The 72,089-nt window shown below is 47.7% G+C and overlaps 2 protein-coding genes across 3 annotated transcripts; one reads left to right on the top strand and one right to left on the bottom strand.

Annotated features, from left to right (window-relative positions):
* The first annotated feature begins 26,686 nt into the window (after positions 1–26,686).
* On the top strand, positions 26,687–27,929 carry LOC123058579 (RING-H2 finger protein ATL74). Its single transcript, XM_044481286.1, has one exon. The coding sequence runs from the start codon at positions 26,960–26,962 to the stop codon at positions 27,689–27,691; it is 732 nt and encodes a 243-aa protein (XP_044337221.1). The 5' UTR covers positions 26,687–26,959; the 3' UTR covers positions 27,692–27,929.
* Positions 27,930–39,028: 11,099 nt separating this feature from the next.
* On the bottom strand, positions 39,029–40,443 carry LOC123058580 (uncharacterized). Of its 2 annotated transcripts, none has more exons than XM_044481288.1 (2): positions 39,490–40,443; positions 39,029–39,372 (listed from the first exon to the last, which is right to left on the bottom strand). In XM_044481288.1, the coding sequence occupies exon 1, from the start codon at positions 40,320–40,322 to the stop codon at positions 39,504–39,506; it is 819 nt and encodes a 272-aa protein (XP_044337223.1). In that variant the 5' UTR covers positions 40,323–40,443; the 3' UTR covers positions 39,029–39,372; positions 39,490–39,503. The 2 variants fall into 2 exon arrangements, with proteins under 2 accessions (XP_044337223.1, XP_044337222.1); XM_044481287.1 differs by having other exon boundaries at positions 39,037–39,369.
* Between the last annotated feature and the right edge of the window lie 31,646 nt (positions 40,444–72,089).

Consider the following 72,089-nt stretch of genomic DNA (forward strand, 5'->3'; position numbering starts at 1 on the left):
AGAGACCTCTCCCCCTCCAGCGGGAGGAGAGAAGAAAAGGAAGGCCGCCCTCTCCGAGGAGGCCGGAGGGTCCAAGAAGGGGAAAACCCTTCCTCCAGACTACTCCAATGACGCCGACGACGGCGGAGAGGAGTGGCAGCCCAGGGCCAAGCCCTTGGAAAAATCGTAAGTATCCGGATACCGGAGTAATTCATAGTATTCGCTTATTGCACAGCTTTCCCTTATGTCAAACATGCTTATGCGGCCCACCCAAAGACCGGCTCGACGCGTCGTCGAGCGGCTCACTGGACTCGTCGGATGTGAACTCGCTTCTGACGGCTTCCTCCCCCCGCCCTATGGACGACGTTGAGGTGTTGTCCCAACAGGTTCCGAGCAGGGAGGAGGTGGTCCCGGAGGCGCCGCAAGGCGACCTCCCGGACTCCAGGAGTAAAGGGGATGAAACCCCCCAGGGCTCCAAGTCCGGCTCTAGGCCGGACACCGCTCCGGAACCTTCAAGGGTTCCGGAGTTCGGCGGGGGACCTCCTTCCAAGAGGAGCAAGTCCACCGTGCCGGTGACCCCCGTCCACCCGGAGGCGCCGGACAATATGTTGGAGGCGCTCCAAGGCGCCTCCATCGACGAGGAGCACCGCGCTATTATGAGTGCGGTGGTCCAGAAGGTTCAATCCGCCAAGAGCGGACTGACTGAAGCTTGTACTAGCCTTTTGACGGGCTTTGAGGTAAGTAAATAATGTGTAAATAATATTACCGCATAGACAGTAGCCCCTGATGCTCTGTTGGGTGTTCGGGAAGAAAAGCCGAATAGAGGATCAAGAAAATTCGCAGGAGTCTAACAAAAGGAATCAATATGCGTGTGCAGGCTTCTGTGCTGGTGTCCACCGTACTTACTGCGGAAGTGGACACGCTGAAGCAGAGCCTCGAGAAGTCCGAGCAAGAGCTCGGGCGTGCCAAGAAGCAGCTCGAGGAGAAAGAAGGTAAGAAATGCCTTGGTTGAATATGTATATAAAAAGGTGCAATTGCAAGAAATGACAGGGTTAACATGGCTATTGTAGGGGCCACATCTGAGGTGGCGACCCTTAAGCAAGCGCTGCTCGAGGCCGAGAAGAGTGCGGCCGCGGAGCGCACCAAGCGGGAGAGGTATGAGGCCAAGGTTGGCAAGGTGCGGCAAGAGCTCCAGGTTCTCATGAAGAAACATGAGAGTTTGGAGCTTGACTCGAAGACGCGAGCGTCCGAGCTCGCGGCGGCTATTAAAAATGCTAAGTCTGCCAAGGCCGAATCCCAGAAGACCCTCCAGGAGTTGGATGAGGTGAAGAAAATAGCTGCGGGTAAGGCATTCTTTATGCAAAGTAAACACATAAACGTGAGTTACTTGATACTTACCCGAATCCGGAGCTCTCCAGGGGCATTTGCAGATCTTCCCCGGAGTGTATCCGATGCCACCGCATTCTATCGAGCCGAGGAGGGCAGCTCGACAGAGAAGGTATTCTGGTCTTAGTATGCTGAGGCTGGACACCCCGTGCCCCTGAGCGACCAGCTGAAACAACTGGTCGAGCTCCACAAGGCGGCCGAACAGGCCATGAAGGGCCTCCTAGTTCGGTTGTGGCCTGGAGAGGCTCTACCTGGGAGCTATTTTGGGCTGGTGTGGCGGCTAGTGGACGCCTGTCCAAGGCTCGAAGTCATCAAGCGCTCCGTCTGTATTGAAGGTGCCCGTAGGGCCTTTGCCCGCGCTAAGGTGCACTAGGGCAGGCTGGATGCGGAGAAGCTTGTGAAGGATAGGCCACCAGCGGGGAAAGAGCATCACAAGCCCGAAAACTACTATAAGGATGTTCTGAAGGGTGCCCGCCTTGTAGCGGATGAATGTACTAGGGATGTAATTTTTGAGTAAAACTCGCTCGTTTTTGTCCTGTGCACTGAAAACTTGTTCATATGCGCTGAGCAATGCTGCTTGAATTTAAAATATTACCTTCTGTGCGGCTGTTTATCAATACTGAGAGATGGCGAGTCGTCGGCTTCTGCCCCCTTGCCACTAGTGCTGGGGTGTTCGGGGATAAATCTGGGTGCTCTTTTTTCCATGTTTGGGTCCTTCGAGGGAGGCGCTCAGCCCGACGAACGAGGCAAGCGGACTATAATGCGTGAACACTCTCACTTAGCCATAGAATTCTATAATTTTAAATTTTGGCGAAGCCCCTAGTATTCGGAAGACCGAGTTCGGGGCGCTATCCACGCCTTGGCTGGACAGAGCCGACTCGGCGCCCTAAGCGGCATAAGTCTTTAGGGACTCGAAAAAAACCTCTCGAACAGCGACCAGCTCTCACTTCATCATGACAGTCAGTTTTAGCTTTCTCCACTGAGGTGCTCGGCCCAGCTCAACTGGGGCACAATCGCAGTGGTTCTCCTAGTGCTACCTTAGCCGATATAGCGGAACATAAGGCACCAAAACATAGGAGCCGGGCAAACCCAACTATTGACCCAAGACATGATTCAGAGCTGATGCATATAATGCTATAAGTTCGGGGTGCCGCACTTGTGAAAGTGTTCGGACTTCTCACGCCATATTGAGGGGTGCTAAAAGCCCCTGGCGTATTTTGGCTGTACCAAGTTGTACAGGTGCAACATGTCGTTAAGGAACATTTATTTATAAAAAGATAGTGCAAAAATAGACAAAAGCTATGCGTTGTTTATTAGAAATGGATGCAATCAAAGCAGAACGATACAAGTAATGTGATAAACGAAAAGTTGGACTATTTAACATGTCTGCTCCAGGGGCAAGCTGCGGAATAGTATGCGAAACAGGTATACTGCTCGTGATAGAGACCACCTGGGATTTCCGTAATGCGGCATGGCTTGTCTGCTTCCCTGGTTCTTGCATCATTTGTGCGGCAATTGAACTACCGAACAGGCCTTCCGAAGAGTAGAGTCCTGGAAGTAAGAGAAAAGTAAAAAATCGGCAGCCCCTGGTGCGGTTTAAGCCGTGTTTTGGGCGTGTCGTGATGGTGCCCCTCCCCCTATGCCCATGGTATTTCTAGAGCGTAATTATGTACGCGAAGTACTGGCGTCGCCTTTTTGCTAGGGTTGGGGTTGGGGCCGTATTTCTACGCCTGCTCGGAACGTGCCAGGCGGTCTTGTTGTAGGTTACTCCGGGCGCGCTTGACGGTGTTCGGACGTTTAATGGCCGGACTGGAGAACTGCCTGGAGAGGCTGCTTTGTACTTCCGCTGCAAGGGCCGCCGTGTGCTCCTCCGTTCGGAGGGAGCGTTCGGTGTTTCCATTGACCGTAATTACTCCACGACGGCCTGGCATCTTGAGCTTAAGGTATGCGTAGTGCAGTACCGCATTGAATTTGGCGAATGTGGTTCGTCCGAGCAGTGCATGATAGCCACTGCGGAATGGGACTATGTCAAAGACCAATTCCTCGCTTCGGAAATTATCCGGGTATCCGAAGACCACTTCAAGTGTGACTGAGCCTGTACAGTTGGCCTCTACACCTGGTATTACGCCTTTAAAGGTCGTTTTGGTGGGCTTAATCCTCGAGGGATCGATGCCCATTTTTCGCACTGTATCCTGGTAAAGCAGGTTCAGGCTACTGCCGTCGTCCATGAGGACTCTAGTGAGATGAAATCCGTCAATAATTGGTTCTAGAACCAATACGGCAAATCCGCCATGACGGATGCTAGTGGGATGGTCTCTTCGATCAAAGGTGATCGGGCAGGAGGACCATGGGTTGAACTTTGGGGCGACTGGCTCTACCGCGTATATGTCCCTTAACGCACGCTTCCGCTCCCTTTTTGGGACGTGGGTGGCGTATATCATGTTCACCATCCGCACCTGTGGGGGGAAACCCTTCTGTCCATTGTTGTTCGGTGGCCGGGGCTCCTCGTCGTCGTTGCTATGCAGCCCCTTGTCTTCATTGTCGGTGCTTAACTTGCCTACCTGCTTGAACACCCAACAATCCCTGTTGGTGTGATTGGCCGGCTTTTCGGGGGTGCCATGTATTTGGCACAAGCGGTCGAGTATTCGGTCCAAGCTGGACGGGCCCCTAGGATTCCTTTTGAATGGCTTTTTCCGCTGACCGGATTTAGAGCCTCTGAATCCGGCATTAACTGCCGTATTCTTAGCATTGTCGCCGTTAATGCGGCGCTTCTGCTTGTTGCGATGCGACCTACCACTAATGTCCCTGGTGTCCGAACTACCAGGGTTCTTGGTCATATTGTTGCTACGAGCAAGCCAGTTGTCTTCTCCCGCGCAAAAGCGGGTCATGAGTGTCGTGAGTGCTGCCATAGATTTCGGCTTTTCCTGTCCAAGGTGCCGGGCCAGCCACTCGTCACGGATATTGTGCTTGAAGGCTGCTAGGGCCTCAGCGTTCAGACAGTCGACTATTTGATTTTTGTTTGTTAGGAACCGTGTCCAGAATTGCCCGGCCGATTCCTCTGGCTGCTGAATTACGTGACTTAGGTCATCGGCGTCTGGGGGTCGCACATAAGTGCCCTGGAAATTGTCGAGGAATGCGGCTTCCAGGTCCTCCCAACAACTGATTGATCCTGTTGGCAAGCTGTTGAGCCAATGCCGAGCTGGTCCTTTAAGCTTGAGTGGGAGGTATTTGATGGCGTGAAAATTGTTGCCGCGGGCCATGTGGATATGAAGGAGATAATCCTCGATCCATGCCGCACGGTCTGTTGTGCCATCATATGATTCGATGTTTACGGGTTTGAAACCCTCGGGGATTTGATGATCCATTATTTCGTCTGTAAAGCACAGTGGGTGTGCGGCGCCTCTGTACTGGGCGATATCATGACGTAGCTCCAATGAGTTTTGTCTATTGTGTTCGGCCCTGCTGAATTTGTGGCCGGCGTGACGGTTACCGTCTTGAGCCATGGGGTGCCCACGCGATCCGTAGATCGATCGTGTTTGCCCTGCCTTGTCCTCCAACATGTCTCGTAAGTCCGGCGCATATTCCCGTGCCTTGGTACGGGGTGCGGCTTGAGTGGAGGGCCGAGAGGCCTCTCTGTTGCGGCCACGAGGTGGCCGTTCGGCCGCATCAAGTGCTTCCTCCTCTAATTGGGGTAGCAACCTGCTCTTTGGGTAACTCTTGGAGGGGCGTTCGAGTTTATGCTCTTCGGCCGCAAGGACTTCGGTCCATCTGTCAACCAGCAAATCTTGATCAGCTCGGAGTTGTTGCTGTTTTTTCTTGAGGCTTCTTGCCGTGGCCATAAGCCTGCGTTGGAAACGCTTTTGCTCAACGGGATCCTCTGGCATGACGAATTCGTCGTCGGCGAGGCTTGCCTCGTCTTCGGAGGGAGGCATATAATTATTGTCCTCGACCTCTCTGTCTGCCGCTCTCCCATGAGGGCTGGTTTCTCCATCCTCCTGTGCTAAACCTTGCTGGAGGGGGTTTTCTTCGGCACTCTCTGGAGTATTATTATCTCCCGTGCTGGAATCACCGTTTTTGTGTTGGTGGGATTTTGAGCGGCGCCGCTGACGCCGGCGCTTGGGCTGTTTCTTGGAGGGGTCATCCTCCGCTGTTCCATCGCCCTCTCCCTCTTTTGGGGTGTCCACCATGTATATGTCATATGACGAGGTGGCTTTCCAGGGCCTAGTAAGCGCTGGTTCATCATCTCCTTCATCGGCGTCCATACCGTCGATGTCTTCGGAGTCGAAGTCGAGCATGTCGGTTAAGTCGTCGAAAGTGGCTACAAAGTGGGTGGTGGGTGGGTTTTGAATTTCTTCATCATCCGTACCCCAACCTTGCTGACCGTAGTCCGGCCAGGGCTCTCCTGATAAAGAGAGAGACTTCAGTGACTTCAGGATATCGCCGAAAGGCGAGTGCTGAAAGACGTCCGCGGCCGTGAACTCCATGATCGGCGCCCAATCGGATTCGATCGGCAGGGGCGCGGAGGGTTCAGAGTTGGGAGAAGAATACGGCTCCGTGAAGTCACGAGTCTGACAGAGTACGGGCCTGGTGTTCGGCTCAACCGAGGTGGCTCCAACCACTCATCCTCGATCGGCGCGGTTGGCTCCGGACTAAGGGTCGGAGCCGATGCGGGTGCGGCCTCCAGGGCACTGTTCGGCGGCAGAGCTAGATCATGCTCGTCGTGACAGTGCGGCACGCTTGGCGGTGGTTCGAATCCGCCGAAGATCAAGTCCCCGCGGATGTCAGCCACGTAGTTTAATTTTCCGAACCTGACCTGACGGCCAGGGGCGTAGCTTTTGATCTGCTCTAGATGGCCAAGTGATTTGGCCCGCAGTGCGAAGCCGCCAAAGACGAAGATCTGTCCGGGGAGGAAGGCCTCACCCTAGACTGCATCGCCATCGATGATCGTAGGAGCCATCGGGCCTAACGGCGACGGCACAGAGGAACTCTCAATGAAAGCACCAATGTCGGTGTCAAAACCGGCGGATCTCGGGTAGGGGGTCCCGAACTGTGCGTCTAGGCCGGATGGTAACAGGAGGCAAGGGACATGAAGTTTTACCCAGGTTCGGGCCCTCTCGATGGAGGTAAAACCCTATGTCCTGCTTGATTAATATTGATGATATGGGTAGTACAAGAGTAGATCTACCACGAGATCAGAGAGGCTAAACCCTAGAAGCTAGCCTATGGTATGATTGTTGATGTGTATGTTGTCCTACGGACTAAAACCCTCTGGTTTATATAGACACCGTATAGGGTTAGGGTTACATTGAGTCAGTTACAATGGTAGGAGATCTTCATATCCATATCGCCAAGCTTGCCTTCCATGCCAAGGAAAGTCCCTTCCGGACGTGGGACGGAGTCTTCAATCTTGTATCTTCATAGTCCGGGAGTCCGGCTGAAGGTATAGTTCGGCTATCCGAACACCCCCTAATCCAGGACTCCCTCACCCCCCCCCCTCATAATTTTCCTACATTGGTCGTTTGACTCGTAGGATAGAATGCTATAGGATTTTTTTCCTATGTAATCATGTTTTAATTAGCAATCTAGCATCCACTCCAACTTTTGTTTCACTTCCTTTGTTCCTATGAAGAGAGTACTTGCTCTAGATGATGTGCCATTGCAAGAGCTGCCTATATTAATTAACCATGCTCTAAAAAGGTGGTCCAGCTTTGGCTATAGTAGTACTGTACTAGGTTACTAGGTGACCTTGCGCTTGGCTCTTCTCCTCTTCCGAAAGTCGAACAATAATGATGGTACTACAGTAGTACTTCTGGCAATCTGACACCAAATGAATTGCTGCACCTCCACCGCTTGTAATCAAAAGTTTCTCCTCGTGCTGTGAGCCACCGCGCACACGTTGGCGAGGGAGAAGGCGTAGTAACCAAGCTTCTCGTTGTTCTGCAAGTTGAGGGACACATCAAAGTTATTTATTAGTACTCTCTTCAAAAAGGGCCAACCATGTCCATGGCTACCATCCCGTGCTCTGTCATTGAGTACGTGCACTATTCACGTGCCATCAAGGAGAAAAAATATTGCATAGTAGTATTAGGTGCCATCTAAGTGCACGACTCACTTACGCATTGCATATCTCCATTTACTTGCATGACACGCCACCTTGATGCTAGATGTCCCGCGTGTCATGGAGGCATATAGTATGATTTTGTAAAATGGAGGCATATAGATGTCCCGCATGTCAGAAAAAGGATGAACAAAGCTCATGTCTTAGACGAAAGAGTGGAAGAACATAGATTCTCGATGACCGAGAAGGAGCAACAAACCTCGGGGTGGAGCGTCTGCACTCATAATATTTTATATTATTTAGCGATATAAAATCAACCAAATCTCTCCACGTTCCTATACCATTCTATAGTATGAGAATAACTTTGAACGTAAGCCATTGATTCACTCTATCCAATGGTCATAGTTGGAAAATCCAAACAAAACCAAGCATTGGATCAACTCTTTTTTTGAGATCAACTCTTTTAGCACTTAGATTGTTGCCGCCTGCCCACCTAGCCCACCTATATATCCGCTCACGTGTGATGACCACAGGAGCTATCCACTCAGATTGTATGTTAAAAAATAAAGGTCGATAACTAATGTGGCACCTCGGGCCAACGCGACCAGATCGCATTTTGCACGAGAAATTACACACCATGTTTCGTTGACATGTGGTCCCGTTCCAACATGTCAGTGAGACGAAGGCGAGTCCTTTTGTACAATTTCCAAAAGGACGTGTAGGCCGGGGTGCCTTTTCATGTACCGTGGCAAACTGGCAACCGTCCACCGAGTCTTCGCCTTTCCCTCTCAATTTGGAACTGTTGTCGCACGCTCTTCCTCCCTCCTCCATTTGCCTTCACCCTTCCTTCTGCCATTGTTCGATCGCCTTCTCCATGGAGGGAACAAGCCAGAAACGACCCCGCTATTCTTGCCCCGGTCTGAAAGATGATGTGGTGCGGGAACTCATTGATCGATGCGACGTCATCACCTCAGCTAGCATGGCGTTCAAGACCATTCTCGACTCAACTAATAACATCATTACAAGGAACGCAAGGGTCCAGGAGCGGTTTGATCTCCCTTATCTTCTTCGCCATAAGCTTGTTCGCATGGGCGCGGACGACAGAGGCATAGCCTTGTGCAAGTTGATGACGCTTGATAATGATACGTGTGATGTCAAGATGTCATCACTTCAGGGTAAGGCCTGGGCTGGTGCAAATGGAGATTGGGTTGTTTATATTGGGTACAATTGCGAGTGCGAACATGTGAATGTGTACCCTCGTCGGTGGATTCCACTTCCAAATATCTCAGAGTGCCCTGAGGTTGAGCACACAGATGATCTACTTACATTCAAATACGATCATGGTGATTGAGGGAGTCCTGGATTCCGGGGGTATCCGGAGAGTCGGACTGTTGGACTATGAAGATACAAGATTGAAGACTTCGTCCCGTGTCCAGATGGGACTCTCCTTGGCGTGGAAGGCAAGCTTGGCAGTACGGATATGTTGATCTCCTTCCTTGTAACCGACTCTATGTAACCCTAGCCCCCTCCGGTGTCTATATAAACCGGAGGGTTTATTCCGTAGGACGGACAACAACAATCATACCATAGGCTAGCTTCTAGGGTTTAGCCTCTTCGATCTCATGGTAGATCAACTCTTGTACTACTCATATTATAAAGAACAATCAAGCAGGACATAGGGTATTACCTCCATCAAGAGGGCCCGAACCTGGGTAAACATTATGTCCCATGCCTCCTGTTACCATCCGCCTAGACGCACAGTTTGGGACCCCCTACCCGAGATCCGCCGGTTTTGACACCGACATTGGTGCTTTGATTGAGAGTTCCTCTGTGTCTTCATCGTTAGGCTTGATGGCTCCTTCGATCATCGATAGCGATGCAGTCCAGGGTGAGACTTTTCTCCCTGGACAGATCTTTGTATTCGGTGGCTTCACACTGCGGGCCAACTTGCTTGGCCATCTGGAGCAGATCGAGAGTTACGCCCCTGGCCACCAGGTCAGGTTTGGAAGCTTAAACTACACGACCGACATCTGCGGAGACTTGATCTTCGATGGATTCGAGCCCTTGCCGAGTGTGCCGCACGTTCACGATGAGCATGATTTAGCTCCACCATCGGACAGTGTTCGGGAAATCGCACCAGCGACCGCTCCGACCCTCAATTCGGAGCCAGTTGCGCCATCCAAGGACGGGTGGATACACCCCACCATGGAGGCTGCATCTTCAGTGGTGATCGAGCCAAATACCGACCTTACCCTTCATGGGAGCCGTGACGCCAAACTGTTGGATTCTTCCCCGGTCACGGACTCCGAACCGCCTGCGCCCGTGCCTATCAAATCCGACTAGGCGCCGATCATGGAGTTTACCTCCACGGATATCTTTCAGCACTCGCCGTTTGGCAACATACTGAACTCATTAAGGTCTCTCTCCTTGTCAGGAGAGTCCTGGATGAACTATGTCCGGCAGGATCGGGATGCGGATGACGAAGAAATTCGCCGCCCACCCACCACCCACTTAGTAGCCACTGTCGACAATTTGACCGACATGCTCGACTTTGAATCCGAAGACATCGACGGTATGGACGACGATGCAAGAGACGAACAACAACCACTGCCCACATGGCACTGGACAGCCACCTCATCATATGATATATATATATGGTGGACACACCCAAACAAGGCAATGGCGACGGGACAGCGGAGAATGACCCCTCCAAGAAGCAACCCAAGCGTCAACGTCAGCGGCTCCGCTCTAAGTCTCGCCAAGGCAAAAGCGGTGATACCGGCACAGGAGATAATAGCACTCCGGACAGTGCCGAAGATGACAACAATCCCCTCCATCAAGATTTAGCGAAGGAGGACGGAGAAGCCAGCCCTCCCGAGAGAGCGGTAGATGGAGAGGCGGACGATGATAATTACACGACTCCCTCCGAAGATGAGGCAAGCCTCGACGATGATGAATTTTTCGTCCCTGAGGATCCCATCGAGCAAGAGCGCTTCAAGCGCCGGCTTATAGCCACGGCAAATAGCCTTAAGAAAAAGCAATAGCAGCTTCAAGCTGATCAAGATTTGCTAGCTGACAGATGGACTGAAGTCCTTGCGGCCGAGGAATATGAACTCGAACGCCCCTCCAAGAGTTACCCAAAGCACAGGTTGCTACCCCGACCAGAGGAGAAGCATTAAAACCTACATCTCCTGCGTATGACGCGGCTGATCGGCCACCTCGTGGCCACGACAGAGAGGCATTTCAGCCAAAAGCTCAGCCCGCACCCCGACGCCACTCAAATAAAAATGTCAAGGCACGGGGAAATGCGCTAGACCTACGAGACGTATTGGAGGACAAAGCAAAACACGCAAGATCGATCTACGGATCATGAGGGCGCGCCACTACGCGAGACGATAACCGTCACGCCGAATACAGTAAAAGTAAATCCGGCCGGGCCGAACACAGCGGACAAGACTCATTCGAGCTGCGTCCTGATATAGTCCAATACAGAGGCGCCGCACACCCCCTATGCTTCACAGACGAAGTAATGGATCACCAAATCCCAGAGGGTTTCAAACCCGTAAATATCGAATCATACGACGGCACGACAGATCCTGCGGTATGGATCGAGGACTTCCTCCTGCACATCCACATGGCCCGCGGTGACGATCTACACGCCATCAAATACCTCCCACTCAAACTCAAAGGACCAGCTTGGCATTGGCTCAACAGCCTGCCAGCAGAATCCATTGGCTGTTGGGTAGATCTAGAAGCCGCATTCCTTGATAACTTCCAGGGCACTTATGTGCAACCACCAGATGTCGATGACTTGAGCCACATAATTCAGCAGCCAGAGGAATCGGCCAGGCAATTCTGGACACGGTTCCTGACAAAGAAAAATCAAATCGTCGACTGTCCGGATGCAAAGGCCCTAGTAGCTTTTAAGCACAACATCCGCGACGAGTGGCTCGCCTGGCACCTTGTCCAGGAAAAGCCGAAATCTATGGCAGCCCTCACGACACTCATGACCCGCTTTTGCGCGGGAGAGGACAGCTGGCTGGCTCGCAGCAATAACATATCAAAGAACCATGGTACTTCAGATACCAAGGATAGCAATGGCAGGTCACGTCACAACAAACACAAGCGCCGCATCAACAGCGACAATACCGAGGATACGGCAGTCAATGCTGGATTCAGAGGCTCTAAACCCGGTCAGCGGAAAAAGCCATTCAAAAGAAGCACTCCGGGCCCGTCCAGTCTGGAACATATACTCGATCGCTCGTGTCAAATACACGGCACCCCCGACAAGCCAGCCAACCACACCAACAGGGATTGTTGGGTGTTCAAGTAGGCCGGCAAGTTAAATGCCGAAAACAAAGATAAGGGGTTACATAGCGATGACGAGGAGGAGCCCCGGCCGCCGAACACTGGAGGAGAGAAGAAGTTCCCCCAACAAGTGCGGACGGTGAACATGATATACGCAACCCACATCCCCAAGAGGGAGCGGAAGCGTGCGCTAAGGGACGTATATGCATTGGACCCAGTCGCCCCAAAGTTCAACCCATGGTCCTCCTGTTCGATCACCTTCGATCGCAGGGACCACCCCACTAGTATCCGTCATGGCGGATTCGCCACACTGGTCCTAGACCCAATCATCGACGTATTTCACCTCACTCGAGTCCTTATGGACGGCGGCAGCAGCCTGAACCTACTTTATCAGGACACAGTGCGCAAAATGGGTATAGACCCCTCAAGGATCAAACCCACAAAAATGACCTTCAAAGGCGTCATACCAGGTGTAGAGGCCCATTGCACAGGCTCAGTCACACTGGAAGTGGTCTTCGGATCCCCGGATAACTTCCAAAGCGAGGAGTTAATCTTCGATATAGTCCCGTTCCGCAGTGGCTATCACGCACTGCTCGGGCGAACCGCATTTGCGAGATTCAATGCGGTACCGCATTATGCATACCTCAAGCTCAAGATGCCAGGACCTCAGGGGGGTCATCATAGTCAATGGAAACACAGAGCACTCTCTCCGCACGAAGGAGCACACTACGACCCTCGCAGCAGAAGCACAAAGCAGCCTCTTCAGGCAATCCACCAGTTCGGTGATTAAACACCCGGACACCGTTAAGCGCGCCCAGAGTAATCTGCAAACCGCCTGGCACGTTCCGAGCTCGCATAGTAATGCGACCCCCACCCCAGTCTCAGCCAAACGGCGAAATCCGTGCCACGCATACATAATTACGCATTGAAAGTACCATGGGCATAGGTGGGGGGCACGACTACGGCACGCCCCAAAACGCGGCTCAACCGCACTAGGGGCTTCCCGCTTTGTTATTTTTTTTCTCTCTTTCAGGACTTTACTCTTTGGAAATCCCGTCCGGCAGTACGATTGCCGGACACATGATACAACAACCAAGGAGGCAGAAAGCTACGTCGCCCCATGGAACTCCCAGGTGGTCTCTGATAACGAGTGAAATACCTGCTTTAAATACCATTCCTCAGCTTGCCCTTGGATGGGACATGTCAAATAGTCCTACTTTTTGCTTATCGCACTACTTGTATCATTCTGCTTCGACGCACCTTTTTGAATAAACAATGCATAGCACTAGACTATTACCGCATTCTCTATTCCTTATATATATATGTTCATTCATCACATTCAGTACCCGTACACTCTGGTACGCCTAATACGCCAGGGGCTTAAGCGTACCCCATAATACGGCGTGAGAAGTCCGAACACTTTCGACAGTGCGGCACCCCAAACTTATAGCATTATATGCATCAGCTCTGAATCATGTCTTGGGTCAATAGTTGGGTTTGCCCGGCTCCCATGTTTTGGTACCTTACGTTCTGCTATATCGGCTAAGGTAGCACTGGGAGAACTACTGCGATTGTGCCCCGGTTCATCTGGGCAAGCACCTCAGTAGAGAAAGCTAAAACTGACTGTCATGATAAGGCGAGAGCTGGTCGCTGTTCGAGAGGTCTCGAGTCCCTAAAGACTTATGCCGCTTAGGGCGAGGAGTCGGCTTTGTCCGGCTTAGGCGTGTATAGCGCCCCGAATTCGGCCTTCCGAATACTAGGGGCTTCGCCAAAATTTAAAATTGTAGACTTCTATGGCTAAGTGAGAGTGATAAAGCATTATAGTCTGATTGCCTTGTTCGTTGCGCTGAGCACCTCCCTCAAAGGACCCAACAATGGGAAAAACAGTGCTCAGATTTATCCCGAACACCCCAGCACTCGTGGCATGGGGGCAGAAGCCGACGACTGGCCATCTCTCAGATTTGATAAACAGCCGCACAGAAGGTAATATTTTAAATTCAAACAAGCGTTGCATAGCGCACATGAACAAGTTTTCATAACACAGGATCACACGAGCAAGTTCATTCAAAAATTACATCCTTCGCACACTCGTTCGCCACAAGACAGGCACCCTTCAGGACACCCTCATAATATATTTCAGGGTGGCGATGCTCCTTGCCCTATATCAGCCCCTCCTTCACCAGCTTCTCGGCGTCCATCTTGGCCCAGTGCACCTTCGCACGGGCAAAAGCCCGGCGCGCACCTTAGATGCAGACGGACCGCTTTATGACTTCCAACCGTGGGCAGGCATCCACAAGCCGCCTCACCAGGCTGAAGTAGCTGTTGGGAAGGGAGTCGCCAGGCCACATCCGGACTATAAGGCCCCTCATGGCCGGTTCGGCCGCCTTGTGCAGCTCGACCAGTTGCTTCAGCTGGTCGCTCACAGGTATCGGGTGTTCGGTCCCAGTATACTGAGACCAGAACAAATTCTCCGTCAAGCTTCCCTCCTCGGCCTGGTAGTACTTTGCGGCATTCGACACGCTGCAGTGCAAATTTGCGAATGCTCCTGGAGAGCTCCAGACTCAGGTAAGTAACAAGTAATTTACTTTCACATGCTTGCTTTGCATAATGAATGCCTTACCCGCCGCTATCTTCCTCATCGCCTCAATTTCCTGGAGGGTCTTTTGGGCTGCAACCTTGGCATGCTTCGTGCTCTCGAGGGCCGCGGCAAGCTCGGACTCTCGCGTCTTTGAGTTAAGCTCCAAAGTCTCGTGCTTCTTCACGAGAGCCTGGAGCTCTTGCTGCATCTCGCCCACCCGTGCCTCTTGTTTTTCCCGCTCGGTGCGCTCCTTGGCTGCTTTGTTTTCGGCCTCAGGGTCGCCACTTCGGTTGTCACTTCAGGGTCGCCACTTGGCCGATTTTTTTCGGCCTCAGGATCACACGAGCAGGATCACATGCTTCAGGGTCGCCACTTCGGTTGTGGCCCTGGCACATCCATGATGATCCTATCATTTTGCAACCACATCGTTATATATATAGAGACAAGGTATTACTTACCTTTGTTCTCCTCGAGCTGCCTCTTGGCAAGGCCGAGCTCTTTCTCGGACCGCTCGAGGTTCTGCTTCAGTGCGGCGACCACCGCAGTCAGTGCGGCAGAGGTCAGCAGTGAAGCCTGCATACGCATATAGACATACTTGTATTAGACTCCTGCAGATATTATTTGATCCTCTATTCGGCTTTTCTTTGTGAACACCAAACAGAGCATCAGGGGCTACTGTCTATGCGGTAATATTTTCCTATATTTTAAACACTTACCTCAAAGCCTGTTAGAAGGCTGGCACAGGCTTCAGTCAGTCCGCTCTTAGCGGACTGAACCTTCTTGATCACCGCACTCATAATAGTGCGGTGCTCTTCGTCGATGGAAGCGCCGCGAAGCACTCCCAGCAGGTTGTCCGGTGCCTCTGGATGGACAGAGGTCACCGGCACGGGCGGCTTGCCCCTCTTGGAAGGGGGCCGCCTGCCGAAGTCCGGAACCACTGGAGGTTCTGGCGCGGTGTTCGGCTGAGGGCCGAACTTGGAGCCCTGGGGAGTCTTGCTCCCTTTGCGCTTGGAGTCCGGAAGGTCGCCTTGAGGCGCCTCCGAGACTATCTCCCCCCGGCTCGGTGCCGCTTGAGACAATACCTCGACATTGTCCATAGGGCGAGGAGAGGAGGCAGTTGGAAGTATTCATATCCGACGAGTCCAAGGAACCGTCCGACGAGGATACATCGATACGGGCTCGGGGCAGACTGCATGATCATATTCGACGTTACGAGAAGCAGTGCAATAAAAGTATGCTATGAGTTACTCTGGTATCCGAATACTTACGACTTCGCCAGGGGCTTGGCCCTGAGTAACCACTCGTCTTCGCTGTCGGCGGCGGTGGTGGAACAGTCCGGAAGGAGAGTCCTTCCCTTCTTGGACCCTTCGGCCTCCCCGGTTGGGGCGGCCTTCCTTTTCTTGTCTCCCCCAGCTAGAGGGGGAGAACCTTCATTTTCCTCCTCGTTTTCAGGGGAGGAGTGTGTCTCGGAGTTATCGGACGATGAGTCTGATACCACCTGGCACCGGGAACTCTTTCGGGTTCCCGTGGCCTTCTTCTTGATCTTCTCCGGCACCTCATAAGGAGCTGGAGTCCGCATCTCCGTCAGGAGAGCATCTGCAGGGTCTTCGGGCAGAGGGGCCGGACACTCAATCTGCTCCAATGTCTCCACCCAGTCCTGTCAAAGGCATGGGAGCTCAGACCCCGCACATGGTTAAGCTATGGGAAATAAATACCCTACCAGATGTACAGAACTTACCGGATTCGCAGAGCGCTTCGCGCTTAGCCCGCGGTCCTCGGTAAGGGGAGGAGGGACCTCGGCACCCTTAAACAGCACCTTCCAGACGTCCTTATGTGTCGTGTCGAAGAGCTCGCGTAGAGTCTGGTGCTGGGCTGGGTCGAACTCCCATAAGTTGAAAGCCCGTTGTTGACACGGGAGGATCCGGCGGAAGAGCATGACCTGGACTATGTTGACAAGCTTGAGTTTCTTGCCTATCATGTTCCGGATACACTTATGGAGTCCGTCCAGCTCCACCGATGAGCCCCAGGACAGGCCCTTCTCCTTCCAGGAAGTGAGCCGCATGGGGATTCCGGATCGTAACTCAGGGGCCGCTACCCAGTTGGTGTCGCGCAGCTCGGTGATGTGGAACCACCCCGATTGCCACCCCTTTATGGTCTCCACGTAGGAGCCTTCGAGCCATGTAACATTGGGCATTTTTCCCACCATGGCTCCGCTGCATTCCGCTTGTTGGCCGCCTACTACCTTCGGTTTGACATTAAAGGTCTTCAGCCATAGGCCGAAGTGGGGCCGGATGCGGAGGAAAGCCTCGCACACGACGATGAACACCGAGGTGTTGAGGATGAAATTCGAGGCCAGATCATGGAAGTCCAGCCTGTAATAGAACATAAGGCCGCGGACGAATGGATGGAGGGGAAACCCCAGTCCGCGGACGAAGTGGGTGAGGAAACCACCCTTTCGTGAGGTTCTGGGGTAGGGACGATCTGCCCCGCGGCTGGCAGCCGATGCACGATATCCGCGGCTAAGTATCCAGCCCCGCGCAGCTTTTTGATGTCTCCCTCCATGATGGAGGAGACCATCCACTTGCCTCCCACTCCGGACATGTTTGGAGAGGGTTGAGGAGAAGGATGTGGACTTGGGCGCTGGAGCTCGAGTGCGCGAGAATGGATGAGCAAGGAAGAAGAAGGCGTGGGTAGAAAAAGGTGAACCCTTATCCCTTTATAAGGGCAGACTAAACTATGCGCCCCCACCAGCCTGGTAAAACTCGCTTATCCCCCAAGCGCCGTAATTGATGGCGCGGTTGGGTTACCCACGTCCGTATTGATGGGAATCCCGTAATAAGGGGACACGATCTCTGCTTCGACAAGACGTGCCAAGGAAGCCACCTCGCGAAACACGCTGAGGTTGGTTGTGAAAAGCGATTCGAATGGTGACCTGGCTGTGGTGTGATGTGACACTGCGAAATGCATCGGTGGATTAGATTTGTGAAAATATTATTCTCTCTACGGTTGTATGTGGAACTTGTTTTGCAGAGCCGGGCACGATCCTCGTGTTCAAAATCTTCTATGAAGTATTCGAAGGAGGAACCCGCCTTGCAATGTCGAAGGCAATCTGCGTGCCGGACTCATCGTCATTGAAGCCTGGTTCAGGGGCTATTGAGGGAGTCCTGGATTCCGGGGGTATCCGGACAGCCGGACTATCTCCTTTGGTCGGACTGTTGGACTATGAAGATACAAGATTGAAGACTTCGTCCCGTGTCCGGATGGGACTCTCTTTAGCGTGGAAGGCAAGCTTGGCAGTACGGATATGTAGATCTCCTTCCTTGTAACCGACTCTGTGTAACCCTAGCCCCCTCCGGTGTCTATATAAACCGGAGGGTTTAGTCCATAGGACGGACAACAACAATCATACCATAGGCTAGCTTCTAGGGTTTAGCCTCTTTGATCTCGTGGTAGATCAACTCTTGTACTACTCATATTATCAAGAACAATCAAGCAGGACGTAGGGTATTACCTCCATCAAGAGGGCCCGAACCTGGGTAAACATCGTGTCCCCTGCCTCCTGTTACCATCCGCCTAGACGCACAGTTCGGGACCCCCTACCCAAGATCCGCCGGTTTTGACACCGACAGTGATTGTCGTCTACGGAAGATAGAAATTTGTCGAGTTCCCAACTGCTCTTGGAATTACAAGAACTATCAAGTTGTTGCTATCTTCGACAAGCTTGTTGCCATCCTTTGTGGTTCGGTTGGATGGATATTGCTCAAAAATCAGTTTCTATACACGGATGTGTACTGTGATGCAATTCAATACGAGGGTCTTGTGTTTGCTGCCACCACTCGTGGCACTGTTTTTGCATGGGATCCTCGTAGTTTTGGTACGTTTGTCTTTCGCCGTAATTATAATTGTTTCATCAACATGCATGCGGGTTAGCAAGTTTCCCTTTACTAATTAACCTTCTTCTTGTGTTTCCAAGGTCCTATGAACATTCCACCAGCTATACTTGAAAAAAATTATAACCAAGGGGGAGATGACGATGGTGATGATCACGAGAATGAGGATGAGCAGGGCCCATATGCTCACTGGCGGCAGGCAACTAATTCCGATGGATCACCCCTTCTTGTTTGTATACAGCCCACTACTGATGTTACTACTGAGGGAGCAGGTGTTGTCTCCCATGGTCGCACTCTCCGGACCTATTCCAACACCCGTTGCATGGTATTCGGGATGGATACTAGTGTGCTAGTGCCAACACCTTCTCCCTGGTACAGTATTGATAATCTTGGAGAAAACTCGCTCTTCCTTGGAAAAAAACTATCCAATGATGGTGAAAGGCGGTCCAACTGTTGTTGACACAACCATTTATGAGAAGCAAATCTATACGTCGGACATTGCGGTGGTTCCCTACCCTGATCGTGATATAGTAGGCCGCTTCAGCCTGGATGCTCAATCCTGCGTTGGTCTCAAGATTGACAGTAGCTGGCTCTTCCCAAAGAATCACTTGTGGTTTAAAGCAAGTGTTTCCAACACCGAGGTTTGGTTGAGTTGAAGTTCATTTCATTGCTTGTTATTTGTTGTGTGATGAAAACTTTAGTATTTATAATGTATCCTCGTTGTCATTGTGGGTTGATGACCTGTTGTATGTAATAAAATGATATGCCTGTGATAAACTTACTAAATTTATGAATGGCTTTCGAGTCGCTTCTCTGAGTGGGTGATGTGACGAGGCAAATCAACAATAGTATACTATTTGTACTAGCTTCACATGTTGCACTATCTCTACGTCTACATACGTAATACAACAAGTTTTAAACTTGAGACCAGCCACCCATCCTCACAAGGAACACTTTTTAACCTAGCACAAACTCCAGGAAATTTGGCCACAGTGTGAGGTGGGCCATATGTTAATGTGTTCGTTGTACGTAACCAGCACCTCGAATCCTCGATACTACTGCTAGTACTATAAGTAGTAGGAGTAGTAGGGTGGCATGGGCCAGAACAAGCATTCACGTCCAGGAGTACAACACACACCACCAGCACGACTTCCATCTGACACTATATTTCTTAGAGTCCATGATACAACAATCTCTTCAACCTCGTCATTTCTCTAACTCAGCCATCGCGCGGCGGGCGAGGTGGGGGTTTGCCATTAGTCGGTTTCCTCAACTGCGGTCCCACTTGTAAGGCCAACTCCAATGCACGACCCCAAATGGACATCCATTTTGCCCGGATTCTGTCTGTTTCGATAGGGCAATGGGGTCGTGTCCGGGCCATTTCTTGGATGTAGTGGCCGTGCGCCGAATGCGCGGATGCATCCCGACCGTGTACATTTTTCTTTGCAAACACATATCTTTTTTTTCATCATTGATTTTTTTGGTACATGGAAATACATCACCAAAATTTTGACTAGAAAAGCAAGACCAAAGAAAACAAGAACCACAAGAATACACTTTAGAAGATATCCAACTTCCATAATTGCTCCTGTAAGTTGGATTAGTGCCTTCTCGATGCATTCATTGTTGATCTGCGGAGGCTCGATCTTGCGTGCTTCTTTCATCTTCGAGTGTAAAGAAGTAGATGTGTCTAGCCTCTATTATATCAACAACTGCACTAGTCTCATCTCTAGCCTCTATGCTAGCTAAAAGTGCTAGAACATCTACTAAATTGCGCTCTATCAATATATCGTTGTACTCTTCTTCCCAATACCAAAACTTGCATCCATTCTACATAATAAAATTTTAAGTTAGCACAACTAGTCTAATCCGAGAGCACAACCGAAGATTTGGTCGAGCTCTTCCTCCTTTTGCCGACACGTGGGACATCCATCATCCAAGTCGTGTCATGCAAGAAAATAAAGTGGTAGTTGAAGCCACGTGATGTGCATCTTGGGTTAAACTGTACATAGAATCTTACTACTCTTGAGTAACTCTAAAAGCGGCCACCGAAGATCTTTATTGGATTTGTTTTTCATCACCAGCACATCGAGGTGAAAGATGTGTAGGTTCAGTGGGTCCTCTTGCGTTTTCACTGACATGTGGGACCGCATATGAGCAAACAGACAATGGGCTCCACGCATCTGCTGGCTGGCTGAGAAGAGAGATAGAGGAGGGCTGAGCACGGACTCTAGGAAATTTGTTCTCCATAACCAGCACCTCGATATAGTGGGGTGGCATGGGCCATAACTAGCATTCATGTCTAGCAGTACGGCACACGCCACCCACACGAGTCCCATCCGACACCAATTTTCTTGGAGTCCATGCTACAGCCATCTCTTCTCCCTCCTATTTTCCCAGCCATCGCGCGGTGGGCGGGGTGGGGGTTTGCCGATAGTCGGTTTGCTCAACTGTGGTCCCACTTGTAAGTGAAAATGCAACACAGCACGCATTCCCCCTTGAGTGTCGAACCAACCGTGTGGGGGTGCGACGCGAACACGGCAAGCTTTTCCTTTCGAACTTGTAACTTGTAAAATTTGGTTCTGCTCCATGGCACGACAGATAGATAGAAATAATGATTTTCCCTAGAGTAATGAGAAGTTTGGTTCTGTCGCGGTTCATGCATGGAGTGCGTACGAAAATTATGAAGTTGATGCAAAAGGTAAGATAATTACTAGTAGTACCATATACTACTACATGGATTTGACAGAAAGATAAAGATACATACAGATCCATCAACGACATCCTCATGCCCTAGTGCACCGGGTCACCAACCGACGTGTGAGGAGCAGCGGCGTTGGCGGCAAGCTCAGCATGCTTCTGAACAATGTCGTCCAAGGTTGCCCTGCGGTCCAAGAAGGCCAACGTCCTATCGTCCTCCTCTTGCATGTAGTAGTCCTTGTGGATGATTGCGCGTAGATGTGGGTGATTATGTCGATGGTGTCTTGCTGCGCCAGGCGCTGCGCGGCGAGCGCGACCTCGAGGTGGACATTCTCTGGCGCGGCAGCGGGCAGTCGCAGGGCCACCAGTGCGTCTAAGAGGTTGTCACCATAGAGGCCGTTGAGGGTGGCAAGCATCGCAGAGCCTGGGCACGTGGGATGAGGCGTACGTCAAGGTCATCCGCGAGCTTCTTGACGACGGAGAACTTGTCAAGGAAGCCGACGAGGACCTCGTCGAACAAGGAGACGAAGATGTCGTCCAAGCGGCCCCTTGCCCTGGCGGCCTCAAGCACTACCTGGAGACGTTCCATGGTGCCAGGCCGCAGGCCAGCGTTGTGGACCATCTGGCACAGCCGGCTGATGCTGGCACTCATCGCCTCCATGGGTCTAGCTCCTAGTCAACTGATCTTGCGATTAGAGTGATCACTCTTGCCCTTGGGTGCGTAGGTACGTAGGATTTCGTAGATTGGACTGGCGGGAGCCTTTATATGAGAAGTGCAGACTGCATTGAATTCACTTGCGTGTTGGCCATCTACTCCTCGCCCCTCTACTGCACCTGCCTTTGGCTGTATGACAGGTTGGCCATCCACCCGTTGGGCCCATGTGTCATACACCCAAAGGCAGGTGCCGTGAGTCAATGAAGCTGCGTCCCCCTCCGTGCCGGTGCAGTATAGTCATCTCACCGGACCTCTAGTTGGGGCCAAACGAGAGAACTTTGATGTTTACTGGTTTATTGGTCCCCTCTGCATTTTGCGCCAAGTTTTGACCTTTGATTTAACTAATAAAATGCTAATGCATGTAACCAAAAATGTTGTGTAAGTCACCTTACGAAAACCAAATAATCCCAAAACACTTAGGCACGGTACATAAACTCCCTCCTCGTTTCTTATTTCATGACATATCAACCAATGAGAGATGTGGGCCATGCATGCTTTCAATGACTTGAGACTACCAAACATCACATGCGGTGGTTAGTTCATTGCATGTAATCCTATTAAGTAGCAAAAAGACATTAAGTTATCTCACCGATATGAATAAAACAATACACCATGTATTTAACAGAGGGAGTAGTACATTTTTTGTGACATGCATTACTAGATATTGCTAGTCAAATACTAAATCCAGATGGATGTGGTAGTACTACTAAATCCAGACGGTGGTGCTAGTACTAGTAGTAGTACTACCAATGCAGTAGCACTGTACTACCCGTTGGTCAAATTATTACGTGCTACTCCTCACAGTGAAGTGACAAGACCCTACGCCAGAGATGACACCTGAATATAGGCGTTGTGTTCTGCATACCATAGTCAGCCTCACCGTCTACAGTCACTATCATCATGCTGTAGACCTAGCCTGCTAACAACTTGCCGTGTTCGACATAATTTCCCGTGCGTAGATGCCCGTGCATTGCACGGAACACCAAGATTGGAGGGGTGATACGTCCATTTTGCATCATGCTTTCATATCGATATTTATTGCACTATGGGCTGTTATTACACATTATGTCACAATACTTATGCCTATTCTCTCTTATTTTACAAGGTTTACATAAAGAGGGAGAATGCCGGCAGTTGGGACTCTAGGCTGGAAAAAGAGCAAATATTAGAGACCTATTTTGCACAGCTCCAAAAATCCTGAAACTTCACGGAAGTTATTTTCAGAATATATAAAAAATACTGAGCGCAAGAAGTACCAGGGGGGCACTCACCAGCCACGAGGGTGGGGGCGCGCCCTACCCGCCTAGGCGTGCCCCCCTGCCTCGTGGGTCCCCTGGTGGCCCTCCGATGCCCATCTTCTACTATATGGAGTCTTTCGTTGAGGAAAAAATGATAAGCAATCTTTCGGGACGAGACTCCGCCGCCACGAGGCGAAACCAATCTAGGGCTCTGGCAGAGCTGTTCTGCCGGGGAAACTTCCCTCCGGGATGGGGAAATCATCACCATCGTCATCACCAACGATCCTCTCATCGGGAGGGGGCTAATCTCCATCAACATCTTCACCAGCACATCCCCTCTCAAACCCTAGTTCATCTCTTGTATCCAATTCTTGTCTCTAAGTCTGGGATTGGTACCTGTAGGTTGCTAGTAGTGTTGATTACTCCTTGTAGTTGATGCTAGCCGGTTTATTTGGTGGAAGATCATATGTTCAGATCCTATATGCATATTAATACCCCTCTGATTATGAACATGTATATGCTTTGTGAGTAGTTACGTTTGTTTCTGAGGACATGGGAGAAGTCTTGCTATTAGTAGTCATGTGAATTTGGTATTCGTTCGATATTTTGATGAGATGTATGTTGTCTCTCCTCTAGTGGTGTTATGTGAACGTCGACTATAAGACACTTCACCATTATTTGGGCCTATATGAAGACATTGGGAAGTAATAAGTAGATGATGGGTTGCTAGAGTGACAAAAGCTTAAACCCTAGTTTATGCGTTGCTTCGTAAGGGGCTGATTTGGATCCATATGTTTCATGCTATGGTTAGGTTTACCTTAATACTTTTGTTGTAGTTGCGGATGCTTGCAACAGAGGTTAATCATAAATGGGATGCTTGTCCAATTAAGGATAGTACCCAAGAATTGGTCCACCCACATACCAAATTATCAAAGTACCGAACGCGAATCATATGAACGTGATGAAAACTAGCTTGACGATAATTTCCATGTGCCCTCAGGAGCACTTTTCTCTATATAAGAGTTTGTCCAGGCTTGTCCTTTGCTACAAAAAGGATTGGGCTACCTTGCTGCACTTTATTTACTTTTGTTACTTGTTGCTCGTTACAAATTATCTTATCACAAAACTGTCTATTACCTATAATTTCAGTGCTTGCAGAGAATACCTTGCTGAAAACCGCTTATCATTTCCTTCTGCTCCTCATTGGGTTCGACACTCTTACTTATCGAAAGGACTACGATAGATCCCCTATACTTGTGGGTCATCAAGACTCTTTTCTGGTGCCGTTGCCGGGGAGTGAAGCGCCTTCGGTAGGTGGAATTTGGTAAGGAAAAATTTATATAGTGTGCTGAAATTTACTGTCACTTGTTACTATGGAAAGTAATCCTATGAGGGGCTTGTTTGGGGTATCTTCACCTCGACCATTAGAGCAAAGAGATGCTCCTCAACCTACTCAACCTACTGAACCTACTGAAAATGAAAATGTTTACTTTGAAATTCCTTCGGGTATGATAGAAAAACTGCTAGCTAATCCTTTTGCAGGAGATGGAACATTACATCCTGATGAGCACCTAATATATGTGGATGAAGTTTGTGGATTATTTAAGCTTGCTGGTATGCCCGATGATGTTATCAAGAAGAAGGTCTTCCCTTTATCTTTGGAGGGAGATGTATTGACATGGTATAGGCTATGTGATGATATGGGATCATGTAACTACAAACGATTGAAATTGGAATTTCATCAGAAGTTTTATCCTATGCATCTTGTTCATCATGATCGTAATTGTATATATAATTTTTGGCCTTGCGAAGGAGAAAGCATCGCTCAAGCTTGGGGGAGGCTTAAATCAATGTTATATCCATGCCTCAATCATGAGCTCTCAAGAGAAATGATTATTCAAAATTTTTATGCTCGGCTTTCTGATAACAATCGCACCATGCTCGATACTTCCTGTGCTGGCTCTTTTATGATGAAGACTATTGAATTCAAATGAGATTTATTGAAAAGAATTAAACGCAACTCTGAAGATTGGGATCTCGACGAAGGTAAGGAGTCAGGTATGACACCTAAGTTTGATTGTGTTAAATCTTTTATGGGTATCGATGTTTTCCGTAAATTTAGCACTAAATATAGACTTGACTCTGAGATAGTAGCTTCTTTCCGTGAATCTTTTGCTACCCATGTTGATCTCCCTAAGGAGAAGTGGTTTAAATATCATCCTCCCATAGAAGTAAAAGTAGATGCACCTATTAAAGTTGAAGAAAAGACTATCACTTATAATGGTCCTATTGTTCCTACTGCTTATGTTGAGAAACCACATTTTCCTGTTAGATAAAAGATCATGCTAAAGCTTCAACTGTGGTTCGTAAAAGCAATATTAGAACCTATACACCTCCTGAGCAAGTTAAAGTTGAACCTAATATTGCTATTGTTAAGGATCTCTTGGCTGATAATATTGATAGGCATGTTATTTATTTCTGTGATGAAACTGCTAGAATTGCTAAACCTTGTGCTAAAGATAAACATAGACATGTGGTAGGCATGCCTGTTATTTCTGTTAAAATAGGAGATCATTGATGGCTTGTGTGATATGGGTCCTAGTGCTAGTGCAATACCTATTGACTTATACAAAGAAATTATGCATGATATTGCACCAACTCTCTACAAATTTCTTCTCTTATTAGATGCTGGTATTTGGACTGAAGAAAATACTGAACTTAGGAGTACTCACCAATTGTGCAGAGCTACTGCAGTATGTATCCAACACCCTTTTAAGAGTCACCACATTCTGGTATTAGCTCTCATAAGAATAAGAGGATCATCGGCAAATAATAAATGAGATATTGACGGGTCATTCTTGCATACTTTTATTCCTTCTATGCCTCCCACTTTCTCCTCATAAGCGAGTATACTAGACAGGCCTTCAGAACAAAGTAAAAAACAGGTAGGCGATAAGGGATCTCCCCGTCTCAAACCTCGAGTGGGGAAAAACTCATCAGTCTCAATATTATTAAATCTAACTATGTAGCTTACTGAATACACACGATCATAATAAGCTCTATCCACTGCGGGTGAAAGCCCATCTTTACCATCATTTCTCTCAAGAACCCCATTTAACTCTATCATAAGTTTTCATCATATCCAACTTAACCGCGCAGAAGCCATTAGTGCCCTGAGTCTTCTTTTTAATGGCATGAAAGCACTCATAGGTCATCAACACCTTATCAGTTATTAATCTGCCTGGCCGTTAACACGAAGTATGCACTGTGTTTAGCTTTTCAGTCGGCATGACAGTACAGGAGGTTCTGGGTGCAGTCATAATCGATCAAACTGTACATAGCAAAAAGAAAATGGGAGGAGGCCTAGTGCCAACTGATTGTCAAACTGGCGCCAGCCGCAGAAAGAGGATCTTTCGCTGCCATTGCTGTGGCCAGTGTCTTGCTCGGCATGGGACTGACCACCAACCAAACCAAACTGAACGCACTCACGCCTCACCGAGGCAGCCGACCACGCAGTTAGTTGCCGAGCGTCACGAACCATCGCCGAGTAACCGAGAGATCCTCCTCCATATCTCTGTCCCACACAAGACCGTGGCTGTGGTGTGCGGCCACCGTCGATCCGCGCCCCACCTACAGACTATACTAAGCACGCCGTTAATTGCCCAAGGCAACACCCGGCTAGGGGCAGAGAGATCTGGAGAGTTAAAAATAAAGGAACCTCCAAGATCATGGTGTATCGGCCCCGATTCGCGTCGCCATCGCTGGGTGCGAATGGCCACGTCGGAGTTTCAAATACCTGCACCGCTTTCCGCAACCGTGCCCCGCCTTTGCCCCACAGTGACACGACGGACATCCGAATCGGCCCCGCGCACTGGAGCGAGCTCGCGAGCTCGCTCGCCTGGGTGCACCGCTAAGGCACGCACGCACGCTCCGTCCCGCCCACGCCTGAAACCTATAAAACCCAGCCAACTGCGCCATCATTTCTCACCAGCTCCATCGCAAGGGACAATACTACCACTCTAGCCACTTACTACTGGAGCTACCAGGCGCCACCCCACCCACCAACCAACGACAAGGAGCGCGCCGCGAGCGCACGCCGGAGCGAGCATGTCGATGTCGGTGTCCATGTCCGGGAAGGCGAGCGACCCCGGTTCCGCCTGGTTCGGCGGCGGCAGCAGGAGCCTGCAACCGGGGCCGACACACAACGTGCGGCTCATCGCCATGGCCGTCGCCGCCTTCGTCTCCGTGCTCGGCCTCTCCCTGCTCCTGCACCTCTATATCTGCCGCGTCCGCCGCAGGAACCGCAGGCAAGCGGAGGCCGACGCGGCCGCGCTGGAGGCCGGCTCGGCGGCCCCCAAGCCGGCCAAGGTCGGGCTGGACCCGTCGGCCATCGCGGCGCTGCCGACCGCGGCGTACAAGGAGACGGGCGAGCCGGGCAGCGGCGCAAGCGAGTGCACCATCTGCCTCGGCGCCATGCAGGAGGGCGAGGCGGTGCGCGTGCTGCCGGCCTGCGCGCACGTGTTCCACGTCCCCTGCGTCGACACGTGGCTCGCGTCCAGCTCGTCGTGCCCGGTCTGCCGTGCCCTGGTGGAGCCGCCACCGTCGCCGGCCGCGCCAGCCTGGGTGCAGGAGAAGCAGGGCCTGGAGAAGGAGTGTGCTGCAAGTGGGAGCTCGGCGCCGCCGTGTGGGCTCGGCGCGTCGCTGATGAGGATGCTGAACAGGGAGAGGCCGCTGGCGCGGAGGCTGACGCAGGGTGACCACGCGCACCCGATGGAAATGCATGTCGAGGACCTGGAGAGTCAGCACCCCCAGCAGCAACACTCTGTGGATACCAATTAGTGTTTTTTTTTCGTTTTGTTTTTTCTTTTGGGTTCTCGCCATTCGCTGCTCGATTGCAAATCTTGCATTCGGGTGGCCGATTCAGAGGTGTGAAATATGGAAATACACCCCTGAAGTGTCCTATGTTTTAATTAGGCACTGGTGCTTGTTTATGTGCTTGGAGCTCACCCCATATCTCTCCTATTTGTGCAAAGAAGGGATCATGGATATATAAATAGAGCTCTGTTTTCTCTGGCCATATCGCTTGTTCCCTTGATGATTTCGTTATGACCGGTTGCGCGTTTGAACGAAGGACAAGCTGTGCACATGTGCATAAGCCATGGTACAACGGACAACCCCAACAAGAATGCTTGAATGAAGGGAAAAAGAATTCAAATTTATATGGAGATTACCGGTTTATTTTGTGAGAACCGTTTCGGTACCATGTTCTATGTACGACGGTGTCTTGTGCTTGCTTAGGGATAATAGGCAATGGCATTCTTTTCTTTCTTCTTTTTACGAGAATACGCAATGGCATTCTAACCACACGGAGTGTGTGGTAACTGGTAAGCAACTTCTGAATGAAAATTAAGTTACGATGATTTAGGTCTTTAGCTCTACACTTTAGAAAAAGGTACATAATTCAGAAACGGATGGCATTCTATTTATTCACTTTTTCAATCATTGTGAAAATGAGCCTATATAAATTTACTGTGCGGGGGCTGAACATTTGCACCGATTTCTCCCGTAAAAAAACACGCTAGAAAGCAACACGGTACAATTGCATGACCACGATTGCACTCATATAGCTCCCACGTAAGACCCGTAAAGCAATTCGGCCATGGAGGGACACCAGGAAAAGTTGTGCCCGGTCATTTTAGGTAGATAAAGACATAGGAAGCGGGCGATGTTACAACACGAATGTAAGCAAGCACTACTGGTGGAAGATACGCATCTGCACGCGGACCGGTCGCCGTGGCGATTCCGGTAAAACAATTTCATAATTCCGGCGTCGTCACTCCAGTCTTCTTGCTCGGTGCGATGTCAAGTGCTTCTGGTAAGTGGGAACGAGTGGGCCGGTGCAGTGCAATCGCACATGTGTGCTATTGCTAGGGGTCCTCGTTAAATAAGCACAGGAGTCAAACACCAGCCAGCTTCAACGTGAGAAATCAGTCAGGAAATATAATTGTGTAACCAAGTACGCTCCTCCTTTCCAGCATATATACGCCGACGTAGCTATCAGGCATAAAGACTTCTTATTCCATTGCACCCATGCGTAGGTTCTCGGCTCCTTTACGTCTGCTAGAAGGAAGAGCGAGAAAAGCAGGCAGTGGGAAGTGGTGTTCCGACTCAAAAGTCGAGTAAAGGCTTCTTCTCCGACTCAAAAGTTGGCAGCGGTGACTCGGAAAGTCGCCGCCTACGTCCGCCGTACCGGGCGACAAGAAAATACGACAACTGTTGAGCAGTGCCGACTGGTGGGCTCCCTCGTCCACCGAAGCAATTCGGCGCGAGTTCCATATGGTTCGAATAAGATATTTTAAGATCCTTTGTTTTTTTTGACAGTGGTATGATCTTTTACAGGTCTGAAAAAGGAAGATCTGTTTGCTGGAGCGAGGTTCACATGTGAAGGTTCACTTCACCCTACTTGGGTACTCAATGACCGGTGATCATATAGTAGATTCATAGGGACTAAACAAAATTTAGGCATCATCAGGGTAGTAGCAGAGAACCTTATCCTGTTATCCATCATGTAAAACGGACGATGCGATTAATCTGGACCGATGGAGTGGCACTAGTTTTAGAAGGAACAGATTCGTCAACTCTACACATCATAAAGCAGGATAAGGTTCGCCAGATTCGTCAACCAGAAACCAACCCTAGGATGACAGCGTCGAGGAAAATGATACACGCTATGACTAGGTTTACTCATTCTCGCTTACCTTTCCGCCGTCAAAAGGTTCTTCGTTATCCAGAGGTGATTGAATTGTGGATAAACTTCCCCTCCCCTTTCCTCTCTCTCTCCAGACGAACAGCTCGAGAAATCGCAACAGAGGAAGCGGGCAAGAGCATGGCTGATCGGCCACAGGCATCGCGAACTGAGAAAAAGGTATGGTAGTAGTAGCGCGCCAAACAAATGTGTAACGGAGAAATTCAAAAGCCTTTGACGTTGGACACGCACTGTGCCACGGTTTCCGCCTACCTGACAGCTACGACTCAGGGCAAGGCAAGACGCAGATCGATCGTTTCGGTGGCTAAAACAGTCATGGATCTGCTTTTACTTACTTCAGGAGGCGTGCTTTATATCCAGGGAGATTGCAGCACGGTGGCTGTCGAGCTAGCCCAACACCCCGAGTTACCGAGAAGAGATGGTGCTCCCCGTAGTTCAGGGTGGGGTAATAATGTTCTGGATTGTATTTTTTTGCTTTTTTTTCTTTCCTTTTGAGCGATTGTGACGACTCTGCTTTTTGTGACTCGATAAATGCATCTCTATTCTTAACGGCAAAGGAATAGCAAATTTGGCTTGGCAATATCTAGCACCAGACAATGACCAAGATCGGCATGTCTCTCCTCTTTTCTTTTTGACATGGATGGGAGATCGCCCGATTTTCACAATAAAAGGCCTTGCGGATAATATTAGAACATGTAGTCAGGAATATTCTAGACTGTTTGATTCCCCAACTCTGAAACGGTGGTCCGTCGCGACTTTCTACACGATAAAAAGCAAGCATACTTGGTACTTCCGATAGTCGACAAAACTGAAAGCGGATAAAAAAAAACATCGAGTATGCCGAATGTGGAAAATGGGGCCATGTAGCGGTTGCCAGAATGTAGGTCACAGATTCAGTTCTTAGTTGCAGATGGAATACAATTTAGGTTCTTGTCCACAAGGAGTCACAGAATGTAAGACTCCGTAGTTCAGGGTGGAGAGGTAATGTTCTGGATTGTATTTTTGCCTCTCTTTTTTTGTTTTCTTTTGAACGATTGTGACGACTCTGCTTTTTGTGAGTCATAAATACATCTCTCTTAACGGCGAAGCAATAGCAAATATGGCTTGGCAATATCTAGCACCAGACAATGACGAAGATCGGCATGTCTCTCCCTCTTCTTTTTCTTTTTGACATGGATGGGAGATCGCCTGATTTTTATTTTTATTTTGAAACAGAGGCAAAAGCTTTGCCTCATCTATTAATTAAGAAAAAGTTAGAGTGATATTGCATTGTACCCCTTATTACAAGACTGTTACTCTCCCGTCATGATTTTACCCAAATGTTTCGCCCCTGCGACTTTCCAAAGCGTAGCCTCGTTCTTGATCGTGTTGAAAACAACGAATGAAGGTGTAGACTTGTGCCAGAAGATCCTCGCGTTTCTTTCATTCCAAATGGTCCAAGAGACTAGCATTGTCAGCGATGCCATTGCCTTGCAATGGGGCATGTGCCCTTGACCGATAGCCCGATTTCACAATTATAGGATTGGAGATAATGTTAGACAGGTAGGCATCTTCAGGAATATTCAAGACACTTGTTGTTCGTTTCCCCACCTCTGAACAAGAAGGCATCTTCAGTAGGAGTAAAACACAAACCTGGTACTTCTGGAGAATCTTGTGATGCGTTTAGCAAAGCAGGAGCTTGTGGATCTGGACCTGATTGCTGAGAAAGGAAGTGGACACTATGAACCAAATTTAGAAAATAGTGCCATGTAGGGGTTGCACGGATGCAGGTCTTGGTTGCAACTGAGAGTGCAATTGAGGTTCTTGTTCACAAGGACCAGGAATCCAGGAACCAGGATCACACCGACTTCATAATGCTACATTGCTATGCCAGTCACAGATTATATTTTGATTCTACAGACTGCCATATAAGTTCAGTATGCCGACTTATTAGGCAGCGCTGCTCTGGAAGGTTCAGAATGATACGGTACTGCAACAAAGAGCAGACAGTGGAAAGTCCCCCTTCCGCAGATTGTTTGGTCAAGAATTGTCTTGGATTTAAAACTAGCAAAATGGATATGATGAGCATGCACACTATTCGACTAATCAATTCAACCCAAGCTTATGAAAGATGCATTAAAATATTTCAGGCAGTTAGTACATACAGTTCCCATGTACAAGCGCATAATTTCTGTAAAGCTTTGTTGAAATACCAAGATCAATATCGTTGGAACTTCATAACGGTTTTCAGTCAGTCAAATATATGGCTTACGACACTTTGGAATGTCATGGAAGGTTCAGAATGATGCATTACTGGAACATAGTACAAAGTAAGATTTTGTGGAACTATGTCGCCTGTGCTAAATGAGGTGTTTGGTTCCAAAATTTGGAAATGGTAATGGGCTGTAATGAGCGATTCTCTGACTTGTTTACGTACTTACAGTAAGGGATGGTAATAGATACTCCTATACCTTATTTGTGTTTGGTTGAGGAACAGAGAAAGTGGACGGTAATAGATGGCTGGTCGCTGATCCAGGACTCTGACCAGTAATGCAGGCTCCGATGAGACGGTGAGCTTCTGCAACGGCCCGTCCTGGTTAGGCCACCGAAGAAGACGATGTCGCGCATGACCCTAGACGACGGCGTGTTCAATCTCAAATTCAGACTTGACATACAACGGCGTGGGAAATTTGTTCCACATGTTCTTTAAAGTGTCTTCGTGTTTAGTTAGGGATGTCGTGGCAGTGGGAATATTGCCTTCCCCGCCCTTTCATGTTCCGTTGGTGTGTTTTATCACCGGCGGAGGGCTTGTGATTCTGTGTCTCTGACAGGTCTTCCGGGATCCGGCCGGTTTAGGTTTCCAGTTGATCCGTCCGAATTTGGCCGGCCTTCGTGGTCTATGAAGTTTCTATAGGTCCTTATCAGCGCTCTCTTCTCCAGGCTGGCCATTTGCTTCGCAGATCGTGACCATCGGCTACAAGCTCCTCGGTTTCAAAAAGTTTGCTCCGCCAAGGCGGAGGCCCATAGGCGGCACTGAGCTTTGCTCACGACACGACGACATGTCGCCTGTTGGTGCATGAGGAAGAAGACTTCAACACCCCCAAGGCTTTGATTGTAATTTTACTTCTCTATTTGGGTGTGTTTGTGAGATCTCGCGTCCCTCTCGCCTCGCCTCCTCCGCGGGCGACTCGGGAGGGCTCCGCCGCCGCTGCCTAGTCCCTCCAGCGCCCTTCTCCCCCTCTGCCGCTATCGATGGTCGGCGCCGGGCAAAGCCCGTGCGTGCGACGGCGGCGGCGGCGGGTCTCTCCTCCCGTTCCCGGATCCGTGGCGGTGCGGGCGTTCTGATCCGCGGGGTGCGGCCCTCCCGACGGTGTGGCGGATCCCGGAGGCGTCGGACTCGCGGCGGAGCACGGGTGCCCAGATCCATGGGTGTGGGACTCCCGGCGGCGGCGAGATCGGTCGACGGCGGGCTTGGGCGATGGCGTCGGCCGCGCGGTGTCGGATCATGTAGCTCGCGGCGAATCTTGCCACTCCGGCCTTCATGGAGGAACCTGGACCGGGGGCGGCGGCGGCGGCCCCGTTAGGCATGGCGACAGCGCCCTCAGCTGGCAACGTTCGCGGGGGGTGGATGGACGACGTCTTGACCGCGTGGGCGGTGAGTCGCAGGTGGATCTCCTCCGCGCTGCAGGCTCTCTCCCGCTGCACTTGGTGGCTTACGATCACGGTCGTTGGCCTCGGTGCATTCGCGGGGGCTGGTAGAGGTGACATCGGACCGGAGGAAACTCTGGATGACTCGTTCGTCCCGACGGTGGCAACGACCAGGGTCGCCGTTCTCCTACTTGTAGGCGCCATCGAGGTCCCTGCCCTCCGCCCCGCCAACATGCCCGTGTGAAAACCCTAAATCTCCTTAGATTGGGCGGCGGCGGCACTGCATGTGTCGTATCCTTCTTGGAGACGCCGCCTGGGGCGTTTGGGTGCTCAGTTTTGAAGGAAATATGTCCTAGAGGCAATAATAAAGTTGTTATTTATATTTCCTTATATCATGATAAATGTTTATTATTCATGCTAAAATTGTATTAACCGGAAACTTAGTACATGTGTGAATACATAGACAAACAGAGTGTCACTAGTATGCCTCCACTTGACTAGCTTGTTAATCAAAGATGGTTAAGTTTCCTAGCCATGGACAAAAGAGTTGTCATTTGATGAACGGGATCACATCATTAGAGAATGATGTGATTGACTTGACCCATTCGTTAGCTTAGCACTTTGATCGTTTAGTTTACTGCTATTGCTTTCTCCATAACTTATACATGTTCCTATGACTATGAGATTATGCAACTCCCGAATACCGGAGGAACACTTAGTGTGCTATCAAACGTCACAACGTAACTGAGTGACTATAAAGATGCTCTACAGGTGTCTCCGATGATGTTTGTTGAGTTGGCATAGATCGAGATTAGGATTTGTCACTCCGTTTATCGGAGAGGTATCTCTGGGCCCTCTCGGTAATGCACATCACTATAAGCTTTGCAAGCAATGTGACTAATGAGTTAGTTACGGGATGTTGCATTACGGAACGAGTAAAGAGACTTGCCGGTAACGAGATTGAACTAGGTATTGAGATACCGATGATCGAATCTCGGGCAAGTAACATACCGATGATAAAGGGAACAACGTATGTTGTTATGCGGTTTGACCGATAAAGATCTTCATAGAATATGTAGGAACCAATATGAGTATCCAGGTTCCGCTATTGGTTATTGACCGGAGATGAGTCTCGGTCATGTCTACATAGTTCTCGAACCCGTAGGGTCTGCACGCTTAACGTTCGGTGACGATCGGTGTTATGAGTTTATGTGTTTTGATGTACCGAAGGTAGTTCGGAGTCCCGAATATGATCACGGACATGACGAAGAGTCTCGGAATGGTCAAAACATAAAGATCGATATATTGGAAGACTATATTTGGACATCGGAATGGTTCCGAGTGAGTTCGGGCATTTACCGGAGTACCGGGGGTTACCGAAACCCCCGGGAGGCATATGGGCCTTAATGGGCCTTAGTGGGAGAGAAGAGAAGGCAGCCTAGGAGGGGGCGCCCCTCCCCCCATCCCAATCCGAATTGGGTGGGGGGCCGGCCCCCCTTTCCTTTCTCCTTCTCCCTCTTCCTTCTATTCCTAGTTGGACTAGGAAAGGGGGGAGTCCTACTCCTACTAGGAGGAGGACTCCTCCCCCTTGGCGCGCCTAGAGAGGCCGGCCGGCCTCCACTCTCCCTCCTTTATATACGTGGGGAGGGGGTACCCTAGAACACACAAGTTGATCTCTTAACCGTGTGCGGTGCCCCCCTCCACAGATTTCGACCTCGGTCATATCGTTGTAGTGCTTAGGCGAAGCCCTGCGTCGGTAACTTCATCATCATCTTCATCACGCCTTCGTGCTGACGAAGCTCTCCCTCGACACTCAGCTGGATCTAGAGTTCGTGGGACGTCACCGAGCTGAACGTGTGCAGATCGCGGAGGTGCCGTACCTTCGGTGCTAGGATCGGTTGGATCGTGAAGACGTACGACTACATCAACCGCGTTGTCATAACGCTTCCGCTTACGGTCTACGACGGTACGTGGACAACACTCTCCCCTCTCGTTGCTATGCATCACCTAGATGGATCTTGCGTGTGCGTAGGAATTTTTTTGAAATTACTGCGTTCCCCAACAGGTTTGACGAACTGCATGCGAAGGGGATGGGACCAGTGGCAGCAGGTGGTGTTTCGCGTCAGAGGAGCATCGTGGCATCTGGCACGTCGACAACGGCGGGTCTCAGCGGCATGGAGCAGCGGGGTCTCGCCGGTGGGCGTGTGATGATGGACGAGCGCAGGGTGGTGGCGTTGTCTGGCGTTGTGACGGCGTCGACGACAGCTAGACCGGGTAAGGTAGATGCAACAGTACAACACTGAAGATGGATTGGTCGCAGGTGGCTGCGGCGGCCTCATACACGGCATGCGTCCTGGTTGAGGAGTGCGCTGGACTGGTGGGTGCCCCATACCCGGCAGGCGTCCTGATTGGGACCTCAGGTCTTAGATGTTAGGTTTGGCTGCGAGGTCTGTTTGGTATTAGGCCCAGACTATCAGCATCCCTACATCAACTAGATAGGAGTAGCGACAGATGTTGCCCAGACGATGGCTTTAGTCTTACTGTTGTATGACTTTGTAAGGTCTTGTGTGAATAATTAATAAAGTGGCCGCATACATCGTCCAGATGCAGAGGTCAGGGGTCCTCCCCTAGTTCTAAATAAAAAATAAAAAAATTGGGTGTGTTTGTAAGGTCATGTGATTCTCATGATAATATCTGGCCTTAGGCCTTTTTGCCAAAAAAAGTCTGCAGTTTACTTTAGTTACATGATCCTCATGATAATATGATAGGTAGAAAGCTCCCAACTTGGGAATAGCGGACATTTCTTAAGTGTTGCCATAACTTGAGTTTGAAGAGATTGTTTCATATGTACCATTCTTGCAGTGAAGGTTGATTGTATCTTCTATACTGAGTATAGCCGGGAAGAAGTAATTACTATTTCGCAGCTAAATAACTTGACATCCTACAGTTAGTTACACAAGTCTGGTTGCTCAATTGCAGCTCCTGGGAGAGCTTGACCGCCAAATAGACTCTCCTTCTCACTAGGAACTGAACTACTGAAGTCACTGCACAATTAGCTAAAAACATCAGTGAGCATGTTCATATGTACTCCCTCCGTCCCAAAAATAAGTGTCGCTGATTTAGTACAACTCAGCGACACTTATTTTGGGACGGAGGAGGTATAAGATAACAAGAGATGATTGGAACAACTGGAAAGATGTTAGTTCACATTTTACCATGTCAAGGTAAATCAAAACAGATATTCTCCATATATCCATTACATACTCCTTATTTCTGTATTTAGTTTTTATTTGATATTCTCTAGTAAATAAAAACTTATTAGTTTGCATATTGCACAGTGCCCTTCAATGCTGCAAATAAGATCAGGGCCACCAGATTACAAGGAAAACCTTGCCAGACTTATATATGCTTCCATTTGGCTGGCTTACTGATTCAGATAATGATTTATATATTGATTTTAGTATTAATGTATTATAATTGTGATTCCCCTCCCCCATGTGGCTGCTAATCAAGATGCTAAGTCACTTACCTTATCAGAGAGAGAAGCTGTAAATATTGTCTTAGTACGCTAAATAAGAACTGTACCATGCGGCATTACTTATGTTGCTTTTGTTTTGCACCAACTCAGCATTTAGTTGCATCTGTTGGATAGGTACTGTAGATTATGGATATCTCTGCTTGCTAGTTTTCATTGTTTGGGACTAGAATGATAAATCATATCTTAAACTTCATAAATAGACCTGGAATATGACATGTCTCATTCAATAAACACTGGTCTTAATTCCTGAACTATAACTTATAATTTATGCACCAGTTTACGTAAAAAAAGCTTGTAAAATCACAAAATTGTGTAAATTGGAAAATATCAAGTGTGAGGCTTATATGTGGGGCCTGATGCCACATCCTAGTGACACATCGATGCTGTTTTCCAACTCATGTGATGTTTTGATATTTTCTGTGGTACTGAACAATTTGTTGATTCTGTGAAGTGGTTTTATAACTATTAATATTACCCTTTTTTTCCTTAAGACAGGTGTCAATCAGGGCTCTCATAGGCCGTGTAACCTTACATTTGATGAACAGAAAGCCGAGCTGTTGATTTTTTTTAGAGTTCCATTATGTGTATGGTGAAACGACTTCTAATACAGGACATTCTGGTCACTTGAGTTCTCGGTATCCTGTAAACCTGACAAAACATGATGGCATGGTCGTAGGCCTCACTACCTGCACCAATATCCATCCAAAATTCCCATTCACCGCAAGAATCATCCAAGTAGAATCACATCAAAGTGATGAGAGGATACCAGAAGAAAGAAGCTAGGTATATACCGTTTGATCAGTGTAAATGAACAAACAAATAAAACACTGTAATGCTATGAGATGAGATTGTAAGCTGAAAACAGTCAAAATTAGCCCAACCAAACACATTAATATGTACAGCTCAGCAATAAAAAATGACAGAAAGATTTGCATACCATAGCAAACATCTGCAGACTAATATTTTAATCCAACACACTGTTTTGCAGGGTGATCATTTCTTGCCCATGTTTGCCATTAAAGGAGGTTGTTGACAACCTGGGTGATGCAGGATTGCAGTGTATGTTTTTGCCTAAGTGTTTAGAAAAGATTTCAGGTGAGAGAGAAGATTTCAGGTGGTGCATGCTTGTGTTCCTTGCATTTTTTAAAAGCACATTCGGGAGTGATACAGATACAGTATTAGCCTTTCATGAGTACCTTTTTAAGTTTGTAGGATGTGCATTTTAAAAAGCACATCCAGTATACAACACTAATATTTAAAATCAGACTCCTTCTGTTCTTCACTATCCCCTGCCTTGTCAAACGAGTAGGCTTCAAAGTGCAAACCATCCTGTGCTTGGTCCTTACTTCATTATCTCTAGGAATATGTGACCATGCCTGAAAGACCTCTTTGCGGATCACTGCTACCATCTAAAGAGTCAGGGTCCACTTTTTATGTAAGTGTACTCATATCATTTTCCTCAAATCCAAACATCATTTGAAGATCGAACTTGCTCAGCCTTTTAAGAACAAAAATAAACACAATCAACTAACTGCGTGAAGTTATGAGAAAAACATCTACCACTCCACAAGCCAGTGTAACTTGCTCACAAATATCAAAAGAAAAGGAGAAGTCTCTTAGTGTTTCTTGTTTCCCTTCATAACGATCATTCCCATTTGAACTGCTGTGCTTCAATCTTTTCTTGGGAGGACTGGAGTAATCTACATCAGATATACCCATTCAAATGACGAAAATTTGTCAAAGCCTCCGTTCAGTCCAAAATCATCTCTGGTCAAATAAATAACTTGTCAGCACCTCAATAAACAATAGATATTGCACAATGACCAATCAGCTGCGAATGGTAAATAAATTTCAAGCCTAACATTCACAGGTTCTGGAAGCTAAACATCTTGTTACTCTACAGACTTCAGACACAGGCCCACTCAACAGTCAAAATAATATGAGCACGTGCCATCATCATCATACCACTTATTCCTCGAAAGTATTACAGATCAATCTTACACGGAGTAAGCCAAAAGAGCATATTGAATTCAAGAGCTCTTGGCTCGGATACCATATTGAATTCATGCTCCAGCCAATTCATCCAAAAGTCCGAACTGATGGAGGAAGGCGGGCAATATATTTCAACAACTAGAAGTCCAGAACTAAATTGAAAAGAATCTTGACTCGCAATCTCATATTATATATCAGTTAATGGTTGGAGTGAAACAGCAGTGTGTTTAGAAAATTCAACTGGCGATAATGTTAAACGGCAAAAATAAAGAAACTTTGGATATGGCAGTCAAAACAAAGCCTTCTTATAGATGGAATAATTAACATTATTGGAGACAAGGAACAGGTGAGGCTACATTTTGAGTCTTTGCTAATAGGCTTTACATCAAACAAAGTCTTGCGATGTAACGATCACTGTTTCATAGCACGGTATGCGGGTACAGGCTACAGAATACAGAACTAATAATACTTAAGGCACCATGTTGCGGCATCTTGGTTATGTAAGCAACACCAAAATATATGCGATCCTCCTCATCTTCAGTTCCCATCCTTCATGGCAAAAGCTTCAATGTCCACCTGCATCACCCTTGTAGTCTGCTAAAAAAGAGCAAAAATCAGCACATCTAAGACCAGAGCTCAACTCAAACACATAAACAACAGACAAAGACTGATTGAGGGTATAAACATGAGCTGTTTGGGGAGGTTAGGAAATACCTCCAATGTAGAATTCACAGTTGAGGGCCCCCATTGTTGAGATCTGGAATTTGTATATAATCATTCAGCCTTTGAAGTTCATTGTTGAGGTATGCAGTCCATGTTGCCAGCATTGTAATCTCTTTAGCACATGCTGCAAAGCTCAAACACACATCTCTCTGAAGCGCATTAATGTCCTCTGCGTACTTCTGCCGCATCATAAGAATACGATTTTGCTCATCAGCCACAACACCCGAAGATGACACGCCACTTCCTTCACACATCTTCTTATACTCCAGAAATGCATCAGAAGACTTCTTAAGTTTTTCTTTGTATCCCTGAAGGGTGCCACGCATCAGCTCTTTATCATGGTCGAATTGCTTGATTCTAATGTGCCTTGTCTGACGTTCCTTCTCTGAATCTTCAACGATAGATCGGATTTGCCTGTCTTTCTCATGCCCCTCCTCCCTCATCTGTTGTATTTCACCTTGAATATCCCTTAAAATCCTATCGGCGTCAGAAAATGCAGTCTCCAGGGTATGGACACGAGCTCGGAGTTTTTGTACACAGGCCTGGGAAGGACGAGCTGGGGCTGGGGCAACTTGGCTCACCGGCGGCGCGACGACGGCGTTGAGGTCGGGCCCGTCGGGTGGGGCGGGGAGGTCGTGCCGCGGGAAGCCCCCGAGGACGAGGGCGCCGGGCAGCGCCGGACCGCCGCCACCGCCGGATTGGCCCCGCCGGTCGCGCAGCGCGAAGCTCCGGGGCCAGATGTTGCCGAGCGGCGCAGCGGCTCGATCATCGCCGCTACCGCCGCCTGCGGCGGCATTGCCGCGGCTGGGCCTGCCGAGAGACATGGGAGGGCGGCGCCGGCTAGAGTTTTCGCTGGGGTTGGGTACGGGACGGGGCCTGGTTGGGTGGGGAAGGGGGGCGGCTCTGCTCGGCGTTGGGGTTTTTGCCGAAAGGGGAGGGAAAGAGTGAGAGGCGCAGAGGGGGTTGGTTTGCCCATTGATTTGAACGAATCGAGGTATTTATCGGGGATACGCGGCTCGGGAAGGCACCGCGTGGCTGAGCAGCGGGGTCACCAGAGGTGTGGCGCCCAACGGTCGGCGAGCGCATGATGGTGGGGAAAACGTCCGTGGCGTTTCGCGAACGGCCCGAGAGGCTGTTGACAGGACGAAGACTAAACGAAGAGACCAGACGAGAGGCCGATTGACCGAAGCTGGGCTGATGGTGTGCATTGGCAAGCCATAGCCTGTGCGTATTTCTTTTTTTAGAGAGGAGGCGCTTGCCCGGTCTTAAGAATGAGGCCTTTAGAGTACAAATATTCGGCAAAGTACAAAGACAAACATAGCCAAAAAAGCAGGGTTACAAGGCACAACAGCCTAGTACAGCGACGCAGCGCCGGTCGTGGGCGGTAGGAAAGAAGAAGGCCGCTCCAGGAGCAGTCAGGGGGTCGGAGGAGGGCGGCACGCCAGCCGTTGCAGCCCTCTATCCGGCACGCCGGAGCTCAGCACACTTGGCCTTCAAGCGGGCGATGAGGCGCTCCACTCCGGGTCGGGCCCGTTGTCTCGTCAACCCCTTCCAGAGCTGCAAAAGGATGACCAATTTATACACAACATCAGCCGGGTGTCTAAAGAAAATTTCCTCAATGGTAGCTTTGTTCCGCGTAGTCCAGATAGACCAAGCAAGCGCCCCAACGCCAAGCCAAGCTAGCTTACGATCCTGGGCATTGCTAGCCATGATGAGCCCATATAGTTCAGCGAATCCACTCGGGTTCCACGAGCATCCAGTCGCATCTCGAAGGGAGCTCCACACCATCCGAGCCACAATGCATCGAAAGATAATGTGGCTGCTAGATTCCTCTTCTCCGCACCAAACACACAAGCCATCTCCCGGGCCGTGTCTTTTTTGGATCTGGTCACCGCTGGGAATCCGGTTTCGAGCCAGCTGCCATAAAAAGATTTTAATTTTTGCTGGCATTCTTGCTTTCCAAAGCGATCGCGGATCATAAACTGGGGGGGGGGGGCTTTGAAGATTTCCTTATACAGAGAGCCGGTCGAAAAGGCTCTAGATGGCTCTAATCGCCAATGGACATCGTCGCGCTCAGCAGAAAGCCGCACCGATGCCATGGCCTCCCGAAGGTCCTCCCAATCCTGGATGTCGCTAGGCCCAAGGGGTCTCCTAAAAGATGGCCGGAAGCGCCCGTTCACCCATATATCCGCAACACGCGCTTCCTGCTGGCCCGCGATCGCAAAAAGATTGGGGTATGACATGTCAAGCGATCGCTCACCCCTCCAAACATCTTTCCAAAATAGCGTCAATTGTCCATTATGCACCACAAATTTCGTCCCAAGCCGCAGCAAAGGTTGAACCTTGCGAACATCATTTGCAAACTGCGACCGTCGGACCCGAGGTCGAAAGGTCACTCCATCATCCTCAAGATATTTAGCCTTGAATATGGAGAGCCATAGCCCACCTTGTCCCGTCAAAATTTTCCAGGCCCACTTCGTCATAACGCACCAATTCATAACTCTGGAGTTGATAATACCTAAACCACCCACCTCTTTTGGAGATGCAATCGCATCCCATTTGACCATATGGTACCTTTGTTTCCCATTTTCCTTAGCCCAAAAGAATCTGGACCGAATCTTGTCCAATTTCTCATGGGTCCCGTCATGCAAAAGATAAAAGCCCATGACAAACATAGGAATGTTTGTTAGGTAGTCATTAATAAGCACTAGCCGGCCTCCCGAGGCTAGTAGCTTACCCTGCCACGGTTCCACTCGTTTAGCCGCCTTGTCCACCATTGGCTCAAAATCAGCCATGGATAAAGCTCGATCCGAAATGGGCATGCCCAAATATTTGAAGGGTATAGATCCCAACTCACAATTCATCATATGGGCTGCTCTAAGCTGGGACTCCAAGTCACCTCCCGTGACAAAGGCCTCACTCTTATCAAAGTTTATCTTAAGACCTGACATGGCCTCAAAGCACATGAGCAAAAACTTGAGGTTAGCAATCGCCTCTTCATTGTTCTTGATGAGGATAAGGGTGTCGTCAGCATATTGAAGGTGGTACAGCCCACCTGGTACCACCCTTTCAGCAACACCCGAGATGTGACCGGTATCTTTGGCGCTGTCCAAAATCGAAGCCAGCGCGTATGCCACAATATTGAACAGAAGGGGAGAGATCGGGTCACCCTGCCGCAGTCCCCTTCCGTTGCAGAAGTATGGGCCAAACGAGCCATTAATGTTAATAGCAGTTTGCCCACCCCTCACAATTTGTCGCATCCAGCTCACCCATTGCGGATCAAAGTTTTTCTTGTGTAGCACCTCCTCAATGAAGTCCCACCGGACCCGGTCATAGGCTTTCTCAAAGTCAAGCTTGAGAATGAACACCTCTTCCTTTGTATTCTTTATCTCATGAAGCACCTCATGGAGCACCGCTACACCGTCCAGGATGCTTCGACCTTTAATAAATGCGGATTGAAGATTATCAATAATCTTGTCTGCCACCGGAGCAATGCGAGAGGCAAATCCCTTAGCAATCAGCCTAAAGCTGACATTAATGAGCGTGAGGGGGCGGAAGTGTCTAATTTGGTCTGCACCCGGCATCTTCGGAATCAAAGCCAACACCCCATAATTTAGGCGTTTAATGTCTATTCGGCCACTGGTGAATTCATTCACAAGGTGGGCGAATTGTGGTCCCACTATGTTCCAAAACCGCTTATAGAAGATGACCGGGAAGCCATCAGGCCCGGGCGCCGTGTTCACCCTCATCTGGTTTAGGTTAGCTATTATCTCCTCAAGCGTGAAAGGCTTAGTGAGGATGGAATTATCATATGCAGAGACCAATCGCTCATTATCCCAGATTGAGTCGTGCAGAGATGCTGATCCCACCCCCGAAGATCCCCGAAGTTCCCGGTAAAATGCATAAATATGTGATTGAAGGGCGCCATCATCGGTGATAACATTATCCCCATCACGGAGAACACGGATCATACATCTCCGGTGTCGCCCATTTGCCACCGCATGAAAAAATTGGGCACTCGCGTCCCCCTTGAGCACCCAATTTTTCTGACCTCTCTGTTTCCAGTAAATCTCCTCATAGGTCAAGATAAATATCATTTCGTCCTCCACTGCGTACCTTCTCGCCCACTCCTCGTGCGATAGGCCGCTCAAATCTGCCTTGGTGTCCAAGGCAGCCACTTCACTCATCAGGGCCTCTTTTCTTGCTTTCATCTGGCTACCCACGTTCGCGCCCCAGCCACGCAGGTGGCGATGACTCAAGCACACGCAATGTTGCCAAATGTCCATAGTATCGCATAAAGGGCCATACAGGTGAGGGGGGCGATCCCTAGCCGCTAACCAAATCGAAGAGACCCGCTGCACAAAGCCCGACTGAAGTAACCATTGCTTCTCAAAGAAGAAGCGCTTGGTGGCGCGGTGGGGGGCTTCTCCAGAGTTAAGAATAAGCGGACAATGGTCGAAGCCCAGCCTTGGTTCCGCCACTAACGAGCATCCCGCGAATTTGGCCTCCCAGTCAATGGAGACGAAGACACGGTCCAACACGCATCTAATCGGGTCATCCTGATTATTACACCACGTAAAACGAGCTCCCACCCTAGGCAGCTCAATGAGATCAAGGTCAGCTACCCACTCATTGAAGGTATCTACCAACCTATGGTCTGTAATGATACCATTACTCTTGTCTATCGCACCCCGCAGAAGATTGAAATCCCCACCGATGACAATAGGCCAGGGGGAAGCCGTGGCCTTAGCATAAATCTCGCGGAGGAAATCAATTAACCGATCATGGTCTACTGGGCCATACACCACCACTAACTCCCATCTAAAATTATTATTACACTGGATGACATCCACAGCGAGGAAAAAGGATCCCCGCGTAAAGCCCACCACCTCAAAACTATCCGTCTTCACCCCCAACAGAATTCCCCCTGATCAGCCAGAGGCCGGAAGCCATTCCCACCGGAAGTTGAAAGTGCCACCTATGGCGTCAAGCCCATATGACTCAAACGAGGACCGAATGGTTTCCTGGAGACCCACGAAATCGAGCTTTTGGTCACGGATGTATTCAATAAGTTGCCGACGGCGATCGCTTTGACCAAATCCCCTCATATTCCATATTAGGCCTTTCATTGCATATCTAAGGGGGACCGGGCCCCCGCCCCATCAAAATTCTCCTCTCTAGCAGACACAATCGATCGACCCCGCCCACGGCCGCGGCCACGGCCACGGCCACGCGTAGGCCTAGAATCCACGGAAGCCGCATCCGGAGCTGCCGATGCCGCATTCTCCCTTGTAGCATCAGCAGCCACAGCAGCACGCCTCTCAGCCGCCACGGTACGCGCAATGTGTTGACGGGCCTTCGCCTCGGCCACCGAAGCCTGAACCATCTCCTGGGCCCGTATACTATCAAGCACCTCGAGAGGGGTAGAGGTCTGGGACCCTAGAATCACATGGCTGTCTGTGGCCACCTTGAGGAGATGGCGATTCGAAGCAAAAGCAAGAATCTTGAATGAAGACATAGAACGGGTTATTGGCTTATTACCTTCTAGCTCCTTGCCGGCCTTGAGGGACATCGCCTTGGTCATCATGTCGGAGGCCTTGGCCGCCGCGGTGCGCCTGCTGCTACTAATCATAATGAGTATCGCCGGTGCCCTTTAAATGTTTCGTGACCTATATTTCCAGTGAAATGTACCGTGCGCGTGAGTGCAATATCAGTGACTAGTTCAAAATCATGGTACAAGAACAAATAGGGTGATCGATGGAAATGAGCGATTAGCTATCTTAAACCAAAAAGAAGTAGTGTTTCAATACTTTCTTGAAAGCGCGTTGTAATTTTTTGGTCACAAAGCGAGGAATTCGCTTGAATTCATTAAATGCACATGTCATAGCGCCCCGCTAGATGGGCGCACCCTGACTCCGTGGCGAGCGTCTAGCAGTTACTACAATCCAAAATTAGAGGAGGGCAGCGTCACTAACGGCTATTTTTTTGCGAATGGACTAACGGCTATTTTTTTATGTGACTGGAGTAGAAACGTGCCTAAATTGCAGCTCCCCCTCCCCCGTGCATGAATGTTCTCTTCGCCTTTTTTTGACCCATGGTCCATTTTTCTAGAGAGAAGGCTAGAGCCCGGCTTTATAAATAAAGCCACATGGCAAGATCAAATACAAACGAGGCATAAGCAGGTCCAAACAGTTGCACATGCAGCAGATTATAGTCTTAACAGCAAACGATGGCACGCAGGTCAGCAACCCACCGACAAAGACTAACAACAAGGACTAGAACAAGATAAATTTAGGATGGCTAGGAGACACGATCTCGGTTGATGATATTAGACGGTGTAGCTCGCTAACGAGAGGTCAGGATGTCTGTCACCTCCCTATCACTAGATTTAAGCAGAGGTTTCCAGTGTTGTAAAATGGCGAGAAGTTTGAAAAGACAATCAACAGGTTTGTTAGAAAAAATATGCTCAACAGAGAACTTGTTCCTAGTTGTCCAAAGGACCCAAAAACCGCAAACCAAACCAGAAAATCCTACTCATCTGCCAGGACAGGGATTTAGCAAGATCAATAAAGACCAACAAATGATGTAGATGCCCAATTAACATCCAACCATGATTGGGTGCAACTCCATAGCAAGTTAGCCATGTCACAATTGAAGAGAATCTGATTGGTATTCTCAAGAGCACCAGATAAAGCACAAAATTTTGAACCAGGGTCATTACGTTTACGAATTTGATCAACAATCAGAAGCCTACCTCTAGCAGTCGGCCAAAGGAAAATTTTAATCTTAACGGGAACACCAGCTCGCCAGATATATTTATGCATCTGGCACACGTGTGGTCCATTCATATGCAAGACATGGTTTAGTGCATGTTGCATTGCATGCGAACCGTTGGCGGGAGGATCAAGTGAAGTTGTTCATTGTTTTGAGCAATTTAACGAGGAATTTGAATCTGAAAAGGAAAGTAAATAGAAGGAAGTTAGAGTGGGTGCATGTGTCTTGTGTCTCGTTCCTCGTATGTGAACCCTCTCAACATTTATTTACCAATTAACGAGGGATTTGGTTTGATGAGCGAGGGAAAGGGAGTCAAATTCTGGAAGGGGAGGGTGATATGTCTCGAACATATCTATTTTTTTTATTTCATGCTATTATATTATCACCTTTGAACACTTTTTATAGCATTTTTTAGACTAACCTATTAATCTAGTGTCCAGTATCCGTTCCCGTTTCTCTGAATGTTTTTGGTATTAAGAATCCATATATATGGAGGTCAAAATACCATGCGGTTTAATACGGTTTTTCATGCAACGAATGACCCAAGAAGCTTCGAAGGAGCGCAAAAGGAGGCAAGGTGGTGCCACACTGGCACCTGATGCGTCCAGGGAGGTAGGGCACACCCCTAGGCCATGTGGGCCCCACCTCCATCGCCTTTCGTCCATTCCACCGCCCTAAATTCCTATAAATACCAAAACCCTTCGAAATATTTTTATCCGATTTTTTCGCACCCGCAAGTCCTGTTTCACGAAGATCCAATTTGGAGGCTTGTTTTGGAGTCATGTTGGAGGCTTCTTCATCAACCTTGGTACCTGATGACTCACAAGTATATGGGATCGCAACAGTCTTTGAGGGTAGTATTCCACCCAAATTTATTGATTCAGCAGAAGGAGAGCCAAATATTTATAAGCCTTAGCAAGTGAGTTGTCAATTCAACCACGCCTAAGAAGTATCTTCCTTGCAGCAATTTATTAGTAGCACAGTAATTTGATAGCAGTGAAAAGAGTAATAGCAATAGTGAGAGTGACAATAGCAATTTAGTAGCAATTTGAACGGCGACAGTAATAGTAACTTGAGCAAAACCAATATTATAAAAGTGTAGGCATGGAGTAGCGACAGATATTTGGATGAAATTCATTATGTAACAATCACAACTTAGAGCGATACATAATAGCTCCAATTCATCAATCATATGTAGGCATGTATTCAGTCTATAGTCATATGTGTTTGCGGTAAGAACTTGCATGCCATCTTTTGTCCAACCCTCCCATGGTAGCGGGTGATGTCTACTACGCAACGTTCTTCTTGTAGACTCGTGTTGGGACTCCAAGCGCATAGTTTTGTAGGATAGTAGCAAATTTCCCTTAAGTGGATGACCTAAGGTTTATCAATCCATGGGAGGCGTAGGATGAAGATGGTCTCTCTCAAACAACCCTACAACGAAATAACAAAGAGTCTCTTGTGTCCCCAACACACCAAATACAATGGTAAATTGTATAGGCGCACTAGTTCGGTGAAGAGATGGTGATACAAGTGCAATATGGTAGTAGATATAGGTTTTTGTAATCTGAAAATATAAAAACAGTAAGGTAACTAGTAACAAAAGTGAGCAAAAACGGTATTGCAATGCTTAGAAACAAGGCCTAGGATTCATACTTTCACTAGTGCAAATTCTCTCAACAGTGATAACATAATTAGATCATATAACAATCCCTCAACGTGCAACAAAGAGTCACTCCAAAGTCACTAATAGCGGAGAACAAACAAAGAGATTATTGTAGGGTACGAAACCACCTCAAAGTTATTCTTTCTGATCGATCTATTGGGCTATTCCTATAAGTGTCACAAACAGCCCTAGACTTCGTAAAAAAATAACACCTTAAGATACACATCAACCAAAACCCTAATGTCACCTAGATACTCCAATGTCACCACAAGTATCGGCGGGTTTGATTATACGATATGCATCACAAAATCTCAGATTCATCTATTCAAACCAACACAAAGAACTTCAAAGAGTGCCCCAAAGTTTCTACCAGAGAGTTAAGACGAAAACGTGTGTCAACCCCTATGCATAAGTTCACAAGTCACAGAACCAGCAAGTTGATCACCAAAACATACATCAAGTAGATCACGTGAATATCCCATTGTCACCACAGATAAGCACATGCAAGACATACATCAAGTGTTCTCAAATCCTTAAAGACTCAATCTGATAAGATAACTTCAAAGGGAAAAACCAATCCATTACAAGAAGGTAGAGGGGGAGAAACATCATAAGATCCAACTATAATAGCAAAGCTCGCGGTACATCAAGATCGTGCCAAATCAAGAACAAGAGAGAGAGAGAGAGAGAGAGAGATCAAACACATAGCTACTGGTACATACCCTCAACCCCGAGGGTGAACTACTCCCTCCTCGTTATGGAGACTGCCGGGATGATGAAGATGGCCATCGGTGATGATTTCTACCTCCGGCAGGGTGCCGGAACAGGGTCCCGATTGGTTTTTGGTGGCTACAGAGGCTTGCGGTGGCGGAACTCCCGATCTAGGTTTATTTCTGGGTGTTTCTATATTTATAGGAATTTTTGGTGTCGAGAACAAGTCAGGGGGGTCCACGAGTCAATGACAAGGATGGGGGACGCGTCCGGGGGGGGGGGGGGGGTAGGGCGCGCCCTCCAACCTTGTGGTTGGCTTGGGACTCTTCTGGCCCAACTCTTTTGCTTCAGGGGCTTCTTATGGTCCATAAGAAATCACTATAAATTTTCAGCTCGTTTGGACTCCGTTTGATATTCCTTTTCTGCAAAACTCAAAAACAAGGAAAAACAGAAACTGGCATTGGGCTCTAGGTTAATAGGTTAGTCCCAAAAATCATATAAAATAGCATATAAATGCATATAAAACATCCAAGATAGATAATATAATAGCATGGAACAATAAAAAAATTATAGATACGCTGGAGACGTATCAGCGGGGTCCTAGTAGAAACCAAGGGTAATTGATAACCCACAAGTATAGGGGATCGCAACAGTTTCCGAGGGTAGAGTATTCAACCCAAATTTATTGATTTGACGGAAAGGGAGCCAAAGAATATTTGCAAGTATTAGCAGTTGAGTTGTCAATTCAACCACACCCGGAGAACTAAATATCTGCAGCAAGGTGGTCAGTATCACAGTAGTATGATAGCTTGATAGCAGTGGTAATAATAGCAATAGTAATGGTAACGGTAATAGTAGCAGTTTTTATAGTGATTATGACAGCAGCAACAACAACAACAACAATAGTAACTTAGCATGATCAATATGCGAAAAGCATAGGCATTGGATTGGTGATGGATAATTATGTTGGATGACATTCATCATGTAATAGTTATAACCTGGAGTGACACAGAACTAGTTCCAATTCATCAATGTAATAGGCATGTATTCCATATATAGTCATACGTGCTTATAATAAGAACTTGCATGTCATCTTTTGTCCTACCCTCCCGTAGCAGCAATGTCCATAAGGAAATCTAAGGGATATTAAGGTCCCCTTTTAATAGAGAACCGGAACAAAGAATTAGCACTTACTGAATACATGAACTCCTCAAACTACGGTAATCACCGAAAAGAATCCCAATTATTGCCACATTAGGGTATTGCGGATCATAACATGTAATAGGTGTGTATAACTTGCAATACAGGATCAAGAACACAAATATATTCATGAAAACATAAAGGGTTCAGATCTGAAATCGTGGCACTCGGGCCCTAGTGACAAGCATTAAGCATAGTAAAGTCATAGCAACATCAATCTCAGAACATAGTGGATACTAGGGATCAAGCCCTAACAAAACTAACTTGTTTACATGATAAATCTCATCCAATTCATCATTGTCTGCTACCTCTTGAGTACTGTGTTGGTTTTCCCTTGAAGAGGAAAGGGTGGTGCAGTAAAGCAGCGTAAGTATTTCCCTCGGTTTTTGAGAACCAAGGTATCAATCCATTAGGAGACCACGCGCGAGTCACCTCGTACCTACACAAACAAATAAGAACCTCGCAACCAACGCGATAAAGGGGTTGTCAATCCCTTCATGGTCACTTGCGAGAGTGAGATCTGATAGAGATGATAATAATAAGATAAATATTTTTGGTATTTTTATGATATAGATTGAAAGTAAAGATTGCGAAATAATATAGATTGGAAACTTGTATGATGGAAAATAGACCCGGGGGCCATAGGTTTCACTAGTGGCTTCTCTCAAGATAGCATAAGTGTTACGGTGGGTGAACAAATTACTGTCGATCAATTGATAGAAAAGTGAACAATTATGAGAATATCTAGGCATGATCATGTATATAGGCATCACGTCCGCGACAAGTAGACTGACTCCTGCCTACATCTACTACTATTACTCCACACATCGACCGCTATCCAGCATGCATCTAGAGTATTAAGTTCATAAGAACAGAGTAACGCCTTAAGAAAGATGACATGATGTAGAGGGATAAACTCATGCAATATGATATAAACCCCATCTTTTTATCCTCGATGGCAACAATACAATACGTGTCGTTTCCCTTTCTGTCACTAGGATCGAGAGCCGCAAGATTGAACCCAAAGCTAAGCACTTCTCCCATTGCAAGAAAGATCAATCTAGTAGGCCAAACCAAACTGATAATTCGAATAGAATTGCAAAGATAAACCAATCATACATAAAAGAATTCAGAGAAGATTCAAATATTGTTCATAGATAATCTGGATCATAAACCCACAATTCATCGGATCTCGACAAACACACCACAAAAGAAGATTACATCGAATAGATATCCAAGAGAATCGAGGAGAACTTTGTATTGAGATCCAAAGAGAGAGAAGAAGCCATCTAGCTACTAGCTATGGACCCGAAGGTTTGAGGTAAACTACTCACACATCATCGGAGGGGCCATGGAGTTGATGTAGAGGCCCTCCGTGATCAATGCCCCCTCCGGCGGAGCTCTAGAAAAGGCCCCAAGATGGGATCTCTTGGGTACAGAAGGATGCGGCGGTGGAAATAGGGTTTCATGGTGCTCCTGGATGTTTGCGGGGTATGTGAACATATATAGGAGGAAGAAGTAGGTCGGTGGTGCAACGAGGGGCCCATGAGGGGGAGGGCGCGCCCGGGGGGGGGGGGGGGGGGGGGGGGGGTAGGCGCGCCCCCTGCCCCGTTGCCACCTCGTTGATTGCTTGACGTCCACTCCAAGTCCTCTGGATCACATTTGTTCCAAAAATCACATTCCCGAAGGTTTCATTCCGTTTGGACTCCATTTGATATTCCTTTTCTATGAAACACTAAAATAGGCAAAAAAAACAATTTGGGCTGGGCCTCCGGTTAATAGGTTAGTCCCAAAAATAATATAGAAGTGTAAAATAAAGCCCATTAACATCCAAAAGAGATAATATAATAGCATGGAACAATAAAAATTTATAGATACGTTGGAGATGTATCAGCATCCCCAAGCTTAATTCCTGCTCGTCCTCGAGTAGGTAAATGATAAAAACAGAATTTTTGATGTGGAATGCTTTCTAGAATATTCTTCAATGTATTTTTTTCTATTGTGGCATGAATGTTCAGATCCGAAAGATTCAAGATAAAAGTTTATTGTTGACATAAAAATAGTAATACTCCAAGTATGCTAATCAAGCAATTATGTCTTATCAAAATACCATAGACAAAGAAAACTTATCCCTACAAAGTCATATAGTTTGGCCATGCTTCATTTTCGTCACACAAAATGCTCTCATCATGCATAACCCCGAGGACAAGCCAAGCAATTGTTTCATACTTAGCCTTTTCAAACTCTTTCAACTTTTACGCAATATATGAGCGCGAGCCATGGACATAGCACTATGGGTGGAATAGAATATGATGATTGAGGTTGTGTGAGAAGACAAAAAGGGAGAAAGTCTCACATTAATGCGGCTAATCAATGGGATATGGAGATGCCCACCGATTGATGTCAATGCAAGGAGTAGGGATTGCCATGCAACGGATGCACTAGAGCTATAAATATATGAAAGCTCATCAAATAAACTAAGTTGGAGTGCATCCAACTCGCTTGCTCACTGTCGGTGTCAAAACTGGCGGATCTCGGGTAGGGGGTCCCGAACTGTGCGTCTAAGGCGGATGGTAACAGGAGGCAGGGGACACGATGTTTTACCCAGGTTTGGGCCCTCTTGATGGAGGTAAAACCCTATGTACTGCTTGAATAATATTGATGATATGGGTAGTACAAGAGTAGATCTACCACGAGATCAGAGAGGCTAAACCCTACAAGCTAGCCTATGGTATGATTGTATGTTCTTGTGTCCTACGGACTAAAACCCTCCGGTTTATATAGACACCGGAAAGGGCTAGGGTTACACAAGGTCGGTTACAAAGGAGGAGATATCCATATCCGTACTGCCTAGCTTGCCTTCCACGCCAAGTAGAGTCCCATCCGGACATGAGATGAAGTCTTCAATCTTGTATCTTCATAGTCCAATAGTCTGGCAAAAGGATATAGTCCGGTTTTCCGGAGACCCCAAATCCCGGACTCCCTCAGTAGCCCCTGAACTAGGCTTCAATGACGATGAGTCTGGTGCGCAGTGTTGTCTTCGGCATTGCAAGGTGGGTTCCTCCTCCGAACATATCACAGAAGAGTTTGAATACCAGGATAGTGTCCGACCCTGCAAAATAAATTCCACATACCACCGTAGAGAGAATAATATTTCCACAAATCTTAATCTGCTGACACGCTTTGGCAACATGACGTCAGGCCATGGCTCAGTGATTATTCGAATCGTTTTTCTTCAACCAGCTCCACACATAACGCGAGGCGGTTTCTTGACACGTCTTGTCAAATCAGAGATTGTGTTCCCCTAATTACGGGATTCTCATCAATACGATTGTGGGTAACCCAACCATGCCTAGGACTCCTAGATTTTAGGTAAGTCCCAAACGTCCACTAGGAGGACGCTTGATATTCACCCTCTTTATAAAGGGGCACCATGGTCGAGGGGCAGCACGTAGCGTGCGGAGGCGCATTAATAAGTAAAATCGCTAGAGCTCCATGGCCAAAGGGTTCCTTTCCAGAGGTGTCCGGATTATGGCAGCGAGAGTGGTTTTACATCACAGCTCCCATAAGTGCCAAGTGGGTGGCCGCCCCTGCTTTCCGCTCGGGCCCTCCACCACAACTGATGTCATGGATTAGCAGAGGGCTGAGCTGGGGTCCAGCCAAGGACGTGCCCATACTGCAAAGCCGCATTCAAGATCTCTTCGACAGAGATTTCAGTCTGGTTACGGTGGTGCAAGTCATGTTGGTTCGTCGAGTCTAGCCTTGCAAACACCGGCCCCTCTGCATGTGGGAGTTCAACCCAGAAGGGCCGCGCACTATCCAGAATTTCCTCGGCCTGACGCACGAGGAGATGTACAAATCATTCTTCGGACCCCAAAAAGAGTGTCCGAATACTACCGAGGACGTGGGCCTAAGCAGCAATCGTACCGCCGACCAAGTAAGTAATCCTCTAGCCGAACACACTGTCTTTCATTTACCATGACGTCATTCTGAGAAATCGCTCTTTGACTAGGACTGGCTAACAAAGGAGAAGATGATTCGGTGTTCGACCCCCCTTCCTGAGGGTTTGGAGAATCCGGTACTGGAAAAGATGCTCGAGCTAGCACCTTGCCCGGAGCCCTCAAAGGAAGATAAAGGTGGGAATAATGAGGTCGAAAGCGGGCCCCCATCGCTACCAATTCCAACCGAGGGAATGAGCGCCTCCGTGAAGGAGGATAACCAAGGGGAAGAATCTGACCTTCTCTCGCTTCGGGGAAGGAAGAGGACTGCCTCTGAAGATCTGGAAACCAAGGCTTCCAAACGGGAGAAGAAGTCTCCTCCATAGGGTCCTGCCTCGGAGGGTGCTTTGGCTGCACAAAGTCCACGCGGGGATCAGCCCTCTAACGAGCCGTAAGTGATCAAAAAATACTTAATAGTAAAGATATTCTACCTTACTTCTGAGGAAAAATAACTAAAGCGTTTATCTCGCAGTTCGGATCTTAGCCCTTCTCAATGGAGCTCGTCCTCAGGGGACCTTCTTCCGGAGATGATGGAGAGCGAAACGCCTCCCCCGGACTCCCCCGCTCAAGAACCGGGCGACCTTGAAGTGTCGTCACGGAGGGCCTCTCCGGATCCGGTGAGGCCAGAAGATAATCCCATAGTCACCCGAAGTCCCCAGCTTCTGGCTTTTGAAGAGAGCAAACAAAAGAGTCCGGTGCCGTCCGGTATGCGGTCGGACGCACTGAGGGATCTGCTAAGGTGGGCGACCATCTCGGAAGAACATCGTACATTGATGGGTACGGTGATGGAAAGGATTTCATCCGCCGAAAGCGGGTTGCATGACGCCTTTATGAGTCTACTGACGGGCTTTGAGGTACATAAAATGATGTACATTTGTGATGGTACCGCGCATTTTTAGGTGTGCCCTATGTAGATAGTAGCCCCTGAGACTCTGGTTGTCACCGAGAACGGCGGCGAACAGAGGATCGTAGTCCCAGGTAATAACCATACCGCTTTATGTGCAGGTGATGGAAGCTCCGGTGGCTGGCCGGACTAATGAGTTTGCCGAACTAAAGCAGCAACTGGATGCGGCAGATGCCGACATCGAGCTTGTTAACAAGCGGCTTGACGAGGCACAGGGTAAGTAATGTTGTTCCAGTCAATGTCACATAGTAAGAGCAGCGTGATGCCAGTATCTTTAATATGTTGTGACTGCATATGGAGCTGTCGCCGTGGAGACCCTTCGGGCGGAACTTGCCCGAGCCAACGAACAAACAAGGATTAGTAATGTAGACGCTTTAAAGGCGGCCGAAGAGTTAAGAGCCGAGAAGGCCGTGCATTGTGAGAGAACAGAAAAGATGTCCAAGATGGCTGTGAAGTTAAAAGACACTGCCGACCTTTGCCGGTTCCTTAAAGAAGAAAACCGAGCGAAGGCGACGGACCTTGAAAAGGCCACGATGGCGGCCAAAGACACCCGCTCTGGCATGAGGGGAAAGAAGGAAGAGCTGCGTGAAGCTGTTGATATTGTGGCTGGGAAGCCCTTTTTGCTGCGGAGGAAGTTCGGAGATCCGCGGTATGCCTCCCTGGATCGGCTGTGGTGTTCGGCAGACGCATATCTGGATTTGACGGCGAGTGTTGTCGATGCGGCCGAATACTTCCGAGATCAAACAGATCGTGAAGTGGACAAGCTATTCTGGTCGCATTTTAACGTTCCAGAGCGTCCTCTTCCACTAACTAATCAACTTGCCGAATGGGCCGAACTCAATAGATTGTCCGGACTCGCCATGAGGTCCGTCGTAGATCATTTGTGGCCGGAAAAGCCGAAGCCGAACAGCTATTTCAGCTTAGTGCAACAGTTCCTTGGTGCGGTGCCGCGCATCAATGCGATGAAGAGGTCGGCATGCATAGAAGGCTCGCGGATGGCCCTTGTCCATGTCAAAGCATACTGGGCGGAGATGGATGCTACCACTATTGCGGCGCAAGGTTCGGCCATAGGCCGAGCGGCTGCCGAGCACTATTTTAAAGAAGTTCTTGAGGGCGCTCATTTGATAGAGGCCCAGTGCTCGAAGAATATTATGTTTGAGTGACATGTATTCCCATTGTAAAAACAATGTTTATCAAATTTATTAAGGCTGTATTTATACTTTTGCCTGAAAGTAATATGATGCCTCCTGTGCGGCCGTTTATGTATATATGTATATAACCTGAAAGATTATAGTCGTCGGCTTCAGCCCCCACGCATATAATGCGGGGGTGTTCGCAGAAGACGCGTGTTCACACTTAATCCAACGTCTTGGTCCTAATAAGGAGGTGATAGTGCAGCGAACGAGGCAACCGGACTATAATGCTTTAACACTTTCACTTAGCCATAGGAGTTTGACGATGGGGCTACTATATAGCCCCTGGTGGCTCCGCACTCTCTCGAATTCGGGGTGCATACATGCCTGGCCGGGAAACGGCCCTTCGTTAAGGCGGAGGAATTCTAACATTCCGATGGGTCATCGAGTGGTTGACCAGTCTCACGCTATATCATGACAGTCAGTTTTTGGCTTTCTCTACTGAGGTGCTAGTCCGGATGAACCGGGGCACAATCGCAGTAGTTCCCCTTGTGCCGCCTTAGCCGATAGAGTGGAACGTAAGGCAGCAAAACACAGGAGCCGGGCAAAGCCAACATTTGACCAAAGACATGATTCGGAGCTGATGCATATAAGGCCAAACTCGCGACGCCGAACACTCCCTAAGGTATTCGGTCTTTTATGGTATAAACCAGGCCTAAACAATGCCCTTTGTAAGAAGCCCCTGGTGTCCAGGTACGTGCATTATTCTGACGTGGCCACATGCCAAGACGTCAGCATCCTTCTCAATAGTACTGAGAATTCGAGGGATGTGTATCAACAAGAGACAGTAAGAAAGGTTTACGCAGGGTCTTAATCTAAAAAGAATCCTTGGAACGGGTCCCTGCTGCATGTTTGCGCCTGTGTCTCCGTTGTGCCATATCCTGGACAGGTGTAGCACGATGGTCATCTGTAAAAGAGAGGAACTTAGGTGAAAAGTTGTCGTGCAAAAAGGTAGGTTATATTAAAGAAACCATGTACAATTCAAGATGAGTAAAAATTGCCACTTGTCTGCGCGCGTTGAGCCCCTTGTATTTGTAATAGGGGTGTGGCCATCAAACCTGTATGAATTACATATAGCTACGTCGGACTCGTCGAACCGTGTCTGTAGTCTTGAAGACCTATCGAATGCTTTAGCTGGTGAGGCCGTTTTAGTGTGCGGCTGCCAAGGCAGCCACACTCTCTTCGGCGCGCAGGGATCGCTCAATATTTCCATTTACTATAATGATGCCACGTGGACCGGGCATCTTAAGTGTGAGGGAAATGTAATGTGGTATTGCATTAAAGCGAGCGAAAGCTTCACGTCCAAGTAGTGCTTGATAGCCACTTTGGAACGGAGCAACGTGGAAGGTTAAATTTTCGCTACGGAAGTTATCGGGGAAGCCGAATATAACCTCTAGTAGCAGGGAGCCCGTGCAATGAGCCCCTGGGCCGGGCGTTACTCCTTTAAAGGTAGTATTGCTGTGGTGAATTTTCGTTGGGTCTATCCCCATTTTGCGGATTGTATCCTGATATATCAGGTTTAGACTGCTGCCACCATCCATCAGGATTCGTGTGAAGTGGTATCCGTCAATTATTGGATCTAATACCAAGGCAGCCCATCCTTCACGCCGGATACTTGCTGAGTAATCCCGATGGTCGAAAGTGATCGGTTGGGATGGCCAGTGGCAGGACTCCGCGGTGATAGGCCCTTGGGCGTATTTCTATGGGAGTGCCGCTTTGTTTCTCCCCTTGATCACGTGTAACACGTTCACTGTTTTGACTTCTGGTGGAAATTTTTTTTGTTCCCCAGTGTCTTGCTTGAGAGGCTCATCCTCGTCTTCGCTTGGTGTATCCCCCCTTGTGTACAGCGTTGAGCTTGCCGGACTGCTTGAAGACCCAACATTCTCTATGGGTATGATTTGCAGGTTTATCGGGGGTGCTATGGATCTGACATATTTGGTCCACAATTTTGTTTAGGCTGGACAGTTCATCTCTGGCGCCTTTAGAGGGCGGCTTTTGCTGACCTGGCCGAGAGCTTCTGAATCCGGCGTTTACCGCCGTGCTCTTCGGGCTGTCTTCTTTATTGCGGTGCTTATCATTTTTGCCGCGTCGTGATTTTCCATTTCCATCTCTAACTTCGGATGTACTTGGGTTGCTGGTGCTGCATCTGGCTAGCCAGCTGTCCTTAGCCACGCAAAAGCGGGTCATGAGGCTTGTTAATGCTTCCATTGTTCTCGGCTTTTCTTGGCCGAGGTGTCTGGCAAGCCATTCGTCGCGGACGCTGTGCTTAAAAGCTGCTAAGGCTTCGGCGTCCGGACAGTCGACTATTTGGTTCTTTTTAGTAAGAAACCTGTTCCAAAGCTTTCGAGCTGACTCTCCGGGCTGTTGAGTTATATGACTCAAATCGTCCGCGTCCGGAGGTCGGACATAAGTCCCTTGAAAATTTGCCCGAAAAGCGTCTTCAAGCTCTTCCCAACTTCCAATGGAGCTTTTGGGGAGACTTTTAAGCCAGTGTTGAGCTGGCCCTTTGAGTTTGAGGGGTAAATACTTGATGGCGTGGAGATCATCTCCTCGAGCCATATGGATATGGAGGATATAGTCCTCAATCCAGACCCCAGGGTCTGTTGTTCCGTTGTATGCCTCTATGTTTACGGGTTTGAATCCCTCTGGAAATTCATGGTCCAGCACCTCATCGGTGAAACATAGGGGGTGTGCGGCACCCCTGTATTTGGGTGTACCGCATTGTTTGGATGTTTGTTGTGTTGTATTGCATGCTGGAGCGCGCTTGCGTGGTCCATAGATGGATCTAGTTGCGCCGTCCTTTTGATGCGAGCCCTCGCGTGGATCGCGTACTGGCTTGTGCGCGGCATCGGTTGCCGCATTATGTTGGCCGTGAGGTCGTCTATCCGGCCAGATGGCCGTTTTAATTTTTGGTTGCGGGGGATCTAAGGCCTCCTCATCGAATTCAGGTAGCAACTTCCGCTTCGGGTAGCTCTTGGTGGGGTGATTACCGCCGTACTTTGCTGCTGTGTTGAGTACTTTACTCCATCTTATTCGGAGTGTGTCTTGCGCAGCGTTGAGCCTTTGCTTCTACTTTTTTAGACTCCTCGTGGTGGCAACAAGCCTTTGGCGGGCATTATGTTGCTCCGGGTGTCTGTCTGGTGTGATGTCGTTTGGACTATTATCTTTGACAGAGTCGGGTTGTTAGGTTTGATTCTCCGTGTTGCCGTGGTTCGGCGATGGTTCACCCTGCTCTAACGCTGGGTCTATATGATCGTTGTTTCTGCCGAGGAATGATTTGGAGCGGCGCTTACGCCGCTGCTTTGACTGCTTCTCGAGGGGACAACCCTTTGTTGCGTCCTTCCGTTCCTCGTCGTCGTCGTCTTTTGGTGTGTCCACCATGTATACGTCATGTGATGAAGTGGGAGTCCAGTGCCCTGTGGGCAGTGGTTCCTGTTCGTCTCCTGCATCGTCGTCCATACCGTCGATGTCTTCGGAGTCAGAGTCGAGCATGTCGGTTAAGTCATCGACAGTGGCTACTAAGTGGGTGGTGGGTGGGCGGTGAATTTCTTCGTCATCCGCATCCCAATCCTGCCGGACATAGTTTGGCCAGGACTCTCTTGACAAGGAGAGAGACTTTAATGAGTTCAGTATGTCGCCGAAGGGCGAGTGCTGAAAGATATCCGCGGAGGTAAACTCCATGATCGGCGCCCAACCAGATTCGATAGGAATGGGCGTAGGAGGTTCAGAGTCCATGGCCGAAGAAGTATCCGACAGTTTAACAACACGGCTCTCGTGAAGGGTAAGATCGATATTCGGCTCGATCGCCGTCGGGGATGCGGCCTCTGTGACGGGGTCTATCCACCCGTCCATGGGAGGCGCAACTGGCTCCGAATTAAGGGTCGGAGCGGCTGCCGGTGCGATCTCTTGAACACTGTCTGATGGTAGAGCTAAATCGTACTCATCGTGACCGCGTGACGTACAGGGCAGAGGCTCGAATCCGTCGAAGATCAAGTCTCCGCGGTATCGGCCGTGTAGTTTAAGCTTCCAAACCTGACCTGGTGGCCAGGGGCGTAACTTTCGATCTGCTCCAGATGGCCAAGCGAGTTGGCCCGCAGTGCGAAGCCGCCGAATACAGAAATCTGTCCGGGGAGAAAAGTCTCACCCTGGACTGCATTGCTAACGATGATTGTAGGAGCCATCAAGCCTAACGACGATGACACAGAGGAACTCTCAATGAAAGCACCAATGTCGGTGTCAAAACCGGCGGATCTCGGGTAGGGGGTCCCGAACTGTGCGTCTAAGGCGGATGGTAACAGGAGGCAGGGGACACGATGTTTTAACCAGGTTCGGGCCCTCTTGATGGAGGTAAAACACTACGTCCTGCTTGATTAATATTGATGAGATGGGTAGTACAAGAGTAGATCTACCACGAGATCAGAGAGGCTAAACCCTAGAAGCTAGCCTATGGTATGATTGTATGTTCTTGTGTCCTGCGGACTAAAACCCTCCGGTTTATATAGACACCGGAAAGGGCTAGGGTTACCCAAGGTCAGTTAGAAAGGAGGAGATATCCATATCCGTACCGCCTAGCTTGCCTTCCACGCCAAGTAGAGTCCCATCCGGACACGAGACGAAGTCTTCAATCTTGTATCTTCATAGTCCAATAGTCCGGCAAAAGGATATAGTCCGACTATCTGGAGACCCCTAATCCCGGACTCACTCACGAAGACCTAGGGCATTTGAGGAAGCCCATCATTGGAATATACAAGCCAAGTTCTATAATGAAAAATTCCCACTAGTATATGAAAGTGACAAAATAAGAGACTCTCTATCATGAAGATCATGGTGCTACTTTGAAGCACAAGTGTGGAAAAAAGATAGTAACATTGTCCCTTCTCTCTTTTTCTCTCATTTTTATTTGGGCCTTTTTTTTTCTTTTGGCCTTTTTTTTTGTTCGGAGTCTCATCCCGACTTGTGGGGGAATCATAGTCTCTATCATCCTTTCCTCACATGGGACAATGCTCTAATGATGATCATCACAGTTTTATTTTCTTACAACTCAAGAATTACAACTCAATACTTAGAACAAAATATGACTCTATGTGAATGCCTCCGGCGGTGTACCGGGATTGCGATGAATAAAGAGTGAAATGTATGAAAAAATTATGAACGGTGGCTTTGCCACAAATACGATGTCAACTACATGATCATGCAAAGCAATATGACAATGATGATGTGTGTCATAATAAATGGATCGGTGGAAAGTTGCATGGCAATATATCTCGAAATGGCTATGGAAATGCCATAATAGGTAGGTATGGTGCCTGTTTTGAGGAATATATAAGGAGGCTTATGTGTGATAGAGCGTATCATATCATAGGGTTGGGATGCACCGGCGAAGTTTGCACCAACTCTGAAGGTGAGAAAGTGCAATGCACAGTACCGAAGAGGCTAGCAATGGTGGAAGGGTGAGAGTGCGTATAATCCATGGACTCAACATTAGTCATAAAGAACTCACATACTTATTGCAAAAAACTACAAGTCATCAAAACCAAGCACTATGCGCATGCTCCTAGGGGGATAGATTGGTAGGAAAAGACCATTGCTCGTCCCCGACCGCCACTCATAAGGAAAGCAATCAAAGAACACCGCATGCTTCAAATTTGTCACATAATGTTCACCATACATGCATGCTACAGAACTTGCCAACTTCAACACAAGTATTCATCAATTTCACAATTACTCAACTAGCACACTTCTAATATTACCACCTTTATATCTCAAAACCATCTATCAAGTATCCAACTTCTCTTAGAATTTAAAATTTATAACCAAAGTGAATTACCATGCTGTTCTAAAGGACTCTCAAAATGATATAAGTGAAGCATGAGAGATCAATTATTTCTATAAAATAAAACCACCGCCGTGCTCTAAAAGATATAAGCGAAGCACTGGAGCAAAAAAAACTATATAGCTCAAAAGATATAAGTGAAGCACATAGAGTATTCTAATAAACTCCAATTCATGTGTGTCTCTCCCAAAAGGTGTGTACAACAAGGATGATTGTGGTAAACTAAAAGGCAAAGACTCAAATCATACAAGACTCTCCAAGAAAAACACATATCATGTGGCGAATAAAAATATAGCTCCAAGTAAAGTTACCGATAGACGAAGACGAAAGAGGGGATGCCTTCCGGGGCATCCACAAGCTTAGGATTTTTGGTGTCCTTGGATTTTACCTTGGGGTGCCTTGGCATCCCCAATCTTAGGCTCTTGCCACTCCTTGTTCCATAGTCCATCAAATCCTTACCCAAAACTTAAAAACTTCACAACACAAAACTTAAAAGAAAATCTTCGTGAGCTCCGTTAGTAAAATAAAACAAACCACCACTTCAAGGTACTGTAATTAACTCATTCTTGATTTGTATTGGTGTTAAACCTACTGTATTTCAACTTTTCTATGGTTCATAAACTCTATTACTAGCCATAGATTCATCAAAATAAGCAAAAAACACACGAAAAACAGAATCTGTCAAAAACAGAACAGTCTGTAGTAATCTATAGGTTTCGACCACTTATGGAACCCCAAAAATTCTAAAATAAATTTATAGAAGTGAGGAATTTATCTATTAATCATATGCCAAAATAATTAACTAAATAGCACTCTCCAATAAAAAATGGAAGCAATTCTCGTGAGCGCTAAAGTTTCTGTTTTTTTACAGCAAGATCAAAAAGACTTTCCCCAAGTCTTCCCAACGGCTCTACTTGGCACAAACACTAATTAAACACAAAAAACACAACCAAAACAGAGGCTAGATAAATTATTTATTACTAAACGGTAGCAAAAATCAAGTAATAAAAATAAAATTGAGTTGCCTCCCAAGAAGCGCTATCGTTTAACGCCCTTAGCTAGGCATAAAAGCAAGGATAGATCTAGGTATTGCCATCTTTGGTATTTATCTTTTTAATGGAGTTATGCTCGAATCCAGGAGGTTCCTTACGTTTCCCTTCATACTCGGAGATTTTTAGATCTAGAGAATCCAACCGCTTATTGCAAAGTGTAATCAATGTATTCATGCCGTGAAGGTTCCCTCCAACATTTTTAAGAGGTTCAATAGATTTTTGCAATTCGCATAATTTCTCTAAGATTTGGGTTCCCTCAGGAGATGGTCCCTTTTGTGGGGGAATTATTCCTACTATCCCTTCTATAACATCATAAGCAACACTAGGATAAATATCAATAAAATTCCCCTTGGCGGCAAAATCAAGGAGTTGCCTATGGGGTATGGTGAGCCCAATATAAAAATTACAAAGTAAAATCTTAGAGTCTCCCTCTATAGTGCAATTATGATAAGATTTTATCATCCTATACCAAGCATCTTTTAAGTTTTCTCCTTGTCTTTGTTTGAAGTGGAGAACTTCAAAATTGGGAGACAGAGGAGTAGATAAAGGACTAGCCATAACGACGAGGCAAGCGAAAAAGAGGCGAACGGAAAAGAGAGGGAGAATAAAACGGCAAGGGTGAAGTGGGGGAGATGAAAACGAGAGGCAAATGGCAAATAATGTAATGCGAAGGATAAGAGTTGTGATGGGTACTTGGTATGTCCTGACTTGGCGTAGATCTCCCCGACAACGGCACCAGAAATCCTTCTTGCTACCTCTTGAGCACTGCGTTGGTTTTCCCTTGAAGAGGAAAGGGTGGTGCAGTAAAGCAGCGCAAGTATTTCCCTCAGTTTTTGAGAACCAAGGTATCAATCCAGTAGGAGACCACGCGCAAGTCACCTCGTACCTACACAAACAAATAAGAACCTCGCAACCAAAGCGATAAAGGGGTTGTCAATCCCTTCACGACCACTTGCAAGAGTGAGATCTGATAGAGATGATAATAATAAGATAAATATTTTTGGTATTTTTATGATATAGATTGAAAGTAAAGATTACAAAATAAAATAGACTGGAAACTTGTATGATGGAAAATAGACCTGGGGGCCATAGGTTTCACTAGTGGCTTCTCTCAAGATAGCATAAGTATTACGATGGGTGAACAAATTACTATCGAGCAATTGATAGAAAAGCAAATAATTATGAGAATATCTAGGCATGATCATGTATATAGGCATCACGTCCACGACAAGAAGACCGACTCCTTCCTGCATCTACTACTATTACTCCACACATCGACCGCTATCCAGCATGCATGTAGAGTATTAAGTTCATAATAATAGAGTAACGCCTTAAGCAAGATGCCATGATGTAGAGGGATAAACTCATGCAATATGATATAAACCCCATCTTTTTATCCTCGATGGCAACAATACAATATGCATCATTTCCCTTTCAGTCACTGGGATCGAGCACCGCAAGATTGAACCCAAAGCTAAGCACTTCTCCCATTGCAAGAAAGATCAATCTAGTAGGCCAAACCAAACTGATAATTCGAAGAGACTTGCAAATATAAACCAATCATACATAAAAGAATTCAGAGAAGATTCAAATATTGTTCATAGATAATCTGGATCATAAACCCACAATTCATCGGATCTCGACAAACACACCGCAAAAGAAGATTACATTGAATAGATATCCAAGAGAACCAAGGAGAACTTTGTATTGAGATCCAAAGAGAGAGAAGAAGCCATCTAGCTACTAGCTATGGACCCAATGGTCTGAGGTAAACTACAACGCATCATCGGAGGGGACATGGAGTTGATGTAGAGGCCCTCCGTGATCAATGCCCCCTCCGGCGGAGCTCCGAAAGAGGCCCCAAGATGGGATCTCTTGGGTACAGAAGGTTGCGGCGGTGGAAATAGGGTTGCGTGGTGCTCCTGGATGTTTGTGGAGTATGTGAACATATATAGAAGGAAGAAGTAGGTCGGTGGGGTAACGAGGGGGAGGGCGCGCCCAGGGGGGTAGGCGCGCCCCCTGCCTCGTGGCCGCCTCGTTGATTGCTTGACGTCCACTCCAAGTCCTCTGGATCACGTTTGTTCCAAAAATCACATTCCCGAAGGTTTCATTCCGTTTGGACTCCGTTTGATATTCCTTTTCTACGAAACACTGAAATAGGCAAAAAAACATCAATTTGGGCTGGGACTATGGTTAATAGGTTAGTCCCAAAAATAATATAGAAGTGTAAAATAAAGCCGATTAACATCCAAAACAGATGATATAATAGCATGGAACAATCAAAAATTATAGATACGTTGGAGACGTATCATCGTCTCGCTAGCCTACGAAAGAATTCCTCACTCCCGGTGGTGAGCATCATGAAATTGGTGATGGAGGATGGTTGATGCTGACGACGAGATCGAACCCCCCCTCTCTGAAGCCTAGAGTGGACTCTAGATAAGCCCTCCCAATGAAGAATGGGAGGTGGCGGCGGCCCCATATCGTAAAACGTGATGATTCTTTCTCTCTAATTTTTTTGGATGAATAGGTACTTATGGAGTTGGAGTTAAGGTTGTCGGAGCTGCCAGGGACCCACAAGCCTGCTAGGCGCGCCCTTGGGCTTGTGGCGCCCTAGTGGCCCCCTCTGGTATTTCTCTTCGCTAGTATTTTGTATATATTCTGAAATAACTCTCCGTGAAGTTTCAGCTCAATCTAAGAACTTTTATTTCTGCACAAAAATAACACCATGGCAATTCTGCTAGAAACAGCGTCAGTCCGAGTTAGTTCCAATTGAATCATGAAAATTAGAGTCCAAAATAAGAGCAAAAGTGTTTGGAAAAGTAGATACGACAGAGACGTATCAACTCCCCCAAGCTTAACGCATTCCTTGTCCTCAAGCAATTTAGTTGATAAACTGAAAGTGATAAATAAAGACTTTTACAAACTCTTTTTGTTGTTGTTGTTGTTGCTGTTGTTGTTGTTGCTGATGGGGAACGAAGCATGAAAATAAAAAATCCTACAAAACACCCAAGATCCAATCTAGGAGATGCATAGCTATGAGAGGGGAGTGTGTCTACATACCCTTGTAGACCGAAAGTGTTAGCGTCGTAACGTGGTTGATGTAGTCGTACTCTTCACAATCCAATCGTGATCCAATCTGATCTAGTGTCGAACGGATGGCACCTTCGATATTAGCACACGTTCTGATCAATAGCATCCTCTCCTTATTGATCCAGAAAATGAGGGAGAGGAGGTAGATGAGATCAGAACCAACATGGCAGTATGGTCGTGGTGGCAGCAACGGAATTCCGACAGGGCTTCGCCAAGCGCGTACCAAAGGGACGTGGGAGGAATTGGGAGCGGGAACAGGCCAGGATGAAGGGTGGCTGCCCCCATGCGCCTGCTCCATCTATATATAGGCTAGGGGGCAGGGGAGGGCATCCAAAACCCATCTAGGGCCGGCCAAAAGGTTGAAATCCCTTTAAACTTGGAGATAACATCTTATCTCTAGATTCAACCCTTTTACATTTAGAGATAAGACCTCATCTCTAGATTTAAACAACATGTTCCTTGGGGAATGCGGCGGCCAGCCTATGTGGGCTATAGCCCCACCCCTTGGTCCATGTGGGCCCTTCCTAGGTCATTGGGCCCCACGGTGGAACCCCCGGAACCTTCTAGAACTTCCCGGTACAATACCAAAAAAGCCGAACTTTTTCCGGAACCCAAAATATGACTTCTTGTATATAAATCTTTACCTCCGGACCATTCCGGAGCTCCTCATGATATCATGGATCCCTTCCAGGACTCTGAACAACCTTTGTACTTTCCACTATTAATATCTTAATACTACCCTAGCACTATCAAACGTTAAGCGTGCGACCCTACGGATTCGGAACATGCAGACATTACCGAGACTCCTCTCCGGTCAATAACCAATAGCGGGACCTAGATGCCCATATTGATTCTACACATTCAACATAGATCTTTATTGGTTGAACCACGATGTCAAGGATTCAGTCAATACCGTATGCAATTCCCTTTGTCCAGTGATATATTACTTGTCCGAGATTCGATCGTCGGTATCTCCATACCTAGTTCAATCTCGTTACTGGTAAGTATCTTTACTCGTTTTGTGATACATGATCCTGTGACTAAACTCATTAGTCACATGAAGCTTCTTATGATGTTGTATTACCGATAGGGCCTAGAGATATCACTACAGAAAAAGACACATTCGTGACATTATGGCGCGAACGAAAAAAATTTCTGTCATGCTTATGGCACTTCTATGATGATAATTGTGAAAAAACACTTATCATCATAGATGTGGTGGGATCCTACTTCTATGACAAAAAATCATGATAGAAAATGGGTTTTTCGTCCTGGACGGGCCGGAGACACACGTGCATGATATTCTTTGCACTGGTACATGCCGGTGCTATACAAACGGTTTTTTAACCCCTTTCCGCGACAGTGTTCGGAACCATCGCCAAGTGAGTGACGATGATAGGGGGTCCTTCCCACACGACCCAGAAACTGTCGGGGATATGCCCTCCTAACACACACGCTCGGCAAAATGAGGTCGTGTGTGACCGGCGAGCGCTCAAATACGGTAATACGTACAGTAAAGCTAAAAAATACAATTATACAGGCAAAATTGTTTCCGGTCGCAAGTACATCCCACACAGTTAGTCCTCGCTAAACTTTTTCATTCGCATGTACATCCCACATAGTCGCTCCAAGGAAAACGTTTCCGTTCACAAGTACATCACACACAATTTTCCCTATTAAATCATTTGTGATAGCGTAGCCATTGCACACGATATTAACAATTTTGTCGTTTGCATTATTGAATGCATCACACACAGTGCATAGAAGAAACTGTGTGGCAAAGGCTGTCCATCACACATAGTTTTTATGTGGTAAACATTTGCGCAAGGTGGCCTAATGCAAACAGTTTTCAAGAGGATGTCGTGTGAAGTGGAGATTGATCGCACACGTAGTGGATCCTAGAAACGTTTCTGATCTCCACATCTATCGCAGACGTTTCGCTTTCACAAATCGTGTGCAGTGTAATCCCTAATTAATCCCTAATTTAAAATCACATGTTTTGAATCTGAAAGTAGGCAATCACTTCTTTCATATCCAACCATGTTTGTTACAAATATAGGTTCAACCACGAATGCATAGTTCAATGCACATGTACATATACTGAAGAACTACAGAAGCACCAAGGAAAGAATGATGAACCACAGTTGTACTAAAGACTGTAAAGAGAGAGGCGAAAGAAATTCTGGATGCTGGAGAAGGTGAAGCGGAATGCCAATATTCTGCCCTCCTCCATGCGTAACGCACGCACGACTCTAGGCCAACCCCTTGTGATGGCTGCCCGTCCATCCTTCACTGTCCTTATTACGACTTCTCGATGCTCATTGTAGTCTAGATGAAATACTTTAACCTTCACTGCGTGTCCACCAATCATGTAGTTTGCAAGGTAATCTTGAGTGAACTGCTTCAGGAACTGTAAGTGCATCTAGTGCCACCCATAGATGGTTTTGGAGTATTGACGACAAACCTAGTTGAGGGACTAATGTGTTTGTGAGAATTGTAGGATAACACAGGTAGAACTCCCCCATTGATTTGGTTTTCCTACCAGAGATGACCCCTAAAAATGTATGAAGACATTGTAGTCAAAGGTGGTAAGTGAAGACATTAACCTTGAAGACTATGACAAGAGAAGACATCGCATGAAGACTATGGAGCGCGAAGACTTAGATCTTTCGTAGTTCTTTTTCTTCTTTGTTGAGTCATAGGAACCACCGTACTATTAAGTGGGGTCCAAGAAAACCAGTCAGAATGACTATAGTGATGCTTAACCAAAATCCTATGTCTTCGAGTGAAGACTATGAGAGCGAATCTTGTTCAGAGTTGGACAAGTCAGCTTTGCTTGTAGCCCAAGTAAAGTTGCCGTGTGTGTTTGAAATCTGACCGTTGGAACACGTGTCAGTTCCTTAGTGACCTAGGGTCATTTCGGACAAATCAGGTCGGGTTGCCTAGTGGTTATAAATAGCCCACCCCCCTACAACCATAAACGGTTGGCTGCTCAGAGTTAAAGTACGGCTTTTGTCGTTTGAGAGCAACCCACCTCGAAGCCTTTGAGAGAGAATTCCTTGAGAGGATAAAGCCCTAACCACCCAGAGCCAAAGAGTGTTAGGCATCACTTAAGTCTTCTTGTCTGTGTGATCTGAAGACTTATTACACTTGAGGACTGTGAATCCTCCAGCCGGTTAGGCATCGCGTTCTGAGCATCCAAGAGTCATTGTGTGTAACATCCCAAATTTTCAATTTGGAATGTTATACACTAGATCATATGCATATCATATTTTCATGCATTTTGGTTGATCCTAGAAATTTCACGCAACTCAAGGACCCACGGAGAGAGTTGGGGATTTCGTTATTTTCATATTTGAGAGTTTTCTCAAATTTTGAAAAGAGGATCATTTGATTTATTTATTTCATCTTCAATTATTTTTCCCAATATCAAAAAAATATAAGAGAGGGAATAATATGACTTTCCCAAAATTGAGGAAAAATGAAGATTTAATAAATAGATCAAATTTTGTTTTGCCGGAGTTTTATTTGCATTTTATTTGGATAAGGAAAAATACGCGTTTTCGAAAATTGCATTCTAGTTCCGGAGTAAAGTTCATTTTGTTTGGCTCATTTTTGGAGTCGGGGAAAATTTACTTTAGTAATTTTGGAGTTCGTTTAGTTCAGTTTTCTTTTTTTTTCTGCGCGCGAAACCGATTTAAAAAAAAAGAACTCCCGCATGCCAGCCGGGCCAAAGGCCCAGCCAGCCGGCCGCCTCCCCAGCTTCCCTGCACGTGTGCGCTGCGCGCCAGGCGCCAGGCGCCAGGCGCCAAGCGCCGCCTCCCCTCGCCCAGGCCGAGTCCCAGCGGGACTCTAGGCCGGGTTAGCCCCCCCTCTTTCCTTTGTTTCTTTTTCCTTTTCCTACTCTATTTCTTGTCCCCTACCCCAAGTAAACCCCCCTCACCTATATAAATACCCCCACACCCCCCCTCTCCTCACACCAAAACCCCAAGCCCCCTCTCCTCCTAAGCCGCAGCAAGCAGCAGCGCGCAGCCCCAAGCCACCGCCTTAGCCGCGCCGCCCCGCGCCCCTCACCCGCGCCACGCCCCAAGCCGCCACCGCCGCCGCCCTACGTCGTCGCCGCCGCCGCCTTACGCCGCCGTTCGCCGGAACCTCGCCGAGGTAGCCGCGTCGCGTCTCTCCTATTCCCTCGGTTCGGTTTTTCTTATAAACCGTTCCGATTCTTTTCTTCTCTTCCGATTCGTTTTCTTTCCGGTTCTTTTCTAAACCGTTCCGGTTTCTAGATCGGTTTTTCGTTTCGGTCTTTTTCTCTGAAAACCCTAGATCGGTTTTCGTTCTTCTTTCGGACTGTTCGTCTCAACGAACGTGATCACCAATTATTCCCTGGTTAACGACGCCCGTTCGTTTAATCGTTCTTCTTTTCTTTTCGTCGGATTTATTCCGCGATCGTGATCTCAGATCCGATCTTCGTTCTAGTCTTTCTTCTCGCTCGTTTATCAGAATCAGGTGATTCAAACGCCTGGAGTTTCGTTTCGAAACCGCCGTTCCATCTAAACAACTTAAACAAGTTCTGACCCGGTAAAAAATTGACCTAGTTTCAACTTGCTAGAACCGAGTTGTTTTCTTCCGCCGTTGTTTTTCCGTTTCTTTGTTCGGTTCTTTCTTTCTTTGCAACCGGAGTTCTTAAGTTGAACTTCCTGGTTCGTTCTCTTGTTCGAGTTTTACCTGTGCATTAGATGAGTACTTATCGTATGCTTGTTGTTTGTCTGTGATAGATCACCCGGATTGCGCCGCTTGTTACTTCGAAACCCTAGGTCTCGCGGATCATCAGCAAGGCAAGTAACACTTTGATCATACCTTTTCCACAACCCATGTTTTATTGCATCAGATCAATCCTCTCACATTGCATGATTAGGATCTAATTAAATTGTGGGATGGGAAGTAGATGAGGTAGTACCTATTACCTGTTTATTATGAAACCTTTGGGAGTTACTTCTACATTTTCTTATTATGCCAAGCTATGCTAGTAGACGTGGATTGGGTGAGTGATATCCATGACAGATGTGAGTTGATAATTTTAATGGTTTATCTAAGGTGGCAACTTAAACACACATCTGGGTGGATTGAGGCACCTGATGTCTATCAGGACTTGCCTGTTTTATTTTGGACCGCCACCCAGGCTCAAAGGGATCATAAGATCTTTCATGCTAGAAACTTCCGTGTGCAGCCACAAGCCATTATGGGCTCTGGCATAGTTGATTAAGTCGTGCGAACTCTTACGGGTAGACTAGCAGATGTAGGGGAAATTAGGTGTACCGGTCTACCCACATGTAAGGTGCTAGCGCTTCTAAAAGACCGTGTCTCGGTCATCCGTCTTCTCAAACACCATGTAGTGCGAGAAACCAAACGGAGGCGGTCGAGTCTTGTGGGGAAAAGTGCGCAAACCTCTGCAGAGTGTACAAACTAATCATGATTAGCCGTGTCCCCGGTTACGGACAACTTGAGTATCTAGTACTTGAATATCATGTGAATCTCATCATGTTACTTCTAATTAATGTTGTTGGGTTTTAATTGTTCACTTAATTGGGATCAGAATGCTGTCAACCATTCTCGATGTTTAACAACTACCATGATAGTTAAATAAATTTATTCCTTTGCAGTAGGGAAAAACTGGCTTTACGCAAAACTGTAACCATAGAGCTTTCCACCAGCCATATATGCATGTAGTATAGCTGTTTCATTCCATTACTCTCTATGTGTTACATTGCCAGCATATTCCATGTGCTGACCCGTTTTCGGGCTGCAACTTTCATGTTGCAGACTTTTTAGACGACGAGTAAGGTGCTTTTAGGTCGTGGCCCTATACTCAGTGATGCCGTTGGAGTTGATGGACCCATTTATCTTCCAAGTCTTCCGTTGTTATCGACACTAGATGGCCTTAAGCCATATTTATTGTAATAAGTTCTCCTTGAGACAACGATGTAATAAGTGTGTGATTGCCACTCTGCTATAAATCCTTCGATGTACTGTGTGGTGTCAGCATTACTGATCCAGGGATGACACCTGAGCACAAAGCACTTGATCCATTCGGGTCGGGTCGCTACATTATGGATCGCCGGTGAACGAGGTCTGTGAAGGTTTGGAAGTCTACCTTGAAGACTTACCAG

Source organism: Triticum aestivum, chromosome 3A, assembly GCF_018294505.1.
Source record: "Triticum aestivum cultivar Chinese Spring chromosome 3A, IWGSC CS RefSeq v2.1, whole genome shotgun sequence".
NCBI classification, from domain to species: Eukaryota; Viridiplantae; Streptophyta; class Magnoliopsida; order Poales; family Poaceae; genus Triticum; species Triticum aestivum.

What these genes read in the sequence shown, in the direction of transcription:
- LOC123058579 (XM_044481286.1), top strand. Translation starts at nt 26,960, where the DNA reads ATGTCGATGTCGGTGTCCATGTCCGGGAAGGCGAGCGACCCCGGTTCC.
- LOC123058580 (XM_044481288.1), bottom strand. Translation starts at nt 40,322, where the DNA reads ATGTCTCTCGGCAGGCCCAGCCGCGGCAATGCCGCCGCAGGCGGCGGT.